Source organism: Hevea brasiliensis, chromosome 3, assembly GCF_030052815.1.
Source record: "Hevea brasiliensis isolate MT/VB/25A 57/8 chromosome 3, ASM3005281v1, whole genome shotgun sequence".
NCBI classification, from domain to species: domain Eukaryota; kingdom Viridiplantae; phylum Streptophyta; class Magnoliopsida; order Malpighiales; family Euphorbiaceae; genus Hevea; species Hevea brasiliensis.
The window spans coordinates 10,329,017-10,401,105 of record NC_079495.1 but is presented as its reverse complement, the minus strand read 5'-3'; the positions used below and the strand labels follow the sequence as shown (position 1 = coordinate 10,401,105).

Here is a 72,089-nt window from a genome sequence, read left to right as displayed (position 1 = left end):
TTTACCTTAGCTAGCTACTAAGGCATTACTTATATGTTTATAACTTCAAATATGGTTTCTAATTCACTTCAAGCTTATCAAAAACATTCCTACATATTCTTTTACTAGGGAAGCCGAAATTCAAGTGTTCATACCCATAGGTTTTTTGTTCATTTAAACTACAAATCTTACTAAGTTCAAGTCCAAAATCATGGAAATAAAGAGTTTAATGGATATAAGTGCACTAACCTCAAGTGGCAGAATTTTCCAAGCCCCTAAACCTCACTTTACTTCTTCTTCTTGGCTGCCAAGAGCTTCTCCAAGTGATATAGTCAAGGTTTAATGAAAGGGGTTAGGGTTTAGTGGTGTAAGAAAGGGAGAGATTGAGCTTGATTGAAGAAAAATCCATGGAGGTGTCTAGGGCATGTTTCGGCTGGCTTTTGGGGAGGGAAGTAGCTGCTGCAATTCTTATTATTTTGGTCTTCTTTTAGTCCATTTTAATAGTTAGTCAAATGAGGGCTTAATGGTGATTGGTGGAAAATCTTGAATGACATCATAATATGTCATTATTTGCATTATTTTTCATTTTCTTTTCTTTTCTTTCACTACTCATTTCCAATTTCATTTTTAGTAATGTTTATTCATATTTTATGTCATATTAATTATTTACTCAACTGGACAAGTCGGCCAAAAATCACCTCTGAAGGCGAAATGACCAAAATGCCCTCCGTTTGGCTTAACGGGTCAAAATTGTCTGCATTGAAAATTTTTCTAAGTATTTTCTTGGCATTCTAATGCCATGGGAACCTCAATAACCCTTCTCTGGAGTCCCAAAAATTATTTTATAATTTTTCCCCCGGGTATAGGGCTCATCGTTGCGAGAACCGCAACTTACCTCTGGTTACCCATCGCTAGGGCACCGGCTCATTTAACTCGGTTATATTTTATTTCTAAAATTTTTACTAAATTTTTCTTATTAATATTTGAGTTAATTATGGTTCCTGACTTTAGTTTAAATATTTTTCCGGACATTCTAGCTGTCCGAACCGACATCGGATGTACGGAGTGGTTATCGGGAGGGTGTTACAACTCTTCCCCTCTAATTTAAATTTCGTCCTCGAAATTTACCTGATGCAAACAGTTGAGGGAACTGTTGCCTCATCGTTTCTTCACTTTCCCAAGTTGCCTCCTCGGTGTTGTGGTGCCTCCAAAGCACTTTCACCAATGGAATCTGTTTGTTCCTCAACTCTTTCACTTCCCGAGCTAGGATCCGTAGAGGTTCTTCTTCATATGTCAAATCATGCTGTATTTCAATTTCTTCTCTGGAGATGACATGCGAAGGATCTGAGCGATATCTTCTAAGCATGGATACGTGGAACACATTATGGATTTTGTCTAGCTCTGGTGGTAAAGCTAGCCTATAGGCCACTGGACCCACACGTTCAATGACTTCATATGGGCCAATGAACCTAGGGCTTAACTTACCTTTCCTTCCAAACCTCAATACTCTCTTCCATGGTGACACCTTGAGGAACACTTTGTCGCCAACCCCATATTCTATTTCTTTCCTCTTGGTCGGCATAAGATTTGCCTATCCGAGGCAACCTTTAAGTTGGCTTTGATTGATTTCACCTTCTCCTCACTGTTTCACTGTGTCCGCCCTACCGCTTGTCTTCGCCCAATTCACCGGAAAGACACGAGTTCTACATTTTCTCCCATACCTTCATACGGGGCCATTTGGATACTAGCTTGGTAGCTATTGTTGTATGCAAACTCGCCGCTGGGAGGTATCTATCCCAACTTCCTCAAACTCAATGACACAACTCCTCAAAGATATCCTCAAGGACTCGACATATATTTCATGTTATTGTTATCATTTCAATTCAATATTTGTATCAATTTCATCGGTTTCAATTATTTACCGGATTACTCTTTCGATTGCCCATCCGTCGAGGATGGAAAGGCTGTCAAGTGGAGTTGTGTACCCAAGGATTCATGCAACTTCTTCCAAAATCTCGATGTAAACCTTGGGTCTCGATCGGATATGATGGAAAGTGGAATTCCATGCGCCTAACTATCTCAGCGATATACAATTCGCTAACTTCCAAAGAGTAGTCACCCTAATCGCGAAAGTGTCTTGACTTGGTCAATCTATCCACTATTACCCATGCCGCATCATGTTTCTTCCGGTGAGAGGTAGACCACTTACAAAATCCATGGTGACCGATCCCATTTCCATTCGGTATGCGTATAGCAAACCCGATGGAACTTGATGTTCGCCTTGACTTGCGACATGTCAAGCATTTAGTCACATAGTCACTATATCCTCTTCATACGCCACCAATATCAAGCTTCAGATCATGATACATCTTTGTACTTCCAGGTGCATAGCATATACACCGGTGTGTGCCTCTTTTAGAATCGGTCTTCAATTCCCCATCATCCGTACACAGTCTTTCTTTGTAGTACAGACACCCATCTGCTTTCACCTCATAGTCAGTTGCTTTTCCCTCTGAGATCTTGCTCATAATAGCCATTAACTTCTCATCTGCCTTTTTCCCATCTAGTATCTGCTGTAGCATGTTTGGCCTCACTTGCAACTCAGCCAAAATAACTCCATCTCGAACCAAAGATAGACGGGCATTCAATGATCTCAAAGTCACATGGATTTTTCGCTCAAAGCATCAAGAACTACATTTGCCTTCCCAGATGGTAGTCAATTACAGTCATAATCCTTCAGAACTCAATCCATCGCCTCTAAGGTTGAGCTCCTTCGTTGGCAAATATTTCGTGCTCTTGTGGTCCGTAAATGTAACACTTTTCACCATACAAGTAATGCCTCCATATCTTCAGATAATTGCTACAAGCTCTAGATCATGGGTAGGGTAGTTCTGCTCATGTGGCCTTAATCGCTGGAAGCATAGGCGACCACCTTCCCCTCTTGCATCAATACACACCCTAACCCATTATGAGAGGCATCAAGACCACGAAGTCCTTTCCCGACACCGGTTGTGTTAATACGGTGCCTCTCACAACATAGCCTTCAACTTCTCAAAAGACACTTGTCATTCCAACAAATCGACATTCTTGTGTAACAACTTGGTCATTGGAGTGCTATTAGGGAAAATCCTTCACAAATCTTCAATACCCAGCCCCAAGAAGCTTCGACCTCGCTTGTATTTCGGGAGGCTTCCATTCCATCATCGCTTCTATTTTCTTGGGATCCACCTAATCCCATCAGTGACACTATGTGTCCAAGGAATCCAATCTCAATCAGCAAAAAGACACACTTGGACAACTTAGCGTACAGCTTCTAATCACGCAAGGTTAGCATAACAATCCTCAAATGTTCATCATGTTCTTCACATGTCTAGGAGTACACAAGAATATCATCAATAAAAACCACTACGAACCGATCCGGTATGGATGGAAGATACGGTTCATAAGGTCCATGAATTGCATTTGTTAGGCCAAAGGGCATCACCAGAACTCATAATGTCCATACCGGGTCTGAATGCGCCTTGGGCACATCTACATCCTTCACCCTCAATCGATGATAGATCCGAGATCAATCTTAGAAAATACTCCTGCTCCCTTCAACCGATCAAACAAATCATCAATTCTAGGCAACGGATATCCGTTCTTCACGGTCACTTTATTCAACTATGATGCATAGCCTCAAAGTCCCATCCTTCTTTTTCACAAACAAAGACCGAGCTCCCCATGGTGACACATCGCGTATGAACCCCTTATCAAGCAACTCTTGCAAGCAGTTTTCAACTCTCTCAATTCAATGGTGCCATCCTATAAGGAGCAATGGAAATGGGTGTCTCAATAGCAAATTCAACTTTCCTTTCTGGTGGCAAATCAGGCAACTCTTCAGGAAATACCTCTGGGAAGTCTCTCACTGTGGGTATGTCACTCAGGTTTGAATTAGCCTGCCTAGTATCCACCACATGTGCTAGGTAGGCTTCATAGCCTTTTCTCATCATTCTTCTTGCAATGATAACATTGGACAAAAATCATCCTTTCCCCCACAACAGTGATCTCATTACCCTCAGGAGTTTTCAAAGAAATTCTCTTCAATTTGCAATCAACTATTGCCTGATAACGTGATAACCAGTCCATTCCCAAAATCACGTCAAACTCATGGAAGGGCAACTCAATCAAGTAAGAATTCATACCCCAATCCTTAACGGCAACCCTTGTACACTTTGTTCACTACCACACTGTGGCCCAATGGATTAGTGACCAGAATGTCTTGGTCACTCTCCCCTACTAGGATCCCCCTTTCTACGGGTAAGTTGATGCAAATGTAGGAATGAGTGGATCCTGGATCCACCAATACATGCATAGGAGTATTGTAGAGGGAGAACGTACCCCTGATGACGTCCGGGGCATCTTGCTCCTCCTGAGCTCTCAGGGCATAATTTCTTGCTGGTGGTCGGGCCTCTCCCTCGGAGCCTCTGTGATGGTCCAATGACCTCAGATTTTCTACCTCTCTGCAGTGCAGAGCAGTGCTTGTGTTGGAGCAATGTAGTGGTTCTGCGTGGACAATTTCTCAACCGATGCTCGACCCACATCTCAGCGGGCACCGTACTCTCCAACACTCCCCTTGTGCCATTTAAGGCGGTGTGGACATAGATGTTGGTGGTCCTCAACCCCATCCCCGAGAGCCGCCCACGATGGTGTGGACCGACTCTCCTAGGGGTGAATCGTGGCCCAGGCCCCGAGAGACACTCCCGCCCCGTGGTGACCCAACTCTCACATGAGGACCCTTAAACTTCTTCCCAAATCCGGGAGCGTAACTAGACTGACTGGTCCCCTCTTCTGCCTATCCCTTCCAGTGCTCACTAATTCTTACTTTTTCCACCTTTATTCTTCCACTAACTTGGTAAATTTTGTGATTCCCAAGGCGGTGAGCTGGATCTTGATGTTGTCATTTAGTCCTCTTCAAATCTCTTGCAACTTTCATTCATTTGGGACTATCTCCCTTCCATAGCGGCTTAATCGGACGAATTCTTTCTCATACTCAGCCACTTACAATTGTCTCTGACACAGGATAATAAATTATCTTCTTCACAATTCAAGGTATACAGTACTCACATATTTCTTCTTGAAATTAGATAGAAAGAACTCCCAAGATACAGCACTTCATCGACACATGTCCCACCATTCGTAGGCATCGTCTTGTAACAAGGATACAACAACTTCTAAGTTGTGCGTGGAGTTGTTTTAAGACTCGCCTGCTGTTCAACCAATTTTAGTCATCTTCCTCTTAGAAATCCACCGCCCCAAACTTTCTTAGCCTTTCCAGTGTGATTTACTGTGGAGCCGTGGTGGTGGTGGTGGTGCCGGCATTACTCGCCATTTGTCTAAAGAAGTCGGCCATTTGTTGGAACATGGCTGTGGAGGCTCTACTCGAGCCGAGTAGGTTCTCCCCTACCCCAGCCTCAGAGCATGACTCTCCACTTCCTCCTCAACTGGCCTCTGAGATGAAGGGTCCATATCCTATTCAAAATAAGAAAAACAAACAGATCTGCATTAGTGTCACCTCGACTCTTACAAATGCAATGCATGGTATGGACTCAATCTAGGACCATAAACGCCTAAACCGTGCTCTGATACCACTAAATGTGACACCCTGTACACTCTAATATAAATTAATTAATTTATATCATGCTTTAGAATATAATTTATGACATAAACTTTAATTAAGCCATTTAGCAAAATTTTTATTTATTTGAGGTTCCGAAAATTTTATAGAAAATCAAAATGGAAAAAACAGTTCTTCGGAACCTGTTAAAAACACTTCCAATAAACAAATTCATTCATTCCCAACTCCAATATCATCACAAAACTCAATATCAAGATCTCAACAATTTTTCAATTTCAAGTCTCAACAACCTTTTTATTTCTCAAACATCCCTTTCTCAGGGTTCTCATATATAAACAACAATTAAATACTCAAATTACTTCCATACATAACCATAAATCTTTATTATTTACATGAACCTCAAAATACATTACATAAATCCCAAATACATATGAGAAAATAAAAATTTAATTACAAAATGACAAAATGACATCTAGTGTCCTACCAATGCACTGTAGGTGACGAGGTGATACGATGGACTCACCGGTCTACTGGGCTCACGATCGGGATCTCCAATACCTACGCGTGGCAAAAGCAACGCGCTAAGCAATAATGCTTAGTGGTGCAATAATATAATAGAGAAAAATAGCAAGAAAATAAATGTGTATAGAATGTGTATGCTTTCTTTGTTTGGAGTTGGGAATGAATGAATTTGTTTATTGGAAGTGTTTTTAACAGGTTCCGAAGAACTGTTTTCTCCATTTTTAGCCAGTACTCCGCCGGATTTTCTATAAAATTTTCGGAACCTCAAATAAATAAAAATTTTGCTAAATGGCTTAAATAAAGTATATTTCATAAATTATATGCAAAAGCATGATATAAATTAATTAAGGTATATTAGAGTGTGCCGTGTGGCATTACTTACTGTCACAATTATAATTAACATTATAATTATAATTCTGTTTGACTTTGTAAATTACTATATTATAAAAAAAATTTATATTATTTTTAAAATAAAAATCATTTTAAAATAATATTCTTCAAAAAAAATTTATAAAAAAATTCTCATATTTATCATCTTATTTATATATTTTAAATTTTATTTCAAAAATGTAACATTGTTAATTTAAAGTTTTTTGGAAACTATTATTTCTTTATATATTTAAATAAGATTGACTAAATTTCCAGTATTTTTTTTATGTATATCAAATGTGCTAAATTTAAGTTTATTAAAAAAATTTTATGAAATCACCTTAGTCAAATAATAATAATATAAAAATAATAAAATGAAAATGTAATTTTAAGATAAATGTGAGGAATTTTTTGTGATTACTTTTAACTTATTAGGAAGCTAAGGGTTTGTTTATTTAATTAAAAATTATGATTTTTTTTTAAATTTTTTTAAAAAATAAAAAATAGATTTTATAAAAATTTCTTAATGCAAGCAAAATAGCATATATAATTTATTTATTCAATACTTAGGGGTGAGTACTATTTAGTTTGAACCGAATAAATCAAATCAAACTATCTTAATTCTGTGATTTGGTTTGGTTCGGTTTTGTATTTTAAAATTTTTAATTATTTTGGTTCGATTTGATTTTAGAGAGAAAAAATCGATTGAATAGAATTGAATTGAATTACTTTATTAGTTTTAAATTAATTTATTTTTATAAAAAATTTACGAATTATATATAATTTTATATATAAAAATTATTTAATTTTATATATAAAAATTATTTAATTTTATTAATTAATAGTTATTAAGTTCAAACTAAGGTAAAAATCAAACTAAATAAGTTAAAAATTAAGTCTAAATTAAAAAATTCATTAAAACACAAAAATTCATCGATTCAAACAAAATCGAACTGAATTAGAATAGTTTAGTTTGGTTCAATTTTTTATTCATTTGGGTTAAGTTTCATTTCTAAAATATGATAATTTAGTTAAGTCGATTTTAGTAATTTAGTTCGATTTGAACCGAAAATTCAGCTCAATCAATAATCATATATGCATTGTATTAACATATAATGTATGAAACTCATATTTTATTATTATATATATATATTTTTTTCATTTTGGTTATCATTTAGTGATGATATTTCTTTACTAAGATATATATTTCAATCTATTGTTGAGTGTTTGGAGTTGCAATAAAAAGTTCTTATAAATTTAAGATAGTGATGAGTCATTAATGGCAATTTTGGGATTTATATTTTCATTCATATTTTTTAATTTATTATTTTTCCTTTATCTTTTTTTTAAAAAAAATTAGATCAATATGTCAATTAATATAGAAAAAAATATCAAATTAATTACCTCATTTATAGATTCAGTTCAAGAAGATAAAAGAAAAAAAAATTAAATATTAAAATCTTGCATAAAACTTTATACCGATAATAATGGACAAAAAATTATCAATAAATAAGATAAAAAATAAATATTATAATTTGAAATAAGACATTTGAATTTGATTTTAAATATAAATTATTGATAAATTGTAAAGTTCAAATAACATCCTTTTATTTATTAAAAAAATCATTTTTTACATACAATTAAATTATTGTTTGATATTAAATATATACTTAAAAAAAATAAATTAATAATCACATAATATATAATTGTCAAGAAGATGAAATTATCGTATTTCATTTAATTTTTTCTTATAGTTTTACAAGATTTGAAGATTTGAAAAAAATTTACAAATAAAAATTAAAAAAAAATTTATGAAAAAATTTTAAATATCTATATATTATATTATACTAATTAATTCTAATATTAATTATTATAAAAATTTTAGCACTTCAATTTAAGTAATTAAATTTAATATTTAATTGTTGCATGTGTTTATATAAAATAATTACATATTATATAAATTGGTTAATTCATTAAAGACTAATTATTATAAAGTAAATGAATAACAAATATTACAAATTTTAGAAATAAAAAAATAAATTTTAAATGTGTTTTATAATAATTATAATTTTAATTATAAAAATATAAATATTTTTTTAATTTTTAAATTATAAAATGATTTTATTATTAATAATAAGTGAACTCATTTTATATTTTTTAATTTTCATGAAAAATGAAATTTATCCTCAGTTAAGATCATTGTCTGCACCTTATTCAAAGTTCTTTTGGCTTTTTGCCCAAAATATGAAGCTGTCAAGTGTCAAGGCCTCTCTTTGCATCAGAACCCTCTTCGAACGTTAGATACTGTTGTCTTAGGAAATCATTTTTAGGAGACTTGCCTTGCATGGACATATCATTCTAGTTGTCTATCCACCCCACATGTTAGTCTCCCTGATACATATATCTTGTTCTTGGCCCAACCTTCACTCTTATATCCACTAGGCAGTTGTGTAAATTAGCACTCTGGTTAGGAGGCACGGGATCATAGAATTTCAGTAATTTTAATTTCGGTTTTGATTTAATTCGATATGAATCAATTCAATTATTAATTTATTTTAAAGAAATCAATTCAAACTAAAATCACTCATTCACGGTCTCTTTATTTGAAACGTAAAATTTTATAAGAATTTAATTTAATTAATTTTTTTATTAATTCTTATATTTAAAATGAAAAAAATTCAATCCTTTTATTTGAAAAAAAATAAAATTTATGTATAATTATATAAAAATTCTTTTGAATTTTTTTATAATAATTTATTTCAAATGAATCCAGTGAAAAACTATTTTGATTTTAAATTCGAATTTGATAGGGTCAATTCCTATCCAATTCCATGTTCAATCTGAACTGTGACCGTGTGTATGCAGGCTATGCCTTGGGGCTTGAGCCTCCTTACAAGTTCTACTCCTTACTTAACAGGACAAAAGCCGAAAGCTGAATTTTCTTGCCTTCTTGACCTCTTCTTTCTTGTTTCAATGTTCTGTACAATAGTTAAAATTTTGCATGGAAGTAAGGTTGATAGAGAAGGAAAGCTTACATCTTTTGAGAAAAATAAGTATTTAAAAATGAATCCTTACATCTTTAAAAATAAGTACTTAAATTTTTTACATCTTTAGATTACTACCAGGCTAAGCTTGTTCATATGGACAGAATCATCCTTGATCTTGAGGATGGATACCAAAATGCATCCATTGGGTGGGCCTTGGGTGAGTTGCTTCCAGTGGCCAGGCTCAATGCAGATAACTGTTGTCATAGTAACATAACACAGAGAAAGAGAGGGCAGGAAAACCTTTTCTGATTGTACTTTAGCACTCACAAATAGGATTTAAGCAATTTGGATTTGAGCTTCAACTGCTCAAATAAGATCATCCAGTGGTCCCATTTGCTATGATACCTTGAGTTTTTGCTCTAAAAGCATTCCACACTGTAAGCTTCAAGAGAGGATTGATGTACAGAGTCTTATCTCTGCTTTGTAAAGATGTTGTTTCCATGATTCGAACCTGTACCTTCATCGTTTCTCACCATGAAAATTCAATATTTCGTACACTTCAACTCAAGAAGTGAATGATTGGATTAAAAATTTAAAAATATGGCTTGAATTTGCTGTGCTTGCACATTGGCATGTATATTAAAAATGTTTCCCACCTTGGAATTGCCTGAAATTATTGAACTGAAACACACTGTTTGGACAGACACTAATGAGCTGAAACACATTCAAGCCACTCGAGGGAGGATTAAATGCGCTAGTTCACTATCATAGACCTATAAATGCTTCTATACAGAAACATGAAATGTAAAAAAACCTATCTATTTTTTATCAACTTTTCTGTATTTACCACATGGTGCGTATGCAGTAAGGTCAGGACTTTACTCCTTGACAGGTCACTGTGAAAGGCCCTCCAGGTTAAGTGACTCATCTAGGTGATTTACACCCATCAACAAACAGTTACAAGTTGACAAAATAGCCAACTGGGTACAGAGAGAGTGAAACCTAAAATTCTCACATTTCTAAGAGACAAGATAATGGCAAATAACTAAGGACAAAGTGGGAAAGTTTCAAAAATGGTAAAAGGATAAAAAAAGAAAAAAATTACAGTGGTTTGTTCTTGGGGATAGCATTATGAACATCAGCATGTGATGTAGGTAAGGACAAATTGGGAAGAGAAATCAAAGATTTCCACTAGAGAAATCCAAAGATTACAGTACTGACATGTTAGAAGCTGTAATATTGAAATAAAAAAGATTATAAGTACTCTGCTGGCCTTTTTGAACTTTTATTCATGTTTTACACCTCAAAAATCACACACCAACTTAAAATAGAAAACCAAGTAATCAAAAGATAGAAGGAAATTATCACAAGGAAGATCCCAATTGCCAAAAGTAGTGGAAATGAAATATTTTCAACCCTGACAATTGCATCATCCTGTTTCAGTTTTACCCAGCTTTAAAATAATGCCATTTTCTCCTCTCTCTCTCTCTCTCTCTCTCCCCAAAGATTGTTTACATCCTAGTATCATTTTAATGTTTTCAAGTCCGCATAATATACAGCACCTTCAGTTTCACCTTCAGTTTCTCTATCTTCTCATTTTGCCAATCCCATGCCTTCGGTTTCCAACCTCATTTCCTCATGCTATACAGGAAGCTAGTCTGCTGCTTACTCTCACCTTCTCTTGTTCTTGATACTATAGTTTATAGGCCTACTATTTTATCCTACACACCAGCTGTTTTAGTTCTCACCAATTTTAGTCTGATTTTCTCCCTTTGCCTTGCTCTTTTCACTATCCAGTTCCTACTTTTTGTTCTGGTATCTAGCACACAGTTCTGTTTTGCCTAAATAACATCTCTTCTTGGTTTTCCCTCACCATATCAAAACAAGACAACCTTTTCCAGGCAAATACGCATCATATTCTTGATGGGTTTCTTAGAGTCAAGTCTACATGACCAGGTGTTGCCACAAGTAGTCGAGGCACCACCAGCAGTGGCGGATCCAAGTCGCTATTCACATCGATCCATAGAAACGCTGGTGGTTGTACTAGCTGTGATCACTATAGTAGGTGTTATTGCGGGGATTATTGCTCGGCTGTGCGGGGGAAGGCATTTTGGCAGTAATGGGGAGCATGACATAGAAGGATGGGTAGAAAGAAGGTGCAGAAATTGCATTGATGGTGGAGTGCCTACTGCACCACCACCGTCAGAAGAGCCAAAGCCAGCAACAGAAGAGGCAAAGAAGTGAATATGGCCATAGATCAAATATTATCAAAGGCATCATGAAACGTTTTCAAGTATATCATATGGTGCTGCAACAGGTCTGGGAATATTATCACCCATTTCATACTCCTATGTAGCTTGAGTGTTGTAATAGTCATCTTCATATCATATATTTTTAGGGCTAGAAGCAGTGCGTTATAGTGTCAAAAAGTAGTGATTTTTATTAAGTCTCACCTTTGTTTTTCAACTGGACTGGCTTTATGTTCTATCTCTTACTGCTCATCTGCAACTACACTACATGGTAATGCAGTCATTAAGCTAGCAGGCCATTGGTGAAATGCCTGTCTGATGATTATAGAACCATTTATAAACCATTAAGCTATGGGTTACAGTATCAAGCTAATCACTTGATAAGATTGACAGACAAATTTATAAATGGTTTCAATCTTTTTCATCTTTAACTCTTGGAATTATTGAAATGCATGTCAAGTTCCATAGGGGTCACCTGAAAGCTAGTGGCTACTCTTTAGGCATAATTTCAGGAATCAAAAAAATTCATATACTGGATCTCCCACTTGCTCCACAGTAACTAAAAGCATACCAACATTATCATAACAAAAAGGGTTTTAGAACCATTTGCTGTAAAAGCAAATTGAAACTTTTACACAAGCTGATTGTTGCTTTTTAAAAAGCTAAACCTTTTTCAAGCTAACGTTCAACTTACAAGGATTTTGAATTATTACCGTTGCCAATTCTTATTTTAGAAAGCTAAGGGAAATAAAGAAATTAATCATCATGGATTCTTGCACGCCATCTCATTTTCTGGAGAAGCATTCTTCATTAATAACAGTTACAACAAGTTATACCAAGTAAAGCTTGGCAAGACAAGAATATATTTGGATCACAGCTGAACCTGATATCAGATAGCATGTGCAAAGCTTGGAAGTTATATTTCTACCAAGCTTGAGCATTCTATCTGAAACTCGCATTCCCTTCTAAGCATCAGCTTGGCTCTCTTGTTGAAACATTCAAGGATGAACTTAGTATTGATTTTTAAAAATCTATAATCACAGTTAAACTAACAAATCCTTTATTCTATGCCTCCAAAACTAGTTCCATTCGATTAACATAAACTCCAGTTAGTGAGGGTGGCTTTAGTGGGATGCTTTGTGCACTGGGTCACCGTTTTATGAACTCTAGTTACTCGATAACAACCTGTTTATAGTTATTATCCAATATTCAAGGTGTTTTTGACCTACAACTACGAGCAGACATAAATTTAGTGATTACTGATTAAATCAAAACAAACCAGTTTCCTCTGAAGGCAGGAATTTCACCATAATAGGCAATAGTAACATGCACTTATTTTTGTTATTTCTCAAAAAGATTAAAAAAAAAAGGTGCACTTCTTTTGCTGCATAACCCAAACTGCCACTTCTAATAGCAGTTTTGAGCCCACTTACTACACATTTTAACTATCAGCTGATTGGAAAGAGGAAAAAAAAGGTATTCTCAAAAAAGTTTGAGATGATTTAGAATGCACTGATCGGAAAATCCTGCTTACTTCCAATATATTAGGCATTGCAGATGTCAACAAACAAAGTGCAAAATGCCTGAATATGAACCTCAATGTTATGTTCTAGCCACCCATGAACAGAAGCAGTTAAGCAGTAATTTTGTACTGCATACAAATATAAATAGAAAATTGAAGAGTATCATCAAAAGCCAATCTTTTTGATATCATTGAATTAAAAATTGAAACAAACTATTCAATTTATTTCAGAAAAACGAAATATTAAATTATGAAAAAAAAAGAATAATCAGCTTAAGAAGGAAATAAACCTATAATTCTTTACTTATGAAACAATTAATTGCCAGACTCGCACTACACAAAGCTAAAAGCTTATACCTTCAAATTCTTCCAAATAAGGATATCAGAATAAATATCCAAAACTTTTATTCCTGCAGGTCATGACATTTTTCCGCTTTGCAAAAGGATTATCCACTAGCAGTTGATTCCACACTGCTCGACATCTGGGCCAGTCACCTGGGTTGTAAAAGGATCAATGCGAACCCAGAGTAAGGAGAAGATAGAGGCAAGGAGAATTGACCATACAACAACAATTGTAGGTGTCCGGTTCTGCCGTCCCATTAAACCCTTAAGGAAGGGATATAGATGGATAATCACCCAGAAAGCAAAGAATAGCTTGCCAAAGAGAGGACCCCAAGATTGATAGCCACTGTTAATGGCATAGGAAATTCCAGCAACTACTCCAACCAGATTAATTATAAGGAGAGTGGTTGGTGGAATGAGTAGGGTGGTCCATTTGAACATATAAAGCTCAGCAAAATCTCCATCTTCATCAGATGCTTTAGAAGTGACAGTGAAATTGGTATCTATTCCAGCAAGGACTTTCAACAGGCCTTGGAAAACAGCAAAAAGGTGAGCTGATACGCCTCCAATAACCCAGAATTGTTCATTTCTCCACCACTCATCAATTCCAACACCACTCCATCTCATTTCCAAAATACCAGTAGCAAAGATAGAAAGAAAGAGGGATATGAACCAGATACTGGCAATGTTACTGATCTGCATTACACAAAATATAAATCAGCCATTCAGCTTCAGCTGACATGTAGATGTTATAACCACATTTTCTAAAAGAAATCTAAGAAAAAAGTTGCCATAAAATTGCTCACAACTGATTGGAACTGGAAAAAGAAAATGCAAAGATTACTTTTAGTTGGAATTTATTATTCTCTCGAGAAGTTCTCCCAGAAAATTCTTTTCAACAGAAACCAGACATCATGCAACAGAGAATATGCAATTCCTCACTTTCAGCTCAAAAGTTTCCTACCAACGCCTAAATGATGTTTATGAGAATGAAAATTGATGATTCTCCCCAAGGAAGCAATGTGCTATACCTGTGGAATAATGAACTTTCCAGTAAGAAGACAGACGGCTGGCAATGTACAATACGCGAGAAGAGGAATGGATGTGACAGGATAAATTGAGGTATTGACATAAGCAAATCTCTCAAGCCATTTTAGTCTTCCACCATAGCCATACCATATGGGGCAGTGGCGGCTAAAAAGAATCTCAACTGAACCTAAAGCCCAGCGAAGCACTTGATTTAGACGATCAGAGAGGTTAATAGGTGCAGAACCTTTAAAGGCAGCAAGATGTGGCATGCAATAGATTGATCTCCAACCACGAGCATGCATCTTGAATCCTGTAAGGATATCTTCCGTAACAGAACCATATATCCATCCTATCTGCACAACAAAACATCAATTCATTTGTTAGGAACTATGGACTCGATAATCCCTACATAAGCTACAAGTTGGCGATTCTACAGGGCTTGTAATTGACCAAAAAAAGCTCCATCAGTGAAATATTAAATTAGAGAACAGAGATTTGGTAGTGCAAAAGGAAGCACTGAGTATTGTTCTAATAATAATACACTCCCTTAATTCTTTAGTTTTGAAAGAATTTGGCTTTTAGCATTAAAATTCACATTTAACTCCTTATTTCCAATGCCAATTTGTTGCCCATATTTACACAATAGAAAAAGAAACCAGCAAAGTAAAACCGTTGACATAAGAAAGGAATCAGGAAATTGACATACTTCACTTCCCCAGTCTGTCTTGTCCTCATATCCACAGCTAATGACATGAATGGCTTCTTTGAGAAGAGATTCTGGGGTAGCAGACTCAGGAACACCACCATTCTCCATAAGTGTTGAAGCTACAAATACAGCTGATTGACCAAACCTTTTTTCAAGTGTCATTTGTGACATGAGCAGTGACTTCTCATCGTCAAATCCAGCGCCTGTTAAAAAAATTTAGAGGAAAGTTGGTATCATGACTAAGAGGGAAACTGCATCAATAATCCATATAGCAGCATTTAAGAAAAATAAGGACATTCCTCATTAAAGAAGAAAAAAAAATGAATAAGTTCAAGACTAAATAGCTTATGAATAAATCTACTGGGTACATGAATTTTGAATCATTTTAAGATGGGCTGAACTAAAGCATTAGTAAAAATATCCACGTCAGAATATGATAGATAGTGTATAACAAAGAAAACCAAAATACGAATGCTTACCTTCAATCCCCTCTTCTATATCTTCCAAATTGAACACTGGCACGGTAGGGTCAATGTGCTTGCTTGATTTTTTCTTACTATTTTTATTTTTGCCTGATCTAGAACTCTTCTTTCGGGATCCCCCAAAGCATGAAGAGAGCACTCCTGGTTTCTTATGCTTAGGCTTGATAGGAGGTTCATAGCCATACAATGCTGTTCTATTGAATACGCAACCCGTACCCACGTATACAGGACCTTGGATGCCATCCAATCCTCTTAAATTTATCTAATATCACATGACATTTAAACAAATAACTAAAAAGACAGACAGAATACAATTAAACATGACGTAAACAGATTTGATGATACCCATTATATTAAATTGAAAAACAGAAAATAAATTCAAACTAAACATTGCCATTTGAACTCACATCAAAGAAAACAGTATTACGGTTGGCATATCGATCATTCTTATCAATCCCATCAAATCTCTGGGGAAACTGGACATAACAAACTGATCTTCCAAGATTAGGATCCATTAGAAAACACATTGCTTCTCTCAATGCCCTGCTGTTGTTTATGTAATGATCACAATCAAGATTTAACAAGAAGGGCCCATTGGTAAGAACTGCTGATACACGCACCTGTATGAGAGACACAGATAGTTAATGCCAATAACATTCAAGACAGAAACCCAGGATTATCTCCTAACTACTTACAAGTGCATTCATGGCACCAGCCTTTTTGTGATGCTGAAAACCAGGACGCTTCTCACGAGATACATATACTAGTCGTGGAAGTTCATTACCCTCACTGTCAAATCCTCCACTGTGGCCCAAGAAAACCTGCGTATCATATTGCAATAAAGAAAGCATAATCCAAAAGAAGAAGTATTAATTTGATTACTTTATTCAGTTAATTTGATTACTTAATCCAGTTCTACTGCAAGACCAAAATACTACCAGCCGGTAAGACAAACACTGTCAATTAACAAATAGAGAACTGCTAGTGATAGAAACTAAGATACTAAAAGAGGCATCATACATCAATTATGTGATTTTACAAATAGCCAGTACACAAAGCATCCTGTCATCTTAACCCTTATGTGAGCTCGTGAAAAAAAATTCTCCATTGCACATAAAAGGCACGACTACTCTACACACGGAATAATTATCACAAGTTACTTCTTGCTGAGGAGCACACTATAATTGAATTTGAAATGGACAAACCTGGATCATTCCTGGATGATCTCTGATGTTATTTCCGGGCCAAGGTGTACCATCTTGCATCACCCATCCTTCCTCAGGAACCTTCTGTGCCTTTGCGACAAGCCCATTGATTCGAACTTTAAATTCTTCATACTCTCTCTACAACACAACTATTTGCAGTAAGAAACATAATATACAAAATAAATCTTGATAATCAAAAATTTTAATTGAAACCTAAATGTTCTACCTTCATAGATCTGCGGTCTTTAACAAATGTTGGTTGGACCTTATCTTTTAAGTAGTCAATCTTCTGTGCAAAGTACCATTCTGGAGCTCGTGGTTCAATGTTGTACTTCTTGCAGAAAGGAACCCATTTTCTAGCAAATTCAGATGTTTCAGACAGGGCTTCAAATGTCAGCATAGCAGCTCCATCATCAGAAACATAGCAAGAAACTTTGTCAACAGGGTAGTCAACTGCAAGAATAGAGAGGACTGTGTTGGCTGTGACGAGTGGAGGTTCCTTTAAAGGGTCCACTGTACTGACAAAAATGTCAACAGCAGCCAACTGAGATGGCTCTCCTTCTTTCTCATATCTGTGAAGCACCAAAAGATCTGTAATTAAGTCTTTTAAGGATTTTGAAAAAACGGGAAAACATTTGATGCAGTTCATAGGAAAAGGATAAAAATACCTGAGAGCTAGCCTATCAAGATATGTTTCACGATTCACAGGAAGCCATTTAGGGAACTGATCCAATATCCACGATATTGCAAACCATATCTCACAGATAACAGATATTAACCACAAAGCATAGGCATCTCGCACTGGATTTGTTATACGGTAATGCAAAAAAATGCAAAGAATAATAAGCCGCAAAACAATAACCATCCTGTAGGGGTTAATCCTAGAGGAAGGAACAGAAACCTTCCTCGAGAGAGGCTGGCGGGTTTCATCATTCCTGTGTTACAATGACAGAAACAGAAGTTAACAAGATAAGTCTCCAACAGTCCAACTGATCTAAACTGTATGGATTTTGAACACAAGCAAGAAGGCATCTAAAAGCAGAGTTCTTCTGGCATACACGCTCAAAGATCTATGTCAAATAAATTATATATACTGCTGCCGTTGATAAATAAACTGACATGAATTTCAGACAGTTCTGAATTTCTGATATAAGAGAGCCTGTTCTAGAGCATTAAATGAATCTAATAACTTTGCATGAGAAACGCAATTAATCCAGGAGCATCTAGAAAAGAAGTCCTATATTAGACCAACTTAAATGAAGCAGAATATTGTGAATCCCAACAACGACATTCAGGTACACATTCTTGCCTTCTTGGGCAGATGCACAAGCAAGAATATATAAAATTTGGGTGGAGAACCCCTGGTCATTGATATATAAATTTCATGGATACCTTATTTTCCTAATGTTTCTAGTTAATTGAGAAATCATAAGATTTCACGGAAATTAAGTTTGAATGCAATTAGGAAGACAATTAAAAACAGTCTGCATAAGAGGAACAGTCATGCACTGCACTTCATTCAGGAACTTACAATAAAGAATCATCCATGAGCACATCAGTGCTTGCATCAAAATCTCCACCACCCCTGCCTTCAGATGGTGCATTACTGACGCTCATTGGAGCAGGATTCTTCTCTGGCTTCATCTTCCAACCTTCAATCCTCTCTTTCCAGGCAACATTACCAAACCCTGACAAGCCAGACTCCCTTGCTGGATCTCCAACTCTGATATTAACTGCAAACAACTCCAGTTATGATATCCAAATTTGTAACAATATAAAGAAAGAATCAACAAGAGAACATGATAAATGAGTGACACAATATAGGCCCTTACCTCTGCTGCCACTTTCAGGAGAAGCCATTGAGAAACGCTCAGGAGATGCAGCTGACAAGTCCCCAGAAATCTGAAATATACGTAGTATCAATATTTACTGTCAATATGAAATCATGAGAAAAATTTTAAGGCAAAGATAAATAATCCTGTCACGTACCGAGCGTCTGCCAACCAGATAAGGAATATGATTAAGAGAAACCTCTTTATCATAGTTCGTAGGTGGAACATAATCTTTTCGACCAGAACCTGCATCCCAACCCAGCATGTGCTCTATCCTATGCTTCTCTTCTTGAATCCCTGAAGCATGATGATTTGACTTATTTTGCACATCACTAAAATCGGCATCTTCCACTTCCTCCCCACGAATTGGAGGGCTACCTGACGATGATTAACGAAAGAAATGTACCTATCACTCAATAACTATCTGTGCATAAATTGCAGAAGGAGCAACTATGGTTGCTTTACTAACCTTTATGCCTCTTGTATTTGGTTTTGCATTGGGGACAAGACTGATTACCATCTTTCCTCTCATACTCATAACATGGACGGCAAACAGGAAATGCACAAACATGACAAGCAACAAAGGGTTCACCATCCATGGTCCTGCCAATATCATCACTGCAGATCTGGCAGACCTGGGTTGCAGTTTGTTTTACATTTTTGGTCTGAATAACAATCAGAACAACTCCAAAGTCAAAAGCGAATTCAAAATGCAACTCTATTCGAATTAAACAATTGCACTGACCTAATGCTTAAAGGGATTCAAAAAATAGATTCTTCATGGAAAACTACACTTCCAATCCAAATTACATCATAAAAACACACAATTCAATGAAAGCAGCCCTTTGCATCCACCAATGTGATAGCTTATAAGCAAGTCAAACAGCATCTAAAGCTAAACAACTAAAACAAATTTAGATCTAGAAAACTGTGGGCAAACATGGGCATTCCAAAAAGAAAAGGCAATCGAAATTCCATTTTCCCATTTTCCTCGTCGTTTCAGGAATTCAAAAAGGAGCAAAAAAGATAAAATCTTTAATACTAATGTGTTTGAAAATTCAGATGAATACACAATAACGACAAAACGTAACATCAAATCTAAATAGGAAAGTTTTTGAATGAACTAACCCCTGCTGCATCTCCATCCATATCCATTGCCTTCTCAACCAATGAAAACAGATTCTGGTCCAATCTTCAGCTCAAATCACACTTCAAGAAAGCTACAAATCTGAAGACCTCATTAATACACCAAAACTGCAGCACAAAACCCACTAAAAATCACAATCTTAATTGAAGTATAGGAGAAATGTAGCCATCATCAAAGATTTTCAAGCCAACCAACACCAAAACCAAACAAATCCCAACAACAGTGAAAAGCTTAGCAGTCACACTCACCGACACCAATGAAAGAAAGAGAGACAGAGATGGACCGGACCTAGATCCACACTCTTTGTCCCATTTCACCAAATTAAATTTTATTTAATTTTTTTTATAATTTTAATATTTTTAGAAAAAAAAAAAGCTGCATAAAGTGTAAATGGATGGAAATTGAAGTGCAAGTTATTGATATATTTTAGATCTTCCCACGTAAGATAAAGGACTTTTGACTTTTTCTGCTGTGGCAAGTTATGATTGGGTAATTGTTTCCTCTTTCTTTCCTCCGGTTCTTAAACAGTGCTTTTCAGTTTTTGCCTGTAGCCGACAGAAACCAAACAAGTGAGTCCGCGATTAGCGGTACTCTCGGAAAGTAAATGAAGTTCAGTACTCGCTCTTTTAGGAGGCGGGTATTTACCCATATGCCACTTTGGATCTTGGGTTGGGATTGACGGCGGATTTTGACGGTGAGTAAGTGCATCGCGTTTGTATGTACGCACGGCGGCATTGGGAGTGGAAAGTTTAGCAGTTGACTTGGAGATAATGAGCTGGCAGCTGATCTACCGTTTGTAAGTTTTAAACTCTACTTTTAACAGAATTTTATGTTTTAACTTTCCCACGTGTATGATTTTTCTAAATATTTAATTTATAATTTCAAAAACTATAATGTCATTTTGGGATTTTTTTTTTTTCATCAATTCAATAATTTAGGTTTTATTTGTCAATTGATCTTCTATTTAACGTTATTAAAAATAATTTTAAAAAATTACATTTAAAAAATTATACTTTTTAAATTCATGTTTTGATAACTTTAAATAAATAAATTTAAAAAATTACAACCATTCAGAATTTTTAAATTTTAATTTTAATGTGTTTTCTGAATGTCTTATAATTATACTGCAAAGAGAAAATTAGAATAACACAGGCTTGTTGTGGTTGGATTTACATGAAGTGTTTTGAGTTGTGTTACTAAGGGGCTATTGTTAGAGACGTCGGTGATACTTGTGGCCTATTGAGATGGCGATAGTAGTTCTTGTGTTCGGCTGTCTCTTCCAGCTTAGTTCAGGGTTTTCTTGTTCCTAGGCTTGGGCTTTCTTGTATTAGGGCTTAACCTTGATCTTCTAGTAGCTGAGTGTTTCGTTGTGTTGGATTAAGATCCATTGTTTCTTCTAGCCTGTGGTTGGTTTTTCACTCTCTAATTGTAATGAGCTCATTGCCCTGTATTTGATTCTCAGTGACATATTTGATCTTTGATTTAAAAAAAAAAAAAAAAAAAAAACTTAAGTCCAATGAAATGCAAAGAATTTTTTCAATAACTGAATAAATATTTTAACTTGTAATATAGGAAATGAGAAATTTAAATCCTACTTATCTTTCTTCATTAAATTCATTACATTGTCTTTAGTTAAAAAGTTATTTTAAAAGTTTAGTATGACTTGATTTAATAGCTAAAAATATATCATTTACCTGACAGATATCAGGTTTGAGTCTCCAATCTCCTTATAAAAAAAGAAAATATTTTAGAAAATAGACAGAAGAAGTTATAAATCTTTAATTAATAATAATAATAATAATAATCAAGGGCATTCTGTATCAATATTACAATATCAATGACAATATACATGTTGCATTTTTTTTTTTTTTTTTTTTGATGGAACATGTTGCATAAATTATAGTCAGGGACAGTGTGGAGAAACAACTCCCAGTTCAGCTAAATTAACATTGTTGCACAAAGCTTTTGCTGTTTGATTCCCAGCTTCCCTTTCCAGGATAACATCTTCCAACAAAATCCCTTGACATGGATAGGTCTTGCTACAATCAAATTTGATAGCCACCTCAGAAGCACTAGTCCCCTTGATGTTCTTGTACACCACATTTTTCACTTGAACTGCAGATCTCTGCTATTATACATATAATCATATGAAAAGGATGGTGTTAATTAAGATTCAAATATCACCCATTAAAAAAAATAATAATAATTTCTTTACCTTTTCTTTGCATGATTTGTGGTCACAATAGTACTGATCTATTATAATGGGATTGCTCACATTGTGCATTTCAATATTTTGAAAAATGATGTTGCTGGCATATCCTGACCCTCCCTGCATAATATGGTACCAAGGGCTTAAACTTTTTATAATCATTTTCATTTTACTATCTGTTTGTTTTGCATAAAATATTTTCCTAGGAAATATTTTTTTATATTTTTTAATATATCAAGCATTAAAAAAATGAATTAAATGAAAAATATTTTCTCGATCGCAGAAAAAATTAAGTCATTTTTTTTTAAAGAAGAAAATAACTTCCTCTTTTTAAAAGAGAAATTCATTTTCTTTATTTTAACAATCACGTTAAATTGTGAAAATATTTATGTATACATGACATAAATATATATTATTAATTTAATATCACAGTCAAATAATAAAAAATATTTTTTATATATAAGTTATTTTATGCGAAATGAACAGAGCTTTCGTGTTGAAATTGAGGATATATGTAGTGCTATGATAACTAACCTGCCATGTTTTAATCCTAACACCATTGGTAGTACCAGTAAGTTTAGCACCATCAATAGTTACTCCTGAAACATGAGCTTCTGAATTGCCAGAGCCTAAGCTTCCAATACTGCTTGTGTTCACCATGAGAAAGCAGAAATTAATATTAGTAGTCAGCTAGCTAGCTAATTAAAAAATTATTGCTATGAAAATTTAGGTAGAATTGATGAGACCTTATTCCATGACCTGGTCCACAGGATATGTCCATGGCTTGAACATTTTGGGATCCACTTACAATAGAGATACAATCATCACCTTCCATAAATTTTAATCACATATGGGTCAAGAATGATTAAAGAAGTTCTAGTGATAAAGGGTGAAAAAGAATAGTGGATTATCAATGAGTTTTTATTTTATGATATATCTGTCAGAACTGTAAAGTATCGAGTTTGAGTAAGCGTATACCTGTTCCTATGAATGAATTTATAATCTGAATGTTTTGAGAATGTGTGACATGAATTCCATCAGTGTTGGGACTATCCTCTGGTGAAGTTACCATAAGATTGGAGACTAGAACATCACTGCTACTTTGAAAAGAAACATGCATTTGCTGTGCATTTTGGATTTTCAGGTTATCCACAACCAAATTCTGGCATTTGTAGAAAGTGAGAGCCTGCCCAATTTCCAGTTTCCAAAATTATGAAATTTGTATTTTTGATAGTTCTAAATTTGTATTCAAAAACTTAAAACAGTTAAGTTTTGGTTAAAGAATTTTAAAAAATAACATTTAAAACATTATAAAATAATCTAAAAGTCATTTTAGCCCTAGTGAATAAATAAATTTAATTTTAAAACTTTAATAATTATATTTATAAATAAATCATATTAATTTATATTATTAATAAAATAATTTTATAAATTTATAAATTAAATAAAATATTATTAAAAATGTATAAATATTTAAATTTTTATTAAAAAATATATAAAAAAATCTTTTACTTCAATCAAATACGGAAAAGAATTTATATTTACTTTTTTTTTCTCATCATCCAAACATTAAACTTTAACTTCAAAATCTCTATAAGATTTTTTTTTAAAATATGATTAAAAAATATATAAACATTAGTCTATATGTAAGATAAACAACATAAGCCATAAAAATATATTGAAAATTTAAATTATAAGAAAGTTTGAATCTCACATCTATATAAGAAAAATTAAATTTAAATTTTCAATATATTTCTATGATTTTTGTTATTTATCTTATATATAAAATAGTATTAACATATTTATTAATGATACTTTAAAAAATATTTTAATGAGATTTTGAGGTTAAAGTTTAGTGTTTCGTTAATGAGAAAATTAAGAAAGAAAAATTTAAATTCTTTTCAATATTTGGTTGAAGTAAAAGATTTTTTTTATACTTTTTAATAAATTTAAATTTAAAGATTTATTAATTTTTTTAATAATATTTTATTTATTTTATAGATTTTATAAAATTATTTTATTTATTAATAATGTCAATTAACATAATTTATTTATAAATTTAATTATTAAATTTATTTTAAAGTTAATTGATAAAAATGTAATGCAGAAATAAATTAATAAAATATATAAAAATTAAATAATAAAATATAAATTTAAATAAAACATATAAAAATTATTTTATAATAAAAATGTAATTTATTATAAAATAATATATTTACATTTATCGAGTCACAATATCTAATATCTAACAATAAACTTTAAAAGTTCATCATATTTTTCATAATCAATGATTATAATAAAATTATTATAATAATTGTATTTTACAATTTTTCTAGTAAATTGGAAGGCTTTATATCAATATTTAGTGTCATCAAGATCTTTTTAATAATTACATCAATAAGCTGATAAAAATACATAAATTTTACTTGCCTAAATATGATTTATTATAAATTTAAGATATAAAATATATAATGAAAATTACATGTTAAATATATAAATCTCACATATTTATATATTAAATTTATAATGGACAATAATTTTCTGATACACAGCAACAAAGAAAAGATAACGGTATACAAAACATACCGTAGGGGCTTCCTTGCAAGGCTGCAAATCATGAAGAAACAAGAAGAGTCAGTTTTTTATTTTTTAACTTTTTTTTCATGTATTGGAAGAGGAAGAAGAAGAATTGTTACAAGTTCTTTATGGACTTTGCATGAATTTTGCCACCATATATTGCCATTTCCATCAATAGTTCCATCACCTTCAACTAACAAATTCTGAACTCGATCAAACACAAGCCAGTGTCTTTCATCTTCATCATAGTCTGATCGATCATCTGATGCTTCAATGGTTCCAAATATCTGCCATTTCTCAAATTCAAGTACTCCATTACTACTCATCTAATTTACGTTTCTTGAAGCTCTCACTATGGAAATTAAGAACCTCTAGCATGCATATGTGTGGGTGTGTGTGTGTGTGAACACATTTAACCTTACCTGCACTACTGTAAGATTGGATTTGCAAGGTCCTGAGAATCTCAATGGCTTCAATCGATACCTGCTTTCAGGCACAACAAGGGCACCTGCTTCAGATGAACAAGCTTCCTCCCATGCCTTTTGAAATGCCTAAAAACAGCCCACACAAACAAAAAATATTAGCTTTTTATTTCTTTTGGACAATTGATTTGGACTATAATTTGAATTTGAAACTTCACAATTCTGAAAAATTATAATTTTACATGATTATATACATACTTCAGTGTCATCAGTGCCATTGGCTTCAGCTTTGAAATCATCAACTATAAATTTTTTGACTGAAGTTGATATGCTACCTACTTGATCATCAAATACCTTCAAATTAAGAATATTAGTTGATCTTAACTTGATGAAGTCCTTGAACTGGCCATCCTCAATAATGGAGTTAAAATAAGAAGGATAAGCTCGAAAATCATACCCAAATTCTTCATCACCTTCTTCTTGAAGGTATTCATTAAGGGTGTCTCCTTGCAAGCAATGATAATAAGGAATAATAGCAAAAGAAATGATGATGAAGAATGAATAAAGGTGAAGTCCTGGTAAAGCCATAATTATAATAAATTTCTTGTTTTGCAAGGGAGAGATAAGAGAATGCAAAAGTTATTGAAGAATTTGCAAGGAAGTGAAGGAAATGTCATGATAGCGCTTGTGCATTTATAGACACCAAGAGATACAAGAGATGCAAATTCTTACACTGAATTATTATAGCTAAATTGAATTCCCATATTCTTATAGCAAAATTGATCAATTCTTATATTTAAATTATGTTCAAATATCATCCACTAGTTCTTCTCCAAGATTTGTGTGGCATGGCTTTTTACAGGAGCTGCTTAGGTTACCCTTTATTTGGATATTAATTTTGCAGAGAAATTAAACAAGGGAAATAGAGAGAGAGAGAAAATAAAAAGATATGTTGTTTAGATAAATTATTAAGAGCACAACAATTTCTCTTTAAATGAAATATAGTTACAAGAATTGGAGAAATATAATTTCTCTTCCTTTCTTCTCTTTTCTCTTAATTTCTCTCATTAATTTTGCTGTCCAAACATGAGAATTCGGAGAAATAATTTTTTTTTCCTCTCTTCACTTTTCTCCATCCAAATGAAGGGTTAATACTACAAAATGACAGGGTAACGGCAATGGATTAACAGATCCGTCACTAAATCCATCGTTGGTCTATTGCAAAAATATAGATTAACAACGAATCAATGATGGATCTGTCATTGATCCATCATTAATCTATTACTGAAGGCCATTAGCAACAAGATTTTCAATAATAACTATAATATATTGTTAATCCTTAACTAATTCAAAAATAGAACATTGATATGTGAGTTGAACTTAAAGCTGATTTTGAGCTAAACACTTATTTATTTATTTAGCTGATTTAATTCAATAAAAATGAAATAAATATAATTTTAATATAACAGATTAATATCTTTAAGGTAAATTTTTAAAAAAAATTATAAATTAAATTAAATTAGATAAGATTAATTGATCATTAATTAATTTAATTTTTAGTTTAATAATTATCCACCAATCTATAATATATTGAATTTTTTTTCCTTTTTTATTCTAAATATATAAAAACAAAAATAATGAATTATTTTGAAAAGTTTTAAACATGATCATTAACTCTTTTTTTTTTTATCGTAAAGATAAAACGCATACACACAATGCTCAAGGATTGTTTAGAAACAAAACGTGTGGCCAACTATTATTATTATTATTATTATTATTATTATTATTATTATTATTATTATTATTATTATTATTATGAATTTTAAATCATAATATTAAAAATTTTAATTTTAATTTTTTTATTTTGTTATTTCATTCTTTTACATTTTAAAAATTAAAAAAAAAAGGAGATATCAGAATTTCGGTCTCTTACATATTTACATTGTAAGGTACATAATTAAGTACTCCACTTCATTATACTAACTAATTTACTAACAATATCTTGACAGACCCGAGACTTCAGAATTTAAACTCCTGACTTCACAAATAAAATTTATATAAAAGTTAATTTTACGCTACTAATTCATCCACTTATTGATTTATGTTTTTATTTTTATTTTTTTACCCTCTAACATACTTATTTAGGTGTACATGAATATAATTATGTGTGGGATTTGAGTTGCGGCCTAGCTAATAATGTGGATGTGGAAATAGCTGCCTTTGGAGTAGACAACATTCATTTGGTGACTTAAGTTTCTAAGCTTTGTATCCATGCCATTATGAAATGCAAAGACCTTAATAATTAATATGCACTGTTACTAATCATATATCCTTTTCTCTCTTTCTTTATCAATACCTTAATTACCTTAACATATATGGTTAAATTTTCATTTAAGTTAATATAATACAAGCATCAATGGATCCAATAGCCACGTACAATAGCTTACCACTATAAATAACCTAATTTCTTGAAAGATTATTCAGTATTTTCAAAATATATGTTTCTTCTATTATGTTACATGAAATTTATTTTTCCTTAATTTGAGGTATAACTAAAATTTATGCCCATGAAAAGTACTTTTTTTAAGAGGGTATTTGATTTAATTTATAAAAATTAATTTATAAATATTTAAAATTTTAAGTAATTACGTGCTTTTTTAAAGTGATTATAAGTGATTGATAAACAGTAAATATATTTAGTAAAAATTAATTTATAAATATATTTATTATTAAAATAATTAAAAATAATATTAAATGAGATTACAATGAAATTTTAAAAAATAAATGAGAATAATATAATAAAATATTTGTTCAAATTAATTTATAAGCTCTAAACATAAATCGACATATTTATTTATAATAATTTTTATATTTATAAACTAAACTTATAAGTTAAAAAAAAAAATTACGATACTCACTTTTCATCATGATATTTATAAATAATTCAATAATATACTTTAAAATAGTAGAATATTCATACTATGCATAATGATAATATATAATTTTTTTAATTTAATATTTTAAATATAATCTCAATTTGATTTCTTAATAAACTTGACCTTCAAAATAGAAATTATTGTTATTATTAAATTAATTTTCATTTAAATTTTTTCTTAATAAATTTATTTTAAATAAATTTTCACCTCCATCATCCCCAATTTCTAAATTCTTTGTGCTCCCTTTAAACATTTTTACTGTTTTGGGGTTCAGTTCACCTAACACATATATGACAACATCAATCGCCACTGACACTGCCGTTACTTCAACGGTATTCTATAAATATTTCATAGATATTGCCCGTAATAATTAAGGAACAAATTATTAATAAATACCATCCAATTTTTATGAGCTTGGCACGTGTTAAACTCTATTTATTTTATAAAAAATAATTTATATATAATTTTTTTATATTTATAAAAATATTTTTTATTATTTAATTATAATATTAAATTAATAATATATATATATATATCTTTATATTTTAATAAAATTATTAAAATTTAAAAAAATAAAAAACAAAAACAGAAAGTTATTTTTTTTAAAAATAACTTAATTTTTTTAATTATATTTTTTATTAATTTATTTTTTAAAATATTTTAAATATAAATATATTTTTTAAGATTTTTTTTAAATAAACAGAGTGATAGGTAGGGAATTGAATCAATTTAATTTAATTTAATTTAATTTAATTTTTTTTAATTGATTGGTTCTGTTTAATTATTATATTTTAAAATTTTAATTTTTTAATTTAATTAATATAATAAAAAATCAAACTAATCGAACTAAATTTTTCATGATATACGGTGTCGTTTTATGATTTCATGTCACGCCTTTTCACTTCTTCATTCTTCTTTGTCTACTGCTTGTGTCGCATGTTGCATTGTCTTTGTATTTGATTCAAATTTATGATAATTTGTTTGCGAAATTCCTTAATTTTGTTTATATTTATTTTGCAAATGTCTGTGTTATTGATTCCATTTGATTTCGTTACCATTTTGCTTGATTTGAGTTTTGGCTTATGCAAACTGTAGATGTGATTATGGCCATATGGGTTTTGAATTGTGGAAATGAATTAAATGAGTCGAAATAAATCTAAAATTTTTTATTTACTTCAGTTTGATTTTTTTTTTCTTTTTATTTGGTATTCATAATTTTATATTTTTAGATTTTGATTAGTTGATTAAATTGTCTTATAATAGTGTCAAAAAAAATTAAAAAAATATATTAAAATTTTCTCATTCAACATGAAATGTACGTGTATATAGATTATATAAAATTAAAAGAATAAAGCTACCGAATATCATATAGATGCTTATAATAAGAAAGCAATAAAAAGCAGTAGTGTTATAATTATATAGATTTATCGGATCAATTTAACTGATAATGGAATTAATAATCCATTGAATTCAAGCTTAAAATCACTTTATTCAGTAAATTAAAATTGATCTGTTTGAACTAGAAAATCACTTTATACAGTAAATTAAAATTGACCAGTTTGAATTAGCCGAGTTTAAACGTATAAATCACTTTACATTAAAAAATAATAAAAAAATTTGCATAGATAAGGCTCAAAACTAATCTGTTTGAGTTACATATATAATGCAAATGAGAGAGAGAGGCTGGGAAAGATTAAAAAACAAATAATAAAAAAACTTTTATTTTGAGTAAATTACATAAATAATACTTTAACTTGGGATATGTAATAATAAGATATATAAACATTAATTTGTAATATAAAACTCCTTAATTTTTAATTTAAATAACATAAAATCTATTTGTTATATTCAATAACCAATTTCTAAGCGATATAGTTCTCCACAAATATATATATATATATATTTGACCTAGCTATTCGAATTTTCGAATAGTCAATAAGTCTAATCATATTTAACAGTTTAATAATAAGATTCATTTAATCGGTTCTATTATTGTAAAATCCATTCAATAAAAAGAAAGAATCTTAATTAAAGATAAATAATCTTGATATCATTGCAAAATATAACAATGTCTATAATTATGCACTATAAATGAAAATATAATTCTATAATTATTCTAGCTAATAATATCTATATTAATTACGTAGTTGACTTATCAAAACTAATTATTGTCAATATCCTATATAAAGAGGTATATCATTTCTCTTTGATCAATTTAATATACTAGTTACTCATACTAACTCTAACTTAAACGTCGAAGGGTCTTCATTGGGTCTATACCTAGTAGACTCCTAACCCATTTATTTTCTATTTTACAAATCTATATCCGCAAGGAATTTTCATGGACCGTAACACTAAGTTATTTTTATTAAAATGGCATTTGTTATGTTAAAATTTATATTTACTATTTATTAATTTAACACTTATAAAAAAAGTTATTATATTCTATATTTACTAATAGTTTTAACTATTCAAATTATAAATTGACACTTTAATAATTTAAAATCTGATTATCTGAAACCATCCATTAATAAAAATATAATTTTTTATGCTGATCTAAAAATAAATTACGGAAATTAACTAGGGTTTTATATATATATATATATATATATAATTAATGTAAATGAGAGAAAAGGCAGGAAAGAAAAATAAAAAGACTTTTGTTTTAAGTAAATTATATAGATGGTATTTCAATTCAGTTATATATAACAGTAAAGTATCTTTAATTTATAATATAAAATCTCTTAATTTTTAATTTAAGTAGTATAAAACCCCTTATCATATTCAGTAATTAATTTATAAGTTATTTTTATTGAAGTGACTCTTATTATTTTAAAATTTATATTTTCTTTTTATTAACTTGACACTTACTAGGAAAAAAAATTATATTCTCTATTTACCAATAATTCTAATGATTTAAATTGCACAAATTGAAATTTTAATAATCTTGTTAGCATAATTACAAAGAATCAAATGATTTATAGAGATTTTAACATAATTATTTTACAATCATCAATTTGATTAGGAGATTTGTGTAGCATAATTTATTTTATTTTTTTTATTTGTCCAAATTAGTTCATATATTCATAAATATATATAATATAATATAAATGAAATGAATACGATATATACAATCATTTTTTCTTTTCTTTTTTCTTTCTTCTAACAAATCTAAAATTTGTTTATCCAAAAGAAATATAATATTTTTTAATTTAATAAATATTATATCAGTATAAACATCTTAGAGATTAAATATTGAAAGTTATTAGGAATTTATATTACAAAAATTAAAAATTAAAATATTTTATATTATAAATTAAAATTTAAATATGTTACTATTTTATATTTTTAAATTAAAATACTGCCTATATAATTTATTCTTTTTTGTTTTATATAATATGGAACGATAATTTAATTACTGATAAAGAAAATTTTGGTTGAATTCAATTAAAGGGAAAGTTTTATTATTCTTTATTTGTTTAGAAATTAAAATATAACAAAATAATAAAAATAAAACATAAAGTAAATCACTATATAGTAACTTATGTATTAAAATGATAATAGAATTATAAATAATAATTTATTATCAATTACGTGCAAAGCATAAATATTATTTTTAAAATATCTAAAAAGTTAAGAAAATGCATTAAATACATATCTTTTAAACATCATTTTTCTAATTTAATAAATTATTTTTATTTTTTAAAAAATAATTTTTGTTCAAAAGTTTTACCCATTTTGTTGCTTTTGAGAGGTTTTTGGTCCCTTAGAAAAATTAGAAGTTATCCGTCTATATAATATATTAGACAACAATTTTTTTTAATTATATATTTTAATTAAATTAATTAATTATTTTTTTATTTTTACTTTTTATTTGGATCCTTAAGTTGACAAAGAAAAATAAATAAATAAAAGAGAAGAAATTTAATTTATTTTTAAGTTATTTGGATAAATTTTTAAAATATGAGAAAAATATATTTTCCCTCCTAAAAAAATAAAGGAGAAATAACCATTATACTCTCATTTCATTTCTTATGGTTATATATTGTAAAAGAATATTTAAACAATCATTTCTCACTATTTCTCTCCCTTTCTCGTTAATTTAGAGAGAAATATTTTGAATTAAAATTTTTTTCTCTTTTCTCTTTCTTTTTCTTCAATTAGGCTTTTTCCCGTGGGTTTAATGACTTTTAGTATATTATTTAATTGAATAAAAAATGGATATATAGCTTTTATATATATATATATATATATATATATATATATATATATATATATGAAGAATAAATATAAATTAAAAATAAATATAAATAATAAATAATAAGATATCAATAAAATGTAAGTATTGTCATGATTTTTCCTTACAAAAAATTATGTACATAATTTATAATAATAGTGGACAATAAAGGTAGCTTTATTTTATATAATTTATTATTATTATTATTATTATTATTATTATTATTATTATTATTATTATTATTATTATTATTATTACTTTGAGTCTTAGATTTGCTTTTATTGATTAAATTATAACTATTATCATAAATTTTTTTAATTATTAAATGCCCTACAAGTCCATCATCAATTGATATTGTAAAATTGTTAGGAAAATAAGGATAAATGGATAAATATATGAAAAAAAAATTAATGGAGTATCACTTATCACTTTTCAATGAATTTTATTTTGAGACTAATTTTATTATATCTATATAGATATAGATTTTCTCCTCTGTTTGATATCCAAACAAGGAAATTAAGAGAAATCAATTTTTTCCTTTTTTATTTTTAGATTTCCCTCCATATCTCCATGTTTTTAGTTTATGAATAGTGTCATGGGCTTGCTGATCTCACATCAAAACTATGTGGTCCGTAATCAATTGGATGGACTAAGTCAGTCTCAACTATGTTTGCCCAATAAATAGACTAACAAGAAGTCGCTTAAGGAAGCCAAGCACACAAAAGGAAAAAAAGAATAGAATTTGGCAAAGAGGAAAATTTTATTTCTCTTGAAGTAATACTTTACAAGGTTTTTGTGTGCAAGTTAGTTGTAATACACTTGAAAATATATGGAATATGTGCCTAATTCCCTATTTATAGGCATCTCCATCTCCTCAACATGTGGTGGAGATTGCACCTCCAAAATGGGCAAGGATCCGATCTCTTCCACCTCCATAGTTTGGATGGCTCGGATGAAGTTTGGATAAATTTCAAGAATTGTCCCTAAATTTTGGGGGTTGTAATAGAATTATCTCTAAACTTAAAAATGTAACATAAAATCCCTTAAACTTTGAAATTTTGTACTGTAGAATCATTCTAATCTTTAATAGCCAGTTTATGCAATCCAGAATAATAGTGATGTGAATAATTCTCTATCCTCTATGTCATAGTAACAAAACTAATTATGATTTTCTTCACAGATTAACTATAAAAGAATTTAAGCTATATGAAATAATGAAGCACTAGATGTATAACAGCTGATTAGAGGGACTCTGCCTTAAAATAATAATAGCAATCATTCACGTTATTGCTACTTTGGATTGTTCACATTAGCGTGTTACTTATAGACTGATTATTAGAAGTAAAAAAGATTTTACTATATAAAATTTCAAAGTTTAAAGAGTTTTATATTACATATTTAAGTTTAGGGACGACTTTATTACAATCCCTAAAGTTCAAGAATGACTATTGAAATTTATCCGATGAAGTTTCCTTAGAAAGTGTACACCTCTTTTGCTAGATATTTTCATGACAACTTGCATGGAGAATTCTAAAGTTTCTAAGATGCTACTCAAAGTCACCTTTATGGAAGTTTCAATTTCTCAAGGGCTACTCAAAGGTATCTTCCTAGAAGTTTTATGTCACAACTCGATTTCTAGATTGGACCGGCACTAGAACTTGAGTTAGCATTAGGTCTCCGAAACTGGTAGTGAGTCTAATTATTTATAATCCAAATATAAAGCCCATAAAAGTAGTCCAATTTTAAAAAAACAAACAGTCAAAGCTCGACTATAAATTGGATTATCCAATGGAGTGCATTAACTCACCTGACCTGTAAACAAATAAAAACAATAATATAGGGAGCTTAGCTTACCCTCACAATCCTCAATACAAATAAATCAACAATTGGGAGCTCAGCTCCCTCCATCAACAGTAGTAAATTACATACATTCTCGCAATCTCACATAATTAGTTTTACAACAATAGAAATTTAAGTCATTACAAACCCAAATAAATAATTACAACTATTGGTTCATGCAGAGGCCTAAATTTAATGAAAAGACAATGAAAGTAAATTAGAATAATTTCTGCTTAAAACTGAGAAGGAAAGAAAGCAGGTTAATCACAAAAATAAGCCATCTGTCACGTAAAAAAAAATAGTTGAACAAGGGTGAGCACTTAGCTCAAAGAATAAAATATTGATTTTAAATATAATTTCTATAACTATCTAAAATCTAGTACATCCCTATGTATGAAATGCAACAAGTCCACATAATTTAAACAATTCAACCGATATTCGCATAAAAGATAATTTGGGGCATGCACACACTCGTGTGCAACATCAATACATATATGGAAGTTGATCCCTTATACAACTCTCTTAATCCAATGTCTGCCAGTGAGGTCAACTCAAGCTGGACTTTCTCTTAATAATCCAAGTGTGGGGGTTAGCGAGATCAACTTAAAGCCGTACTTATTCCGACTTATCTATATATATAAGGATCGGGTCCCAATGAGTCAAGCTTTAGTAGTGACTACTCATCCTGCTATATCCATATCCACACCATACTCACATCAACACACACGCAGAGCTTCAAATTATCTTAAGGTGACGTCCACAAGCAAGTTCATTAACATAAGCAACACAGGAACATGCCTAGCATTTAACTATTTATATACTTATTTATAAGTAAATGCATTAGCAAACCTGTAATATAAATTAATAATATTGAAATTACAAATAAAATAAATATCAACTCACAGACTATCCAAAAGTTACTAGGGCGGCTGAAAAGAAGAGGAAGACTGACTCGGATCACTTAAATAATTATATTCATGAATTATCAATAATAAAATAAAATAAGAACTCAAAGAATTAAAGACATCCTAAATTTTATGCCGAAAATTCAGCAGAATTTTCCTCATATCTAGGACCTACCCAATTTGCAAAACAGCTTAAATAACACTTCCTAATCCAAAGGCCTTAAGCCCACAACACATTAATAACATAATGCCCCTCTTGGGCCTGCCAAAACAATCAAATCTCACATATTCACACTATTTAGTTATTAAGTTTAAAATTAATATTTTGGAAAAACTATTTAAACTAACCCCAAAAATTTTATAATTATACCCCGCAGCCCTTAACAATGCTATTATACTAATACAATTAGAATCATAATTTTCTAGTTACCCACAAATATTTTATAAATTTTATTCTAAACTTAACCTAAGATAAAATGGAGTATTTGGAGTTCGAATTTACCTATACCAATTTTTGGCACCTGGATAGTGTTCGGAGCATCTGAAAATGGTAGGAAGTATTGTAATATTGACCCACTTTCAAAGTGGGTCCGACAGCCCCTGTGTTTCCTTCGAAATTGTAGTCCCGATCTCCAGTAAAATTTCTTTAAAATGAAATACTTACGTGAAGCCCATAATAACAAGAGTTAGAATATAATTTTTATTTAATTAAAAAGACCCATTAAGGACTCAAAAAATGACTGATGAATTTGTGGGACTCACCGAATTTTCGATATCGAAAAAATTCTAAATTAGTGTCGTTAAGAAGCTCTAAATGAGTAAAAACGCGCTGGTAGTCTCATAATTTTAGTGGGGTTCACGGTTTGAGAGAAATCTAGCCTAAAAATAAAAAAGGGTTAAAACTTTTCGAGTTCGATGCGCACAAAACGCTTAATGAAAATTAATAAAATTTGTGTATATAAAAAGCTCTTGACAATTAGAACACAATGGGAACAAGACTGATCTGATTGGTGGCTGAAATCACCAAAAACGGTGAGAAAAGTTGAAAATGCACGCATGAGGAAAGAAGGACTTTGGGCCGCGTTTATGGCCGAACGGAGAAGCGGCAGTGGCGGGGAGGGCTTTCTGGTGGTGCGCCGGCGAGGGAAGAAGGAGGGGAAAGTGGTGGCTAGCGATGGGAGTGAGGGAGGAGAGAAAAAAAGAAGAGAGAAGGAGGGGAGGTGCATGCGTGTGGGAGAGGAAGGAACAAGAAGAAAGGAACCAGTCCGATTTGACCGGTCTGATCTGATCCAGTTTGATTCGGCCGATCCAATTCAGGACACCCAAAAATTAATTTTTGCTCTACTATGGAACCCAAAATGAGACTCAAAAATTTTAAAAAAATTACAAAAAACTCAGAAAAATTTATAGAGTTTAAAAATATTTTTAAATTTACCACGTAGTTTTTAAATTAAATTTTAAAAATCATTAAAATTAATTATCTTAAAAAATAAAAACTCAATTTTAAAAAATTTAAAAATATTCAAATTAAATATCATAATATTTAATATATTAAAATATCAAAATTTATGCATAAAATAATAATTTAAAAATTCAAAATGTTATATTTTAGTTCTTTACTGGCAACTTAAAGTCATCATAAGCTCCCTTGGAGGTGTAGAGAGAGGGCTAGACATATTCCAGGCCATTTTAGAGAGTTCAATTCATTCTGTCGTGCCTGGACACTCAGTTGGCCCGTAAATGCTTTTATGCCACCAATCATGCTAGCCACTTGTGCTGCTTGCCTTACGCAGCACCTGTCTTTACCCAAACTTATGCCCAACCTTATTAGCTTGTAGTCCCACGAAGAAAATTTTATATTTTTGGGAGCTTGGGTTGACCTGTTACAATAGACAGGGACCCACGACCATGACATCGCTAACACCAGAACCACAACCCGATCCAGGGTCGAGCCACTCAAGCCCCAGCCAAAACCAACAACAGTGAAAACTCAAAAACTCGAAGGAGCCGAAGACAAACGCTCTAGTAGCCAAGAATTCATCTCTACCGCCTGAGGGGATGAGGAGCCTGAAATCAGAAACCGAGCAAAGGTTGAGCCCTCTCAGAAGTCTCCAAACGACGAAGAAACAGAGTCGATATCCTCTAAGACTATCACCAAACATCATTTTTAACCTTCAGTCGGGTGTTACCTTTAAAACAGCCTAAGACTTTCCGTAAGGCCACCTCATCACACACTATTAAACGCTCGCCAGAAAGCACAAGGGACCAAATTGGGGGGCTGAACTCCACTTTTACGCAAAACCCCTATTGATCCCTGAAGAAGCAGAAGAAGAAGAAGAAGAAGAACGAGAAGAAGAGCTGGAAGAAGAAGAAAAGCGAATCGTTTTTCTCATCCGAAAATGCCCCAGCATGTTCATTCTCAGCCAAATCCATGCGCGTATCCTTACACATCTCCTTCCTTTCTCCACTGTTTCCTTCTTGCTCTCCAAAGTCCTCTCCTTCTCCGCTCTATCTTCCTTTGGGAACTTCGCCTACGCACGCAAAGTTTTCTCTCAAATTCCAAACCCAGGCATTTTTGCTTACAATACCATTATAAGGGGTTGTTTCTATGCTAAAACCCCATCAAAAGAACCCTTTTATTTGTACAAAAGGATGGTTACAAGAGGCTACCCAAGTCCGAACACTTTCACTATGGCTTTTGTACTCAAAGCGTGCTCAGCTATAATGGCGCTTGAAGAGGGTCAGCAAGTCCATGCTCGTATTTTACGATCTGGGTTTACGTTAAACCCTTATGTGCAATCTTCATTGGTCAATTTTTATGCCAAGTGTGAGGAAATAAAGCTTGCGAGAAAGATGTTTGATGAAATTACTGAGAGGAATTTGGTTTCCTGGAGTGCAATGATAACTGGGTATGCAAGGGTGGGAATGGTCAATGAGGCTTTGAGTATGTTTAGGCAAATGCAGGGGGTCGGTATTGAACCTGATGAAGTTTCATTGGTTGGTGTGATTTCTGCTTGTGCCATGGCTGGAGCACTGGATATAGGGAAGTGGATTCATGCGTATATCAATAAAAGGAAGATTGATATTGATCTTGAGCTTAATACAGCACTAGTTAATATGTATGCAAAGTGTGGGTGTATAGAGAAGGCAAAAGAAATTTTTGATGAGATGCCAGTAAAGGATAGTAAAGCTTGGAGCTCAATGATTGTTGGCTTGGCCATTCATGGACTTGCAGAGGATGCATTAGAGGTATTTTCAAGGATGGAAGAAGCAAAGGTAATGAGTTAGCAAGAGTAAGTCTAACAGTGTTTATGAACAAAGCCAAGAGAGCTTAGCAATTTAGAGATATAACCGCACAAGTTTAATCAAATGTCAAGCTAGTCTTGTGCAAAATAGAATCATTAATTTAAGTTCTGTTAGTTTTTAACTAAGATCCATAAAACAGGTCGAGCAAACATAAATGAGTATTGTCATGCATATAAACATGACAGATTGAGCTGGCCTTGTGATGGGTTAAATTATTGTTATAAATTTTTGTAGGTGTCAGGAAATAATCTTGGTTATATCTTTTCAGGCCAAGCCGAACCATGTAACCTTCATTGGTATTTTATCTGCATGCGCCCGTGGTGGACTAGTTTCAGAAGGAAAGAGACATTGGTCAAGAATGCTTGAATTGGGAATAGAACCTTCAATGGAGCATTATGGTTGTATGGTTGATTTACTATGCCGTGGAGGCCTTGTTGACGAGGCCTACAATTTTGCGCTATCCACACCCTCACCAAATCCAGTAATATGGCGAACGTTACTAGTGGGCTACAAGAAAAGTAGGATGTTACAACAAGCTGAAATTGTTGCCGAGCAACTACTTGAACTAGAACCACTAAATGCAGAAAATTATATCATTCTTTCAAATTTGTATGCCACTGTTTCACAGTGGGAGAAGATGAGCCATGTGAGAAAGAAGATGAAGGAAAAAGGCATCAAGGCAGTGCCCGGATGCACCTCTATTGAGATTGATGGCTTTTTGCATGAGTTTGTAATGGGTGATTGGTCACACCCTGAGGCAGAGGAAATAAAAAGAACTCTGAAGGATGTATATGTGAGGATTCATAGTACTGGGTATGAGCCATGTGTGTCTTCTGTGCTGCACAATGTGGATGATGAAGAGAAAGAGAATTCTGTGTCTGAGCACAGTGAGAGGCTGGCCATCGCTTATGGCCTGCTGAAGACTAAAGCACCAGCAGCAATTAGGATAGTTAAGAATCTGACAGTTTGTTGGGACTGCCATGAAGTGACGAAAATTATCAGTAAAGTTTATAACCGGGAAATTATTGTAAGGGATCGGGTTCGTTTCCATAAATTTGTCAATGGAACATGTTCCTGCAGAGATTACTGGTAAAATGTTTTCAATATAGATCGGGTAGCGATCTCCATCTCATTTTTCAATGCTTTTTTATTTACCAAGGTGTAGTTTTCTGGATAAACAAGACTATGATGAAACATGCTTTACTGATATGGCTTCCCTTTGCTCACATTTCTCAACAATAAACTGAGAGATAATGGGAAATTCATTATTGCAACTGAAATATAAAATGGAAATCAGAGAATTGTCATGAAAAACACTTATTGCCAATAGATGAAATACAACATCACCACCGTCATCATAGACCTGGGATCCCCAATCTACGGTATCTCTTTCGCCCCATCTTTTGGGTACATGAGCATCACTTCGAGTACGCGCATGCACAAAGCTTATTATTTAAAGCTTTCCCTACCCCCCACTAAAAATGGTGATATTCTATTTCATATTTGATACCATCTCTTCAAATTACTCCAGGCGTTACCTAAACTTGGATCTCCAAAGTCCACCTATACATCTCCTCCTCTGGTACAGGGAGAGTCAGGGTCACTAGTCCAGTATCAGAGTCATAGTTGAAGTCAGTTTCAGCATTACCCACTAAGCATTTCAGTGGGCGCTGCGAAGAGTATGCCCCGAAACGTCCGCATCCTCTAACTTTTAGTGCAATGGTTGCAGTTGGAGACCGATTTTCACTGAGTGAAGTAGTAATCTCTGAGCAGACCTCACCATCAAAGTGCTCTGGTTTCTCGTCAGAAGCCACCTTAATTTCCAACTGATCCACAGCACCACCTGTGTTGAACATGTCAAGCAACCCAAATGGTGCAAATGAAATGTTGGAAGTGATCTCCTGCACAATTAATAAGATATGTGAGTAATCAGACTTGCTGTGTAAATAATGGGGCAGCCTATAAAATAAAAATTTTAAAAAAAAAAAAAAACTGAAGGTTACCATGATTGGACAGAAATGGAAGAGTTCATAGTCAAGAACTTTCAGTGTCACTGGCATTGAAGCACCTTTAGGTAACCGAACCACCTCCCCTGAAATTCAAAAAAGAAGAAAATTGTTTCTGGTTACCATCTTTTGAATCAACAATCCTACGGGAGAACTATGAACATTATTTCGAAGTAAACGCGGTTGTTTATTCTCTTTCGTGGCATTATCTAATTTTCCTTACAAGAAGCTTCATATAATAAATCCAAGACTTGCAAAAAATAAAAAAAAAGGAAGAAGAAAAGAAAAAAGCAACTTTCAGTGTATGTAGAAGTGTTTAAAAACCACTTATATCAGAAAGGCCAGCAACTCTAGTAAATTTACCTGATTTATGGGTATATACTATTGTCTCCCCATTCCAATCTGCACCAGCAACTTGAGCAATACAGTCCACATCAGTGGCACGAACAGAGCCAGTGAGGGTACCAGGAGAAGCATCATGAATGCGGGTCTTCTTTTCAATCTTGCACCAACCAGCACCTTGGCAGTTAAAAACACCAACCACACCAGTGCATTTGTTCACATTCCATATCTTCAGCAAGCTGCAAAATTTAACATATCAAATGGGTATCTAAACAAAGCAGCATGTTCAGAACTGAGCTCCCAGACACGCAGGAGAAAGAAAGTCAACATACCTGGTACCGTCTCTTGCTGGATCGACAAAGAGAGAATCACGAGTAGGCCTGCCAGGAAGTTGGGCACGCAGAATTGATCCATCAGGAAGGACCAGCTTCTTCAGTAGCTCAAAGTTGTGGTTGCCAGGCTTATCACTACATAGAAAAATGAGAAACATATTTGCAAGTTAACTCTTGTTAACTTCTCACATTTCAATGTTAATATGGATGCATAATTTGGATCAGTTTAAGAATGAAGCAACATACATAATTTGTATCAGTTTAAAGGATGAGATAACATACCTGACATAGATTGGACACCCACCAATAGCACGAGCTGCGCCATGATAATCTGCAGCAGGATGTAAACTCTGAAAACACATATTTTGTTAATATATAGTAATTGATGTCCTGGTAAACTGAAGTTAAAGCCTCAAGAATGTAGAGCACGGAAGCTTTCAGCTTTTACTCACATGGAACATATCCCAGTCAGGTTGCATAAATTCTCCAAGGAAAATTGTGTTGTAAGCCACGGAGGAAATATGAATGGTGTGGGAAGCAGGGTCCCTAGGATAGAAGTCATCAGAAGCTCTCACAACAGCAGTCTGCTTGGCACTGTAGATCCCATCGGTGTTATGGCACATGCATGCGATACATCCATTGTCAGGGAAGTTTCGTGCAACCGAAGCCTCAAGAGCTTGGTGATAGCTGCGGGTGAGGGAAACTCTTCCACCATGACCAGCACCAAGGGTCTCAATGATGTTCTGAACATCAACTTTTACTCCATCCACACCACATGAGGCCAAGTAGGCATGAAGCTCATTATAGAAATCGAAAACCTTCTTGGGATGCACCAAACCAAGGCCATGGACAGAGAGACTATCCATGACAATGTCCGGTTGGTTGCCTAATATACCAGGAGACTGAACTGGATATGCCAATGCAGTGTCATAATGCTCCATACCAGCAGCTGCTGGTTTTACTCCACCCCAGTAACCAGCTAAAGCATGCCATACATATACAAACCTGTGCCAAACAATAAAACAGAATGAAACTTCCAAATGCACTTTTATAAGCTACTACCTTTTTTTTTTAAATTTTTTTCACCTTTTAATCAATTTATTGTTATTAATTTTTTGACCAATAAAAAGAGCTACATAAAACAACTTTCATGCATGCTATGAATTTCCCGTGAATAAACACCATTAGCAGCAGCAGAAAACTAAAAGACTTCCAGGTAAACAAAACAATGCAGACCACTCACTTCACATTGTGACATTTCTTGGCATCTTCCACAACATGCTTTAGTCCTCTGGCCTCCTCAGTATTTTCACCATTCTTCTGAAATTTTGCATTCTCCTTTATTCCAGTGAGCCTTCTTGCAAATCTGCAAGGAAAAAAGAAAGTCAACTTGAAATTTGATTTAATCAACAAAATGCTAAATAAGAAATTTGCTCTTGAAGATCATGTCAAGGACACACATTGAAGCTCAAATATTAAGTTTAGAATGACAATAGAAATGAAGACTTTAGTCCTTATATCCGTGCAAAAGACATACAAATATTTGTTAATAGTTTGGTAATCTGGCCCCTAAAGCTTAAATCTAAGAACAAGCATAGAAAGCAATACACAGATACATCATTACAAGTATCAAAGACTTGTTATCATTGATCCTGGTTATGTATTGTTAGCAAAACAGGACTTGCCACAAATTCCACAATTGTAATTACCAAAAGATGGGATATTCATGATCAACTTTAATAAATGAGGGGAGGGGGGGTTGGAGGGAGAGAAAGGGAGAAAAGAGGGTTGGGGGGGGGGGGGGGGGAGAGGACGGGTAATGGGAGGAGAGAGAGAGAGAATGGGAGGAGAGAGAGAGAGAGAGATTCATACTGTGCTCCTTCTTGCACAACAGCATTAGTATCTTCCTTGGGCTTGTTTTCAATCTGTTGCCAACCATCATCTATGATCAAAAATCGTGGAGGAGTCCCTCCCTCTGATAGGCTGCAAAAATAATAAGACCACAAATCAACCATTAAATCTTCTGACTTATAATTGCTCATTACTTCTGGCTGCCATATATAAATTAAGAGTCAATTCACTCTCTAAAAATTACTTCTGAACTACCTTTTAAGGCCTTCCTCAACACCCTCAGCTGTGACATCAGTGTAAAATGCATCCCAAGTGCACCAGCCAAACCAGTCAAGGAAAGACGGCAACTACACAAGACCAAAAGCATAAAAGACATGAGATTCAGAAACTTTGAGCTTCAACATAGCTGTGATTGAAATTATTGATTTTAAAAACAACACATAAAGTATAAATTAGAACAAAATATTCTTACCTTTTTCTTCTCTCGATGAAGAAAAGTTTGCATGTGTTTTTCCAAAGCCCTGTTTTCATGTGAAATCACTTGTTAAATTGTAAGCATTGCAAGCAAACTGCTGAATATCAGATAAACAGCTCTCTATTCTCGGAAGGAAACAAACATAGATAATTCATCTTTTTACACAAATCTTTCAAAAAAGAATATAATTGAAGTTTATTTCAAGCTAAAATGGGGGACTCACTTTACAGCTTGGTTGATAACTTCAAATGGGTTGGTCCCTGCATGCATGTAGACTAGGTAAAGGCCCTGCTTAGTTTCAACAGCATCATCCCCTGCAAAACCAAATCACACACCAAAAAAAACACATCGTTTTGGTTCTTTCGAACTGGAACCTCCTAATCTATTTCTTCCTGAATTGATATAAACTCCATAAATTGATTCATTTGGATGGGACAGTCAATGACTGGTTCTCAAGCATGCTTGTGTTGGCATCAATGACAACTCCACCCCATATTCAGCATGTTTGTCTCCATCACCAACAGCCGACAAGATGAAACTGAATTAATGAAGATTTGATTCATGGGCAGGGTGCACCAGCCACTTTATGATGGCTATGATCAACTCACCGCTCTCAAGGCAGATCTCCATCTCATTCTTTTCATTGCCTTGCAGAACAGCACGGAACTGGCCTTCAAGTAGAGGAAGGAAGACGGTGTAAATAGTCTGGGCATCATCCTGAACTCCTTCACCACCATCCCTACTTTCCACTAGCATGAACTGGGTCTCCAAAGGAATGTCTTTCCCACAAATGCCCATCCTCTGGGTCATCCACCATAACTTGAAACGGAAACAACACATAAAACGGAGACCTCTGCCACAAATTTCTTATCTTGTAAATATAGTTCCCAAAACCATGCTGTATGCTAAAAGAAGATAATAATCCGACACATACAAATAAGTAGAGTAACAACTATGGTCCTAATAGAATTTTTTACATATATTATTACTACTAATTAAAATTGTGAGATATGCTATGAAATCTGCAATATTTAATCACTACATCAAAATTAAAAAAAAAAAAAAAAAAAAAAAAGGTAGTTGACAGGAAATAGAAGACTAGAGAAAAGATAGTGAGAAAAGAATCTCAAAGCTATCTGTGTATTAAATTATGAACTTCAGCTCTTCTTATGCTAGTAACATATAAGTTGGATCAGAAGTGCAACAAACAGTTGGCTCTTCTTATGCTAAGCAATCACGACTCATTTACGATTAAATCTGAATTCACAAATAAATGTAATGAATCAATATTTTTTTAAAGAGTAACAAAATGATTCATCAAGATTGCATAAATAATAATAATAATAATAATAATAGAAGCTGAAACTTACTCTAAAACGCCAACAGGAAAGACATGGAGACTTTTGCTATGAGAAGCAGTGGCACCAATAAATGCACCAGCAACGAGTCCCACACCCGATCCAGGAGTCAAGATGATGTTGTCTGGCACTCCAGTTAAAATGGTCTTCCCATGAACCACAAGGTTCCCATCGTTGATTGAAATCTTGGGTGTGACAGTCATTGTTGATGAGCACCGAGTTACTGCCGCCACAACACAAGGCAAAAAGAACATATACATATTAATAAAAGAAATGAAACCCAATAAGCACAACTGAGAAACAAATCAGGCCCATTAAAAAACAAAGATTCCAACCAGTCAACCACCACCAAACGTTTCAACTCGTTAGAAAGAAGAATCTAAATAAATAATCAACCTAAGGGCCTATGATTTCTTCTGCGGAAGCTAATGCGAGGAACATTAGAGTAATTTCTGCAGGAGCAAATTTGAGAATTTGGGGATTTTGTTCGAGCAATGCGGAGGTAACCGCCATAACACTTCCACCAACAAGGACGAACCCACTTCAATTGTTGCCGTGCTCCTACAATCCCTGGCATTTTCTCGCTCATCTAACCGAAACCCAAAAGGGAAAAAAAAAAAAAACAGATAAAAAACTAGAAACATATCTATTTTTGCCGCGCTCTTCGAAAACGTATTTCCACAATTAATTTATTTAAAAAAATTTAAAAAAATGGGTCAGAAAATTTATACTGGAAAATTTCCAAATTTGATTTGGAAGGTTTAGCTTAGTCGCCTGCATGAGCCGTATGAGTTTCGCGCTATCTTCGTATGAATACAAAACATCACAGTTGAATATGGACTTGTTTGTCAATTTTGGAAACTTTATGGGGGTTTTATGAAAATCACGTAAGGGCTTGTGGGGTGGGGCCGTTGGGGGTGGATTTGAAGAAAAAGCAGAAAATTATAGAGCCACTTTGGCTGTTGGACCTCGAACGCGAGCACGATCCGCTTTCAACTTTCTGGCAGCTGTGGAAAAAAGCATTTTGTCCAGAAATTCAAAAAATAGAAAATTTTGTCGATGGTGACTGACCAGAAATACAGTGAACTTAAAGAAAAATCTAAAGAAAAGGTCACGAGAGAGAAAGGAAAAGGAGAAAGAGAAAGATGGAAACAGCTAGAAAAGCTTCAAACTGGCGATACTCATGGAAAAATAGCTTTGATTTTCGTGGAAATTGAGTCTATATTACTAGAGGAAAAGCTTCAAAAGCTTAAATTTTCACGATAAATTAGGTAAAGATAAAACTTGGGGAGAATCCTTCTGATCTGTGCACAAATAATTCTAATTTGAAGTTCATTTTTCGTATTATGCAGATCTACACAGAAATTCCAAAAATCTCCACAGCGAAAGTTTCCTGTCTCATCAACCGCAATGGGAAGAGCTTCAATTTCTCCAGCAGACGCTTAAAATTAGGCTATGAACTATGAGATCTCATCATCATCAAGAAACTCGACATGAAATTGCAACGTATATATAACTAAAAAAAAAAAAAAAAAACCATCTTAGATTTCTCAAGCAGAAAACTGAATACTCCGGTTTCTCCACACGGGCAGGGCTCAAAGAAAGAAGAAAAGGGTAGTACGTAACAGTTAAGAATTCACCAAAAATCTCCACCAAGAGACTCACCAGCAAAGAAAGAGTCACAACTAGCTAGGAGATGAGCAGCTCTTGCTCTTGCAAAGCTTAAGGAAGCTTTATAAATAAAATTCAGAATGTGTAAAGCTCAATAGAAGCGCAATCACGAGGGAGTGCTTCTTCTACGAGAGATTGATACGCTCACAGCAACGCTCAGTTGCATAAATGGGTAAGCAGTAGCACACAATAAACCACGGCGCGAGGGAAGAATGAGAAGGCGGGTGGGGTTTTATATCTCTTGAGGTTAAACGTCGAACATGTTTGCAGCGAGTAGATCCTTCGAGATCATGACACGTTGCAATTGTTGTCTGGAGTGGAATTTTATTTGTAAGAGATTTAATATACATCCATTAAAAAAAAGATGTTTTTCATGGATAATTTACGGAGAAAAACAAGGAATTTTCGAGTAAATTCCAGGAAGAAATCTCTCAAAGTGCTCAAAAGGCCAATCTTCCCTGGGCATTTTTTTTATTGTGAAAAAAAAAACAACAAATCAAATTTTTGTAAATATTTAATTCAACTAAATTTTAATAAAATAAATTTAAATAATATATAATTTACAAACAGATTTACATTTAAAAAATAATAATTATAATAGATTTGAATCAAATATTTATTCAAATGATTTATATAAATATTTAATTAAATATAAAAAAATATAATATTTATAAATTTTATTTTTTATTTTAAATAAAATAAAATATAAATATTTTATAAAATTTTTAAAATATAAATTATTAATAAAAAATAATTTTATATAAATTATTAATTAAAATATATAAAATTAGATGAATTTAAATATTTTTTAAATAATAATAAATATTAATTTTATATATAATAAAATTTAATTGAATATGTGATTTTCAAGATTATCTAACATCCTAACTGTGAAAGCACGGCCACGTTGTCCGTGTTAGGAGGTAAAAACGACCGCCGTTCTGCAAACGTTAGGAGAACCGTTATGACGTGGTAAAAGCAGGATTAGCTTTTAGAAAAGGCCCAAACTTTGATGAAGTTGCAGCTGAGCACAGTAGTCGTCGAGAAGTGGTCCCATGACTCTACTCTCCCACTTTGGGTCAAGCTGAAGCTGCAGTTGCAGGTAGCCAAACAAGACCAATCTTCTTGGTGCAAGAGATTTTGAGTTCCATCCTACAGCAATCATCAACTTTCCTCATTTTCTTGCTCATCCATGTGCCAGATATCAGGAGTGATAGCACAAGCAGTGGCGGCTCCTGAATTTAATTTTAAGACATCAAAGTAACACTCTGTTTCATCTGTGGGTTATCTGAATTATTTATTATTTTATTTTAATAATATAATTTAATATATATATTTTTTATATTTTTATAATCATATTATAAAATTTTATTAATGATAAATTTTTTTATTTATTATAATTTTATTTTATGCATTAATAGATAAATTATTTGATTAATAAGTTTTTTATTATTATTACTTACAATTAATTATTTAACATATTTTAATAAAAAAAAGGCAAAATAATAAAAAAAAATGTCATGTGGTGATTTTAAAGTATTATTATTAAAATTATTATATTTTAAAAATAAGATATGTTTTTAAAAATAGATATTTAAATTTTATAAATAAATTTTAGTGAATAATTATTTAAATATATTTAATAAACTTTTTAAAAAATAATTCATTTTTTTACTGATTTAACAAAATATTTAATTAAAAAAATATTTTGAGTAGAGTTTTATAATGTATATAATTGTAAACTTAAAAATTTTAAAATTTTCAAAAGTATAATAAAAAGAATTTTAGATAACTATTATTATTTTATATGAGATAAGATTTTAATATTTAAAATTTAAAAATATTTAGATTAAAATTAATATTTAAAATGAATGAACTGAGACTTTTTACTTCTTTTAAAAACTTGAACTCTAAAAATTAATATTAAAAATTATTTTTAAATGAATTATTTTAAAAATATTATGGATTGTGGGCTTGTTTAATTTAACTGTTAAATACAGCTGATAACCGTTAACTGATAGTTGTTACTATTAGCTGATAGCTGATTTATGTTAAGTGTTTGATAAAATTATATTTAGCTATTGCTGTTGATATGTGAAATAATTGATAAGGGTATATATTATATAATTTATTTTATTATTAAAATAAATATAAAATTATAAATTTAGTATATTATATTATTTATTTTATTGTTAAATTAAATATACAATTATCAAATTAATATATTATATCATTTATTATATTATTAAAATAAAAATATAATTATTAATCTATTATATTATATTATTTATTTTATTATTGAAATAAGAAAATAATTAATTTTTTTAAATAATTAAATTATTTTAAAAATATAGATAACATAATAAGTAATTATTATTATTGATAAAGAAAAAACTTATAATTAATTTTAGATATAAAGAAATATTTTATATTTTATGTTATTAATAAAAAAATATTTTAACAAAGTTGAAATGTGTTAATTAAAATATTAAAATTATAAATAAAAAATATAAAAATATTAATAATATTAATTTTTGAGTTAAATAAAAAGGATAATATGATCAAAATAAAAAATAATATCAAATCAGCTATCAACTGATTAGAAACAGTTCTAAAAATAAAGCTAATATAAATTGTAACTGATAGATATAATTTCAGCTACCCATTATCTATCAGCTTTATTTTTTTAAACTTACAAAATACTATAATTTATCTATTTGAGTATCTATTAGCTATCAATTACATCCAACAGGTGAACCAAACACCACTTATATATAATTCAAATAGAACTTTTTATTTTGCCTACTCAAATTCTAACTTATAGTTAAAATAAAACTAATATTTTGAATCAAGATACTACAAATTTAAATAGATAAATAGCTCAATAAAATAGAAAAATTTTGAATCTAGGCGCTAATTTAATTTTAAATATATAGAACTATATTAATTTTATTTTATAAAGTTAAGTATTAATTTAATTTCAAACATATAAAATTATATTAATTTTTTTTAATCTAATAAGGTTCAAATATGAACTGAATAATTAACAATTAATAGGCTACAAAATGTGAAATAATTATTTCTTTTTTTAGAAAAAAAAAGTAAATTATTTTAAAATAAATATATAAAAAATTAATATTTATTTATATTTTTATATGAGTGCGTAGCGATTAAATTTTTTCAATATTTTTACTGTAGTTCTGTAAATTATAATTAAACATAAATAATTCAATAAAAAAATACCCCTACCAAAATGTCTCTCCTCTTCTTTGTCATTTTATCCATTGATGACGATTTCTTGTGTCGGTGGTCATCCTTTTTTTATTTTTTATTATTTTTTTTATTGGGTTTGCCATGCTTGCACTTAACTCGATGTTTATTTGTTTTGTAAAAAATAAAATACATATAAAAAATATGTTTTTGCAAAAATTATTTTTTAAATTTTTTTATAAATATATTTTTTATTATATATTTTAATAAAGTTGCCAATATTTAAAAAAAGATTTAATTTTTCAAAAGAAAAAATTATTTAAAAAAAAGACTTAATTTTTTCTTTGTTTAAGAAAATATTTTTCATTATTCATTTTTTTAATACTTTAAATATTAAAAAATATGATCAATATTTTATAAAAAAAATATATTTTACAAAACAAATGGTGCCAAAATTTCCTCTATCTTTTAAACCTTTAACAATAAGAGCATTGTTTCCTAATAACAATTATATTTTTCTTTTTCAATAATTAATTTAATTGTGATTATTAAGAAAGTAATATAATGCTTTTTCTGATTTGGTTTAGTAGTTAAAAGCGTATCATCCATATGATGGGTGTTGAATTTGATCACTTCTCACTCTCTCAATCTTTCTATATATATATAATTTTTATTTAAATTTGAGTTACATAAATTTTGAGATACAACCCAACATTTATTTAAAAAAATTAATTATATATGAATCAATAATCCTAATTAAATTATTTTGGTAATTAATCTACATCAAATGAAATTTCCCACATAATATTTAGAACATGTGATGATGTTCATCAAAATCTTATCAAGGGGAATCCTAATTATAAAATTTATGCTCAAATGATCATGTTGTTGACATTATAAGATTAATTAGAACCAAACATGAATAAATTAAAGTAGTTGATTCCTCCTTAATTGGAATGAAAATTAAAAATTGAGATATATACATGTCAAGAGATGCTCATGTTCCCTTTGCATTATAAGTACAACCAACCATTTGTCTTAATCTCATTTTATCTTAAAAAAATGCCTTTTTTAACAAAAAGGAAAAAGAAAAATCAAAGTCATCATTTGAACATTGAGCTAAGATCACAAATGATAGGATTAGATGCCCAATCCACTTAAAGGAACCTTTTATTGAGAAAATGGCTTAAGATTTGAGGGGTTAGTGATTCTACAAATGGGTAACTCTTTTCATGCATTGATACTCATGTTCTCATATAAGGACCACTCAAATTAAAAATGAAAAATAATAAAATTTGAAAGTGATTATACATTTGTCAGAATTTGGAATTTTATAAGAATTAAATTTAATTAATTTTTTTTGTTAATTTTTATATTTAAAATAAAATAATTTAAATTTTTAATTTAAAAATTTATTTTTTAAAAAATTAAAAATTAAATATGATTATATAAGAATTCAATTTAATTTTTTTAAATAATTTATTCTAAATAAAACCAATATTTTTTAATTTTATTTTCTTTACTTTGGAAACAATCTAATTATAGCTTCATTTCTACGCTTTACGATTGTCCATGATTGAATTTAATGCCTCATTTTATTTATTCTTTTTATAGAAATATAGCTTTTTATGTTAAATCCTTTATCGATTTATACTATTATAGAATAATTTTGAATATTTTATAAAATTATTTCTGAGATTAAGCGAAACATATAAATTCATTGATATTGCGTTTGAATTTGTGTATTTAAATTTGAAATTTAGATTTTAAATATTAAATTTAAAATTTAGAATTTATATATATAAATTTCAGTGTCATTGAAAACCAACAAAATGAAAGAATAAAAAACAATTTCATTCTCCTCTCTATTTTTGTTGCTCCTCTCTCATTGCAATTCAACCAAAAAATATTCAAGTAAATCCATAATAATAATAATAATAAAGCAACAAATCATAATGAAAATAAAAATAGATAAAAAATATTTTTTAGAAAATATTTTTTATATTTTCTATTGTTTGAAGCACTCTAAAAAATTGATTAATAAAAAATATTTTTCTGATCAAAAAATAAATTAAATCATTTTTTAGAAAAATGACCTTTATTTTTTAAAATAAAAAGTTATTTTAAATTTTTTAAATTTTGATAATTTTATTAAAATGTGAATATATATATATATATATATATATATATATATATATATATATATATAATTTAACATTACAACCAAATAATAGATTCATATATAAATTATTTTTCGTGAAACAAATGGAATATAAATAAATAAAAAAATGACCGCGATGAAGTGATTGAACAAATCAACCAACTTTATAAACAAATCAACAAAACCAAATCATCCAACATTAAAAGTCAAATCCAAAATTTCTCTAATTCTTTATTCATGGCTAAAATGAATAAATTTAAGAAATTTTGCATTATTACCTATGGACATCATTCTCGGAATCGCAGCATCATTGAATCAGACCTGCCAAAGCATAAGATGGATCTTCATTCAAGTTCATCGATGCCCAATCACATCCTTGCCTAAATTAATCTCACGCCCAACCACACCTCCACTGAAGTTCATCACGATCCAATTCTATGAGTTGAATCGGTACTAACATTTGGACTAGTATAAAAATTCAAAGTTTGTAATAAGTTTCACTGTTCTAAAACTCATAATCAAGTCTAATGGTACAATAGCTTGCAAAGGAAAATGCAAGCTGAATTCTAAATAAAAACTACTCTTCTTGCAACCTGAAGAAAAATATTAAACAGAAATGAGAATTTAACTCAAAAAGTTTAGATGTGATCATAGTTACGATCTATTTTTAATGTAGTCTTATAAATAAAAATGCACCTAACAAATAAATTAGTCAATCCTCCAATAATAGGATAAATTGAAGCTATACACACATAAATAGTATATATTAGGAGCCGACCTCATAACTTGACTCTCTGAAATCTAACTGGTTCTTTTACTCCATTATGTGGGAGTTAGTGTTGGAAATGTGGATTGGTCACTCGTGTGAGTTAACCTGGAGCTATGTGTGTCAATTGACTAAAAGGTAGCCATATTAAATATATAAATAGCTAACTTTCTTAAGAAAAAAAGTTGTTAATTAGAATGGTAACAAAAGTGTTACTATTTAGCATTAATTCTTGGACTTCTTTTAAAGGCATTTACAACCTCAATAATTTGGAGCATTTTATTTTTTCTGCAATAATAAGGTATACACTTAAACTACGAACTAATCTACTTAGTTCATGTTATTCATATAATAATCTAGTAAACTAGTGAAACAAATATAGTGGAGATCTTAGAGTTGCATGAACATGGGTTAAGATCCATGTATTTGAATCCATATGTTGGGTCTTTATGTTTTTCTTCAATTCGCAACAACATAATGCATGTATTATCCTCGCCCATCCATATTCATATCCATGGGAGTCAACGAATTTCTCATGCCGTACCTAACGTGTGATTTCCTTATTTATTGATTTATATATATATCCCCAAGTGACACAATATAGAAAATTATAATACAATAGATAGAAGATGGTCCTAATATAAAAACTAACTACATGTACATAAGTGAATGCATGAGTGTACCAAAAAATATAAAATATAAATAATATTAAATTTATAAAAGTAAACAATATATAACTCACTAAGCTAACAACCTGACTACAGCTAATTTGACTAGAAGAAAGAAGACAGCTGGCTCTGATCATCTATAAAGACACATTGAGCTCTGTTTATAAATTGAATAAAATAATTATTTAAATTACAAGCAAAAAATTAAATCATATGGTTTTGCTAAAATTTTTGCAGAATTTTCTTTGTAACTAGATTTAACTCCCTACAAGAAAATTTAACAATATCAAAACAACATTAACACACATGGCCTAAACTCCACAACATATATTCACATGTTCAAGTCCTTAACTCCTCTACAGTCCAGTTAATTATTTTTAATATTTTAAAAATTATAAAAATATTCTTGGAGATCCTCTATATTGTATTTTCCCTGGATTCTTTAATTAAGTCTAAGGCTCCCTCAAATAGGTCCAATTCTACTTTAATTCATGTAAAACAAGTTTTAAATAAAACAATAATAATAATAACGATACACATTAAAAATAAGTTTAAATTTGTATAGATAACAAAATCAAGACAAAAACAAAATACAATCATATAACCACAACTAAATTTTTTAAAATGCTATATTTAAATAAATCTTAGAAATGTTTATAAATAAATCGATAATATTAATTTAAATTCCCATTTAATAGTAATTTTATTAAAATAATAATCCATTTAAAATATTTTATTTAAAAAAAAATTCTTGTTGTTACAAGTTCATCGATGTATTAACAAAATCAATGGAAAAAATCTTAAAAGTGTCCAAGCTATATTTTTCTGCTATTTATGTATTTTTTTTTTTATCTATGTTGAAATATTTTATGTAGTTCATTTAATTTATCATTAAAAGCTCTAAATGCTAACTCTTTTTTGCACAACAAAATTATCATCAACTCAATAACAAATTAATCCTGTGAAGGAATTATTTTGTTAATGGTAATTCCATTTACAAGAACATAGAGATACACAATGTCCCATTCCTTCCAATAGAAATTATAATTTTTTTCACATTCTTGAAATAATTTCATAATTGTACAATTCAAATTATTTAATTATAGGATTTTTTGAATGGTGAATTTAAAACACTTTGTCAATAATTTTGAAAAGTCATTTTTTCCCCAAAAGAAGAGGATAGGTGTTCATGAACGGATACTAACCTTGTTAGTTCTTCTTGATTTGATTGATTGAAAAATTTGAAAGTTTGGGAAAGTTGAAAATACTTAAATTGGTTAATATGTTTTTGTGTTGTGTTGTGTTGATATCCACCTTAAATAAATGCTTATTTTGCAAGTATCACCTTAATGTCTTGTATGTCACCTTTCTTGAATTTGAATAATTGAGAACAATGATGAACTCATTTGAATAATTGCGAACAATGATGAACTTTAGCAAAACTCACATTGAAAATATTAGAATTTAGCGCATTTCCTTCTTACTCTATTTTGTGATTATCTTTCTTTCTGTCCAAGTCAATATATTGCCTCTCTCAACTTCAAAACTAGCTATAATTGAGTGAATGGTAATTGACCTTGCAATATTTGGTAATTGTGTCAATTCTCATTGATTGAAATTTTGGATCAAAGGATTATTAAGTTTTTTCGATCTTCACTTTCCATTGTCGCTCTTTTATATATATATATATCTACAGAGAGAGAGAGAGAGAGAGAGAGAGAGAGAGAGAGAGAGAGAGAGAGAGAGAGAGAGAGATGATAATATTTTAAAGAATGGGAGAAGATAATTGAGAGTCGCTATTAAAAAAAATTGGAGAAATAGATTTTTTTTTTTTTTTTTGTAGTTAGAGGATATTTGGTTCAGTTGTTGGACTGACAGCTAACATGCATTCAAACAACTAAACCAAGGTATTTAGTAAAGTTTCAAAAAATTATGTGATACTTAATAGATAATTGATGGGATAACTATTAGCAATAGTTTCTATCAGCTCTAAAATATGAGTAGTTTGAAAATTGTTATATATTTATTTAATTTCTTGATAAAAATATCCTTACTCTAATATCCTCTTCTTCAGTTGTATCTTCATTGTTTTATCTTCTTACTTCTATTTCAATGAAAATACTAATTTCTTCTACCTATATCTTTGTTATTTTGTTTTCTTACTCCTATTTCAATTAGAATTCTTATTTCTTCTCAATCTATATATTATCATTGTGTCTTCTTCTTGAGCTTGTCAATAAGAATTCTTATTTCTATATGTTCTCACTTTGGGAGCTTAAAATAGGTAAGTTCGAGAAAGGTTTCATTATTCAGAAGAAACTATCAAGAAGAACTTTCATGAAGTATTAAAAACAATATTGTGCTTGTCAATTGATATGATAAAACTAACAAATCGTATGTTCAGTAATATTCTTCCTGATATGCTTAATGATGATAGATGTATGCCTCATTTCAAGGTATATTTCTAAATTTTTTTCTTATATTTATGTATAGTATTATATTACAAATAAAGTTAAAAATCATTAAATATTTTAATTAGAAAATTTATATCTTTGAAAAATAGGATTACATTGGAGAAATTGATAGAACTCATATGTTTACTTAAATACGATAGTTACTTGTAGCTTTGATATGCAATTTACATTCGTAATGGCAGGATGAGAAGGTACAGCTGATGTTGAACACCTTTTTTAATACGATATCAACAAAAGAAAAAAAAAACTTCCCAAAATCACCACGAGGTAAATTAGCATTTTATTTTCACTTTCTCATTTCTCTTTTCAATTGGTTGTAAAAAGGCTAGTACACATATGCACATAAATATAGAGACAAACATTTTCTATTATACATTTACATTTTTTTATAAAATATATTTTATATGTTGAAAAATATTATGTAGTAGACACTGGATATCAACAAATGGAAAGATATCTTGCAGTTTATAAAGGGACCAGAAATCATTTACTTGATTTTCAATATCATGGAAGACTAAGGAGACTCAAAGAAATTTTTAATGTTAGCATTTATCTCTAAGATGTTGTATTGAACAAACTTTTAGAGTTTAAAAAATAAGATAGAAGATATTATGAACAAAACCTCTTTATTTGTTTCATGTACAAAGAAAAATAGTAATTGTATCCATGGTATTACACAATCACATTTAAAGAAAAGTATTGGTTGGTCCAACATTTGAGTGGTTGGATAAAAGTCCAAATTTTATTTGGCCATACATATTTGGTTATATGGATAACATATTCAGGTAGAAGAAAGTGGTGAAAAAAAAGGGAATGCTTCAAATGAATACACTACGTAATTAAATGCATGTAGTTTAATGTTAACAAATAATAATTATTAGTTTATCAAAAATAAATATTATTTACTCTAGTTTTAAATATGAATTATATATATTGTAAGTGTATTACTCTAAATTATTTAATTTTTATTTAAATATTTCAACAACAAAATAAATGATATGAGATAATACATCAATAATTATGTAATTATTTCGATACTAAAATAAATTATGTAATATATATCATTATTAATTATTTTATATATCAATAATAATAATTAAATATAATTTTATTAAATATTTTACATAAATTAATTACTATCAACTATAAACTAATAACAATAATTATTAATTATCCATTATCAATTTTCAAATACATCCAATAACTAAATTAGACAGATCTAAACTATTGGAATAAAATCACACCTACAATTTAACTAATATATTTAAAATGCTAATGAGTCAGTCAAATTAATCATTACAATCTTTAAAATTTTATATTTTTTTTTTACCTTAGTAAACATATCATCCAACTATCATTTTTCATTTTAATGTGGTTACTACATTGATATTTTTGTTAAATTTTGCTAAAAATTAATTTATTTTATTAATTTTTAAATTAAAATTCAAAAAATATTCAATCAAACAAGAAATAAATTATAATTCCATGAAATTAAAAAAAAAATACAAGTAATAGTCACATCAATTAAGTTGCACTTAGATTGAATTATTATTAGAAATATGAAAAAGCCGAAGCATAACAACGCATTGCATTACGTCTATTGATTGGCTTTATAGTGTTGTCTTTTCCCTTATAAAGCAAAAATTAAAAATTAAAAATGCACTTTGATTGGGAGCCATGCGAACCGACAAGAGATGGTGTCAGGTGGCCCACTCACAGCTCACAACGTGTGATTCCGACGTCAGATATAGCGAGAACATCGCTTCGTGGTCATCTTTGCCACAATCTGGTAAGGGCCCTACCATAAGTGAAGATATTTTCTTAATTAATTACATGTCAGAATAAATGAAGACAATGTGTGGGGTCCAAAAGGCGTCATCTCTGACTCTAAAGTAAAAGAATAGAATTCTCAATCACAGACTAGGCTTTAGCTGCCGAGTACTGACGTGGGAGTTTATTAATGGAAAAATTATTATTTAATTTATATATTTTAATAAAATTAATTATTTAATTTTTATATTTCAAAAAAATATTATTAAAATTATTTAATCGTTAGTCAGTTTTTTTATTATTAATATTAATTAAATTATTATTTAATTTTTTATTTTAATAAAATTAATTAATTATTTCATATATTTTAAAAAATATATTAATTAATTTTTATAATTTAATTCTCTTAATTATTTAATTTTATAATTATTTTTTATACCTAATTACTATAATTCTCTTCTCTTAATTTTCTAAATAATTAAATAAATTATTTTATAATAAAAAAAATATAAAAATAATGTCTAAAAAATTAACAAATATTTGAAAATTTTTAAAATTTAAATTTAATTTTTATATAATAAAATTTTTATTTTTATCTAAATATTTTGTATAAAATATTATATTTTTTAAAATATAAAAATTAATTAATTAATTTTATTAAAATATAAAAATTAAATAATAATATTTTTTTAAAATATAATAATCAACTAATGAATTTTTTTAAAATAAAATAATAATTTAAATAATATTAATTATTAAAAAATTTAATAAAATAAATAAATAATTTAATAAAATAAAATATAAAAATTAAATATTATATTTTTAAAAATAAAAAATTAAATAATTAATTTCGTTAAAATATAATATTAAATAATAATTTTCTTTTTATTAAAAAAATGTTGTAATGAAGCAGCTCACGTAGCCTTCTTTAAAAATAAACACTGATGACTCTTTCTTTCCATCACAGTTATCAAGCGATCTATTTTAAGAAGATTTTTAAGTATATCCGCTGCTTTCCCTAATAAGTTTTATTTTTAATTTATTTAAAATTTTAAAATATTTTTTCTATTTAATTTAAATTTTTAAATAATTTTTCTATTTAGATTAGTATTTTTTAAATTATTTTATATTAAAATTAAAATTTAAAACTTTATAAATACCTCTTATATTTTATTATATATTTTATTACGATAAAAGTGGTGGTTTAATTATGAGTTAATAAGACAGTCTCTTAATATATTTTATATTTATATCACTCTATTAATAATTAAATAATTTATATTATTTAATTATTTTTAAAATTAATACATATTAAATAAAAAAATTAATAAATGAATAAATAAATTATTATTTTAAAAAAATGTGACCTATAATTTAAAATAAATGCATATATCTTTATAAGACAGAAAGAGTTTTTTTTTTCTTGTAATTTTTATGTGAATGATATATTTAATGAAATCAGAAAAATAAATTCTTAATTATTATAAAATATTTTTATCATAAAATAAACATATTTTAATTATTCTTAATTATTACTTAAAATATTATATCAGTTTAATAATTATGTGCTATGCAGCGGATATAAAATAGTACGTTTTAATTTCTTTTGACTGTAATATTTATAAATTAATTATTAATTATGATAAAATATATATTAAATTTGTTTTAATTAAATAATTTATTAAATATATTTTAAATATTAAAAATCATAAAATAAAAAATTAGCGGTGTACAATGAATATAGTTAGATTTTTAAAGTCATAATTAATTATAGGGAATTTATAATTTGGTATCTATTTTTATCCTATATTATACTTTAATTTCTAAATTTTTAGAAATTAATTATTTAGTTTATGGTTTTTGCACTATATTATACTTTAATTATACAATAGATTTTGTATCAAAATTTAATGATCAAATTAATAAATTGACCAAAATTGCAAGTGTCTATTTATCTTTTAAAAAAATATATATTACAAATTATTCTTATATTTTATAAAAATATTAATTTTTTTTATAACTATAAATGTTTAAATATAAAATACTTAAAAAAATACTTAATTAGATAACAATATGCTTTTTCAAATACTAAAAATGCTTCATAACAAATAATATATTTTACTAAAATTTTATAATTTTTATAATATGGTTTACAATTTTGTAAAAATATGTATTATATTTATAGTAATATTTTTCAATAATAAATAATTATAATAATTTTTTAACATAATTTTTTAATTTTAGAAAAAAAATTATACAAAAAATTTTAATTTTATATGATATAACATAATTTTTATTGATAATACACTTAATTATTTATAAATTTTTAAAATTATAAGTTATTTACAAATATAAATACTCTAAAAAATTATATTTTAAATCAAAATTTCATTTAAATTAATTATTTAAAAATCAAAATATTTTTATCTTAAAATTCATTAAAATAAAAAATAAAATTTTCTGTATAATTAATTAAAAATTTGGATCTATAAGCTTCATATTTAAATAATTATAAGTTTTATTTTATATTTAAATAATTATAATTATTAATCATTTAAATATTTAAGTAATTAATATGGATTTAGCCGATTCGATTAGGTATTTTTTTGATAAATTACCTTAAAAGAATTGAACACTAAAATTTTTTAAATAATAATCAAAATCAAATCAGTAAACAGAAAAAATTAAATAAAAAAAATTAAATTAAATTAAATTGGTGGAAACTTTGATAATATGGAGAAAATATTACCCTAGTCTATGTTCTCTACATATATCATGAAGCATCTATACATTAGTAGAAAGTTAAAAAAAAAAAAAAATCTTGAGTTAATATGGGATTGGATCATTATGGTCAAATTAATCTTAATTAAGGCCTCATAATATCACCAATAATATAATTGTGCTTTGAATGTAAATTCCCTTGAAAAGACCATCACCTTAGACGTTTGAAAATACATCCAAATAGAAATTTCATATAAACAAAAGTCTAGATGCTTCAATAATTAAATACAACATCAATGATAATTAATTAATGTTGACAATTAGAAGGTTTAATTAGTACAAGCAACAAATAAAACAATTGACTTCTTTAATCTAAACAAATTAAAGCAGCCCCACTTTCTAAAGACCACGACTAGCTAAGAAAGAGTGTGTGGAGATGGAACAATGATGTAGAGATTAACAATATAATACTAATCAATCATTAGTTTAATTTAATACCCACAGTGTCTTTAATTATTTATTAATTATAATTTAATGTTTAATGATTTTTATTGTAATTCTAGGAAGAGGACTGGTCTTAGGTGGTTTCTTCAAAGCATGTCTACGAATCTACTTTAATATTTATTAGACACATCTCTAGATTTGGTTAGATTTTTTTATTCCTTTTTTTATTAAATTATTTTCTTATATTATTTATTTAATATTATCACAATTAATTACTTTAGCTATTATAATGCCTGCAATGTTGTTCAAGAACAATGGGACTTGCAGGTTTTGAGCTAAAACAAAATGCCAATGCCAATAAGGTTTACCAACGAATTTTTTCATAATTATTAGTAAATTTAAATTCACTATATCATAGATTTTTATAATATCTATAATTAAAAAATTAAGAAAAATGCAGAAGGAATTTTTGAATAAAATAAATTTTTTATTTTAATTTTGATTAAGTGAAATTTGATTCACAAAACATATATAATTTTAGAAAAATACTATATTTATTGATTAGCCCATTTTGCATGCATGCTTAGACATGAACCTGAAATTTTATATATATATATTGACATTGTAGAGTTGAGCAAGGCACGTACTAAATATAAAATTCTAGCCTGTGGCAACCTGATGAGCAATATTTTAGTTATGATATGATAGTGATAAATTAAAAAGGTAAAAATAAACTAATTTCTAAGTATGTAGATCAAATAAGATGGTTGATTTTCTTTCACAATTTGCCAGTAGCTATCAATAAACAATATAATTTCATTTATTTTCTTATTTATAATTTTATTATATAAAAATTTAAAATTCATACCTAATTTGACTTGATCCAATGACTATAAATATATCACTCACCTCATAAATATCATTTGAGTCTCACACTTTCAATTCTTTTATTAAAAAGATTAGTAATATTTTGAAATAATATCTATAAATTTAATTAAATAATAAAAAGATTTAAATTATTACATATCAAATCAATATTAGTGTTGTGCAAAAGCAGAGTCAATAATAAGTAATGTTATGAATGAAGGAAAACATTAATGGAGCATATAGTTACTTGTTAACTGGGGCATTAATTAGAAGAATAAATTGAATTTGATTGGTAGGTGTTCATAGCTCTTTATGTCTTCATAATTGTTGTCTACACAAACTTTCTGCATTAATAGCACTTATATATTTTTCATAAATTTCTGAAAATTAAATCTGGAGAAGTTTTTTTTTTTGGTATGTTTGAAAATTAAAAATTTATAAAAAAATTAATTTAATTAATTTTTTATTAATTTTCATGTTTATAAAGATAATAAGTAAAAGAATTTAATATTTTAATTTTAAAAAAGTTACGTGGAAATTCAATTTAATTTTGTTCTTGCATATGATTTATTGGAAAAAAAAACCTTAATGACTTGATAATTTTAAAAAATTCAGTCTTTCTAACTGGCAAATACATGCAAAACATGAAAGCCATTAAGAGAATGCCGGAATGTTTCCGACGTACCCATTCCGATGAGCTAGTCAATGGGCATTTGAGAGAAGAAGGAAAAAAAAAATGTTACCATATAAATATTTATAGAAGCAGAACACACCTATTAATATTACTCTTTTGTTTTCTTCTATCTTATCTATTATTTATATAGAATATATTTATTTATTGAGAATATACAAATATGAAATTTTCATATTGAAAAATATATAATAAATGAGAGACATATAAATGAAAAAAGCTCATAAATCCATCCAAATCTTTAATAAGTGGGGTTAGAGCTAATAATTTAATAAGGACGAATATAAAAATAGTGGTCTGTAATTCTTGTGAGTATAAACTATATACGTAAAAAAAAATTAATTTTCTTTCATAATTTGTAAGTAACTATCAATTAATATTTACCGATTACTTTCCATATAAGTAAAGAAAATTTTAAAATAATGTGGTAATTTTTTACTTGAACAATCATAAAAATTGAATTATGAAATTGATCGAACCAATCAATTCAATTAGTTCAATGCGTGATTTTTCATTTTTTAAAATTTTTAGTTAACCAAATCGTTACATGTGTGTTCTATAATATTTTAAATTTTATTTATAATTTTTATAATTTCAATGTAAAATATAATTAATGTTATAAAAATTATAATATAAGAAAATATATTTATTTATATTTACTTTGTGATAATTATATTAACTATAAGAAATAATTTATAGCGAATGGAGGTATAAAACCTCAATTTGGCTACTTTCTTTTTCAAAAATTTTGTGCTCAATTTAATCTAACTTTTCAAATAAATAAATTTGATTATATCTTTTATAATTATAATAATAAATTAAATTTAAAATTCACCCTTGCTCCCTCATTAAAGTAATAATTAAATTCAAATGAATTTGATTTGGAATTGTAAAAATATGAGTTAATTACAAATGGATATAGGATAATATTTTATTATTTAACTCAAAATTTTCAGGTTTGTCTGTTAATTTTTATATGATTAAATTTTTTTTAAGTCTTGAAGTTCTTAAAAATTTTACTAATTAGTTAAAATGTAATTCTTTTTATTTTTTAAAGGGAAATTTAAAATAAAAAAAAAAACTTTGGCTAGGGAAAATGCTCAGGGAAATAGAAAAGCTTATGATGTAACGTGTAGAGATCGTCACATGAACAAATTTCATAATATAATTATTGAACATTATAATTTCATTTATTTTTTTTATAATTTTATTATATAAATATTTAAAATTTATACCTAACTTTACTTATTTAATGGCTAAAAATATATCACTCCCTTAGTAGATAGCAGATTTAATCTCTGCTCTTTTCTATATTTGTTAAAAAAAATTCATTATATATAATTTTTTAAAATAATATCTGTAAATTTAATTAAATAATAAAAAATTAAATTCTTACATATCAAATCAATATTAGTGTTGTGCAAAAACACAGTCAATTATTAATTAGTAATGTTATGAATGAAGGAAAACATTATTGGAGCATATAGCTACTTGTCAGTTGGCCTTTCACTCCTCTAATTGGGGCCATTATTGGAGCATATAGCTACTTGTCAGTTGGCCTTTCACTCCTCTAATTGGGGCCAAAATTATAAGTAGGTGTTTGATGCATCACCTGACAGAGCCGACTTTTCAATGAGTGAAAAGATTTTGCAAGTTTTTTCATTTATTATTTTATATGACTGTTTTGTCTATGGAGTTTTATGCATGGTTCTCTAACGCCATGTTTGGGAAGGGGTGAAAGTAAAAGGAGAAAGAAAATATAAAAGGAAAATAATTTTATTTTTTATTATTTTTATTTAAATTGAGTAAAAAATAAAAGGGAAAGGAAAATTTATAAAGAAAATAAAATTATTTTATCATTTTCTACTTTTTTAAGGAAAAATAAGTAAAAAATATTTAAAATTATAAATATAATATATTTTCTTATTAGTTATTTTATATATCAATAGCAACATTAAATATAGTTTTATCAAATATTTAATATAAATTAATTATCATTAGCTATCAGTTAACAGTAACAACTATTAGTTATATTTAACAGTTAAGCCAAACAAGCTATAAAAGGTTACGAGAAAAACTTAGTATAAATAACTCGGCTAAAGTTCTTGGGCATATGTGCAGAACTAGAAGTTTATCTTTGAGGTGTCAAAAGAAATATGAAAAACTTAATAAAATTTTAGAGATTAAAATAAAATATAAATATAAAGACTAAAATTAAATAATATAAAAAATATGAATGAAATTTACATAAAAGTGTAGATGTTAAAAAAAAATATTAGAGGAGCAAATAATAACTTAAAAAAAATACTAAAATTTGTAGGTAAAATTTTAATTTAAAAAATTTTAGTGGATGAACAATAATGTTAAATAAATATGTTAACATGTAGGGATAAAATTTTAATTTTAGGAACTTTTGGGGGCCTCCACTAATTCTGTTTCTGCCTAGGCAATAAGCCTCTAAAAAATAAACTTAAAACAATTTATGCTAAATGAAAAAAACCTTACTATTAAAATTTATAGGTAACATTTTAATTTTCAAAATTTGAGGGGATGAAAATGGCAATTTCTTAAATAAATATATTAAAATGTGGATAAAATTTTAATTTTAGAAATTTTTGGGAGCCTCACCTAATTTTGCCGCTTCTTGATGATAAATTTCTAAAAAAATCAACTTAAAGTAATTTTTGTTAAATGAAAAAATCTGACTTAATTACAAAATATATGATTTCTATCCTTATTTCTTAATTGTTATCTCTTATAATTGGTGTTATAAAAAAAATTATATGCCACAAAAGCAACTCTTTTCACATATACACTCACTGTTACATAGACACCATTTAGAATTAAAGTTGAAATATTTAAAGCAATTTAAAAGAAAATACCATTTTAAATACTATAAAAAATAATTTTATAAAAATTGTACAGTTTGTTTTGGAATTTTTATAGCTAAAATGTGCCAAATTTAAATTTAAATAAAATTTTAATACTTTCTAATTAATAATGTACATAAAAAATATTTTTCTTAACAGTATATTCAACAAAAATACCAAACAGATCCTTACTAATCCCTTTTCCTTTTTCAAAGTTGGCACTTTCCTTACTCAAATGATGAAATCATTCCTTTTGGGTAAGAAAATTTAAGCAATTTTAATAATATTAATAATTAATGCATTATTAAATTGTAATGCGTCTTATTATAAAATATGATCATCCCATTATAAATAAAATTTTTTATTTTTAATTGAACAAGTATAAAATTAATTTTCATATCATAATATTATTTTATTTTTATATGAAAGAGATTTAATATTAAAGTTTTATCATTTTATCTAACCTAACTTAATTCAGTGATCAATGACTTAATTTAGTGATCAATGTCACATTATTCATCTAGTAGGTGTCAGGTTTGAATCCTACTTTTCCAATCTCTTGTAATAAAAAAAACTTTACCATTTTTATTTTACTTTTATATATTAAGAAATATATATATATATATTTTTTAATGTGCAATTTCATACTTAGCTCCTACTTTGGATTGTTTTCTGAATCAATCCAATTGGGCAAGTCAGTGTGGTGTCTGTCTAGAAATCTCTACTACAATCAACATAAATCATTATCATGTTTAAAACTCTTGCTGGGTTTAAGGTAAATTCACTTAGCTAATTCACTTATACCATTGTGAATTATTGATTTGAAAACAACAACCTAATCAATCCTAAGCATCAAAGGATCATTTCCAATACGTGAAATGCCCTTATACTCTTTGTGACTAGAGACACCATTCATCATCTACATTGGTCAGATCAGTTTGTCCTTATTACAAGGTCTACCTTAGGGTACCCATCAAGTAGAATCAAGACAAATTTGTAATAGGTAAGGTGGAATAGACCCACCAAAATGTGGACATTGTAAAATCCATGTGTATGGCTATGCCCATTGATTGGATCAATTTCCAAGCAACTTGCAAGGATCACACATGTTCTTACAATCATGAAGGTGGTGATGATGATGTTAGGGTGTACACTACAAAATACTATTTATCCAAATGGAATGTGCAAAGCCACATTCTTATTAATATTATACAAGACAAATGGAATTAACAGGAAGAATGGGATACAATTCTTCCAATGCTTTAAATATGCCTTAGTAATGGGATACAATGGAGAGGCAGAGGTTCCTATTAAATTGTACGTCTTTCAGAATCATGCACCTAACTCTGTCCAATATTCATATATTTTTTTAGTTTTACACAACTTAATAATTGTCATAATTCACTTACTATCTTAAGCTCATTATTAGAAATACAAATTACATTTCTTAATTCATTTTTCATATTATACATTAGCAAATCTTGGATATTACAGATGTTATCTCACTGGGAAAATTATATTTAGTACTAATATTTTAATGAAATTAGTTATTTTAATATTTATATTTTGAAAAATATACTATTTAATCCTTATATTTTACTTTTATTAAATTATTTAGTATTTCTATAGATTTTTCATTAATTAATGTTAATTAAACTACTATTTAGTCTAATTATTTTAGTAAAACTAATTAGTTAATCTCCATATTTTGAAAAACACATTAATTAGTCCCTATAATGTTGTTTCGTTAACTATTTATTCTCATAATTATTTTATTTTCTCATCTTATTTCTTTCTTACTCTCTCTTATTTCTCTTCCATGTTTCTTCTCCTCTGCACCCACACCCTTCGCCCCCCTCATGCTCTTTCTATTTTTATCTTTTGATAAAAATTGTATAAATTGTTTGCACAAAAAAGTTAAACACAAAAATAATATCCAAAAATTAGATGAAAAATACTTGAACAAATTAAAAATATATATATAAATTCAAATTTAATCTCCACTAGCTAAATTTTTATTTTTATCTAAGAATATATTTTTTTAAAATATTATGGTTTTTAAAATATAGGGACTAATTAATTAATTTTATTAAAATAGAGAACTAAATTATAATATTTTTTAAAATATAGGAATCAACTTGATTTTATTAAAATAGAGAGATTAAATAGTAGTTTAACTAGTATTGACCAATGAAAAAATTAAAGCAAAGACTAAATAGTTTAAAAAAAAAAATAAATTTAAAAACTAAATAATATATTTTTTAAAATATAAAAATTAAATAATTAATTTCATTTAAATATAAACACTAAATAATAATTTTCGCTATCTTATTCATTCTATCAATTTACATCTCATCAACTGTTTGAATAATAATAATAATAATAATAATAATAATAATAATAATAATAATAAATTGTAAAGGTGGGTGTGCTGCTTTATATGATTGATCTTTTGATCATATAAATATAAACTTTTGATGGCCCAATTACATATGGCCCAAGTTTTTTATATTATAAATTAAGATACTGAAACAATTCAAAGGAACTCTGCTTCCTCCTCCGTCAACATGAAGAAAGCCCATCTAAGCCTAAGAACTCCTTGTAGTTCGTTCCCCTCCTTCATTTTTATGTCCATCCAAAAGCTTTTATAAGTTCAAGCACGTTTATTTATTTATTTATTTTTTAAATTAACCTATTAGATAAAATAAAGTTAAAATTTTAGCTTTTTCATTATTATAGTAAAATTTTTTTTTTATGTTTTATAGTCGAAACTTAATTAGTTGGCATAATGATAGCCAACGGATTAAATAGAATTTAAGAAAATAATAGTAAATTATAATATAGTCTTTAAAATTTTATTTGATTAATAAAATATTTTATTAATTTATATTTTCTATTTTAATATTTTTTATTTATTATATAAAATATATTAATAATATAAATTTATTTTATATTTATTTTTAATTAAAATTTTATACTAAAAATTAATTTTATTGATTAAAATATATTTTAATATAATAAACAATTCAAAAATTATATAATAATAAAGTAATCACCAAATAATAACATTGTTAAATTTTTTTCCCAATTATTAGTTATGCAAATTAGTCACATTATAATAAAATAACCATTACTTTTAAACATTTACAATCAATCATGAAAATATTTGTAATTTTTTAAATAAAATAGCAGTAAAGATTAATTTTCTGACAATAAATTGATGATCGGAAAAAAATTGTGTAATTGACAATTGAAAAAAAATTTTACGGTTTAAATCAATTAATTTTATTATTATATAAAAAATTATTTTATTACAATATAATTACTTTGCGCAAATAACAACTTAAAAAAAATTACAATGTGATTATTTTGTAATTGCTTTATTATTATGTAATTTTTAAATTATTTATTATATAAAAATATGTTTTAATCAATAGAATTTTTAGTATAAAAATTTAATTAAAAGTAAATATAAAATATATTTTATATTATAAATGAAAAAATATTTAAATATAACATTTAAATTAATAAACTATTTTGTTAATTAAATAAAACTTTAAGGATCAAATTGTAATTTATTATTACTTTCTCAAATTCAATTTAATCCTTTTTATTATAATTGTGACAATTAATTAAATTTCAGCTATAAGACAAAAATTTTTTTGCCTACGATCATGAAAAACCTAAAAATTAGATTTTTTTTTATCCAATAACCCCTTTTAATTCTCTAAGTATTAATATATTTTCAGAAATTAGACTATAGCAAATAGTTATTATGCTCTGATTGTAATCCAAGAATATTTATTTCATAATATATCAAATTAAGAGACTAATTTATATCTCTTGATTGATTTTTTTTTTTTTTTTAAAATATATAACGGGAAAATTTCTTATTCAAATTTCATCAATTTATTTTAAAATTAATCACATTTATAATAAAAATAAATAATTATTAATTTATTAAACCTCAATTAAAAAAAATTAACTAAAAAGAATATTTCAGTAAAATCTAAAACTAATTAAAAAAGAAAGCAATGTTAATCCCAGAAAATCAAAAGAATGTATAAACAATATTAAAATTGTTTTTAATAAAAATCATAAATTGGGGTGATTCTTATAGTTCACTTCACATTGCAACAAGGGCAGAGCAGTTTTCGGTTTAAATTGAAAAATCGAATCGAACCGATTTAATTTGGTTCAATTTATTTAGTTTTAAAATTCAATCGGTTCGGTTTGATTTATAATTTTGATAATTTTGATTAATCGGTTCGGTTAGGTTATTTTCATAAAAAATAAAAAAAACCGAACCGAACTGAAATTATTAATATATAGGAAATCAAAGAAAATAAAATCAAATTGAATCGAACCAAATCAAAATCAAAGAAAACCGAATTGAACCTTAAGATTTTTGAGTTTTAATTTCTAATTTTTTTTTATTTTTATGTTTTATTATTTAGATTTAATGTTAAAAATATGAAATTTATAAATTTTGGTTTGATCGGTTTAAAATCGAACCAAACCGATATTTATCGATTTGATTCAATTCGATTTTTTCTTATTAATCGATTTGGTTCGATTTTTAAAATTTTTGATTTTATCAGTTCGATTCGGTTCGAAACCGAACCGACCGTTTGCACACCGCTAATTGCAACTACCGCACCCAACACATAAACTCACCGTCTTTTGGAGTTGAGTTGGCAATTTTGATCATTGCTACTTCATCTTCTTTTTCAAACCACAATAAATCTCCAACTAATTTGATAATGTCATTGCAATTTCTACAATGCTAATATTATTTTTTTTTTACGAGAAGGACAAATAAATTATAATTGACCTCGTATGATCTCTCTTCTCCTCTCAAATTAAAACTCGATATAATGCCAGAAAATTCACTTAATATCATTTATAAAAACTCTATTCGACAATAGCTTTTAAGATAACGTTTAGTGATTTAATTACTTCTCCCAATTAAATTATCCGTTGACATAGCTTTTTACTTTAGCTTTTCGAGATTGAGAAATAGTTCATAAAAAGTTACTCCTCCTAATTTTTAAAGGTTGATTAAGCATTTTGATTAGGATTAACAAAATAATATCAATATTTTTACATTTATTAGCTAATCTAACAATTAATATATAACTATTAACAGCTATTAAAATAACTAATATTGCTGAACAGAGTCCAAGTCCAGCCATAAGTAAACATATTAATTGGAGGATGGCTTTGGAATAACATTACAATTACAATCACTTCATTTGTTATCTAAAATCATGTCATGAAAACAATCTCTGTGACAGAAATAAAACTACGTGCATCAACTCATTCCAAAACCTACAAGTTTAGAATGCTTTGGGCATTGAGTCCCATTTTCTACGTAAACATGTTGATTAATTTGCTTTAGGTGCTTGTAAACACAGATTGATTAGTTCGAAAAGAAAAGAGGAACTTAAGTTTGTTCACCATTTAATCTCAATTAACGTCCAAATAAAATTCAAAATTTTCATGTAAACAAAAGCCAGGTAATTAATTTGATGGAATTTAATAACTATATTTACAACCACAAATAATAGCTCCTTCAACTTCTTCTCTAGTTTTGTCCACCCCACTCTCATAACAAACAAAAGGAACATAAAAAATTCTAGGAAAAAAAAAAAAACACCAGGCCCCAAATCCTAGTTACCAAAAAAGATTTTGCAAAAGGATTAAAAATATTTTTTTTAAAAAAAAAGGAATAAGAAAAAATCTGGAAAAAAGAAAGAAAAATGAAAGACAAAAAGTGTACTTTTAGCCCTTTTGTAAGTCATGATCCTCTCTTGTTGAGTCATCTACCCCCCGTTGTTCATCTGTAATGAGCCATCCTTCATCAATTTGAGGCTCAGATTATTGAACCGCTCTCGCGAATACTGTCTTGATGCTTTTCTCCAATCTGTACCAGCCTTCATCATTGTCGCAAACTCATCGTAACTTATTCTTCCATCCTACAAGTTTATAGAAAACATTCAGGGATGATTCAAGCATGAAAATGAAGCAACAATTTTATGAGGTACACAAGAAAAATGAGATTGCCAAGGATCCACAACACACTAATTCAGACCACATAAAAGGTGGTAAACTATTGTCAAACAACCATGAAATTTCTCTGAGATCTCTGAGGTAAGCACAAGTACTAGGGTATGTGCACGCGCAAAGAAGAAAGCATATTTTAAGGTTAATGGTACGATTTGAACTTTCAAATAAATCTAATTTTAAAGAAAAGAGATTAGTTCAGAATAACCTATTCCATACTCTGTTAGCACATGCATGCATGAACATATATGCAAACACAAGTACTTGAAATCAAATTTTGTGCTATCACACAATTTTGGAAACGCATATGCTACTCTTAAAATCGAAAGCAGACCAATTTACAAGAAAGTAGGACCAACCTTATCTGTGTCCACATCATGAATGATAGCATTAATGATCTCTTCGCTGTTTTCATCCACTTCATCAGCCAACGCATCTCTTAGCTCCTCAATTTCTATGTACCCACTTTGGTTTTTATCAAAGAATTCAAAGGCCTTGAGAAGGTGTTCATCGTTGCCCATCTTTCTTAGGTGAACAGAAATGGTCACAAACTCCCCATAGTCCAGATGCCCATCACGATCTACATCACCCTGTAAAAATTTAGAAAAAGCTTGTTAAGATCATAGCATAAGATGGCACTTTATTGTGCACTGACATAATATTTATCTATTGTTTTCAATAGTCAACCAGCAAGCGTAGGAAGTTTCTATTAGATCAGCACAAAATGACTATAAAGGAAATGAATATAAAGGCAAAACGATTGTAAGTTCCTCAATCTTAAGATCAGCACAGCATCTAAACACGGATAAAAGCACTTTTAACAATCAAGATGTTACTAAGCACTTACAGCTTCCATTAGAATTTGAAGATCAGTGTCAGTGATCTGATGACCTAGTTTCTACAAACCAATTCTTAGCTCAAATTCCC

At 29.1% G+C, this 72,089-nt stretch overlaps 5 protein-coding genes across 8 annotated transcripts; 1 reads left to right on the top strand and 4 right to left on the bottom strand.

Annotated features, from left to right (window-relative positions):
• Window positions 1-13,406: 13,406 nt before the first annotated feature.
• On the bottom strand, window positions 13,407-20,298 carry LOC110651418 (cellulose synthase A catalytic subunit 3 [UDP-forming]). 2 transcript variants are annotated; one of them, XM_058143840.1, is made up of 15 exons: window positions 20,237-20,298; window positions 19,970-20,095; window positions 19,311-19,506; window positions 18,999-19,219; window positions 18,842-18,911; window positions 18,541-18,742; window positions 17,678-17,944; window positions 17,236-17,581; window positions 17,010-17,147; window positions 16,500-16,625; window positions 16,212-16,424; window positions 15,802-16,066; window positions 15,323-15,525; window positions 14,619-14,969; window positions 13,407-14,283 (listed from the first exon to the last, which is right to left on the bottom strand). In XM_058143840.1, exons 2-15 carry the CDS (start codon window positions 19,994-19,996, stop codon window positions 13,699-13,701), a joined length of 3,210 nt encoding a protein of 1,069 aa, XP_057999823.1. In that variant the 5' UTR covers window positions 19,997-20,095; window positions 20,237-20,298; the 3' UTR covers window positions 13,407-13,698. The 2 variants fall into 2 exon arrangements, with proteins under 2 accessions (XP_057999823.1, XP_021662456.2); XM_021806764.2 differs by lacking the exon at window positions 20,237-20,298 and having other exon boundaries at window positions 19,970-20,227.
• A 1,477-nt stretch (window positions 20,299-21,775) lies between these two features.
• LOC110653278 (polygalacturonase) lies at window positions 21,776-25,874 on the bottom strand. Of its 2 annotated transcripts, none has more exons than XM_058143838.1 (9): window positions 25,455-25,874; window positions 25,197-25,325; window positions 24,894-25,061; window positions 24,784-24,804; window positions 23,176-23,383; window positions 22,944-23,025; window positions 22,732-22,840; window positions 22,204-22,317; window positions 21,776-22,116 (listed from the first exon to the last, which is right to left on the bottom strand). In XM_058143838.1, the coding sequence occupies exons 1-9, from the start codon at window positions 25,782-25,784 to the stop codon at window positions 21,892-21,894; spliced, it is 1,386 nt and encodes a 461-aa protein (XP_057999821.1). In that variant the 5' UTR covers window positions 25,785-25,874; the 3' UTR covers window positions 21,776-21,891. The 2 variants fall into 2 exon arrangements, with proteins under 2 accessions (XP_057999821.1, XP_057999822.1); XM_058143839.1 differs by having other exon boundaries at window positions 21,777-22,113; window positions 25,455-25,872.
• Window positions 25,875-36,853: 10,979 nt separating this feature from the next.
• LOC110652214 (pentatricopeptide repeat-containing protein At4g21065) lies at window positions 36,854-39,577 on the top strand. The gene is made up of 2 exons (XM_058143837.1): window positions 36,854-38,389; window positions 38,688-39,577. Exons 1-2 carry the CDS (start codon window positions 37,523-37,525, stop codon window positions 39,510-39,512), a joined length of 1,692 nt encoding a protein of 563 aa, XP_057999820.1. The 5' UTR covers window positions 36,854-37,522; the 3' UTR covers window positions 39,513-39,577.
• An 86-nt stretch (window positions 39,578-39,663) lies between these two features.
• LOC110652213 (probable galactinol--sucrose galactosyltransferase 2) lies at window positions 39,664-46,673 on the bottom strand. Of its 2 annotated transcripts, none has more exons than XM_021807772.2 (14): window positions 46,449-46,673; window positions 44,796-45,006; window positions 44,034-44,278; window positions 43,649-43,739; window positions 43,423-43,471; window positions 43,206-43,297; window positions 42,972-43,082; window positions 42,343-42,465; window positions 41,552-42,104; window positions 41,382-41,449; window positions 41,100-41,234; window positions 40,789-41,006; window positions 40,423-40,511; window positions 39,664-40,320 (listed from the first exon to the last, which is right to left on the bottom strand). In XM_021807772.2, exons 2-14 carry the CDS (start codon window positions 44,984-44,986, stop codon window positions 39,958-39,960), a joined length of 2,328 nt encoding a protein of 775 aa, XP_021663464.2. In that variant the 5' UTR covers window positions 44,987-45,006; window positions 46,449-46,673; the 3' UTR covers window positions 39,664-39,957. The 2 variants fall into 2 exon arrangements, with proteins under 2 accessions (XP_021663464.2, XP_021663463.2); XM_021807771.2 differs by lacking the exon at window positions 46,449-46,673 and adding an exon at window positions 45,180-45,804.
• Window positions 46,674-70,547: 23,874 nt separating this feature from the next.
• On the bottom strand, window positions 70,548-72,084 carry LOC131178624 (calcium-dependent protein kinase 14-like). The gene is made up of 3 exons (XM_058143835.1): window positions 72,010-72,084; window positions 71,522-71,752; window positions 70,548-71,074 (listed from the first exon to the last, which is right to left on the bottom strand). The coding sequence occupies exons 1-3, from the start codon at window positions 72,016-72,018 to the stop codon at window positions 70,922-70,924; spliced, it is 393 nt and encodes a 130-aa protein (XP_057999818.1). The 5' UTR covers window positions 72,019-72,084; the 3' UTR covers window positions 70,548-70,921.
• Between the last annotated feature and the right edge of the window lie 5 nt (window positions 72,085-72,089).

What these genes read in the sequence shown, in the direction of transcription:
- LOC110651418 (XM_058143840.1), bottom strand. Translation starts at nt 19,996, where the DNA reads ATGGATATGGATGGAGATGCAGCAGGG. An exon ending in AAGACCGCAGATCTATGAAG is followed by an intron (nt 17,148 to 17,235) that starts GTAGAACATTTA and finishes GTTGTGTTGTAG; the next exon opens with AGAGAGTATGAAGAATTTAA. An exon ending in GTAATACTGTTTTCTTTGAT is followed by an intron (nt 16,067 to 16,211) that starts GTGAGTTCAAAT and finishes ATGTGATATTAG; the next exon opens with ATAAATTTAAGAGGATTGGA.
- LOC110653278 (XM_058143838.1), bottom strand. Translation starts at nt 25,784, where the DNA reads ATGGCTTTACCAGGACTTCACCTTTATTCATTCTTCATCATCATTTCT. An exon ending in GCAAAGTCCATAAAGAACTT is followed by an intron (nt 24,805 to 24,893) that starts GTAACAATTCTT and finishes CATGATTTGCAG; the next exon opens with CCTTGCAAGGAAGCCCCTAC. An exon ending in ACAAATCATGCAAAGAAAAG is followed by an intron (nt 22,117 to 22,203) that starts GTAAAGAAATTA and finishes TATGTATAATAG; the next exon opens with CAGAGATCTGCAGTTCAAGT.
- LOC110652214 (XM_058143837.1), top strand. Translation starts at nt 37,523, where the DNA reads ATGTTCATTCTCAGCCAAATCCATGCGCGTATCCTTACACATCTCCTT. An exon ending in CAAGGATGGAAGAAGCAAAG is followed by an intron (nt 38,390 to 38,687) that starts GTAATGAGTTAG and finishes ATATCTTTTCAG; the next exon opens with GCCAAGCCGAACCATGTAAC.
- LOC110652213 (XM_021807771.2), bottom strand. Translation starts at nt 45,372, where the DNA reads ATGAGCGAGAAAATGCCAGGGATTGTAGGAGCACGGCAACAATTGAAG. An exon ending in TTCATCGAGAGAAGAAAAAG is followed by an intron (nt 43,298 to 43,422) that starts GTAAGAATATTT and finishes GGTCTTGTGTAG; the next exon opens with TTGCCGTCTTTCCTTGACTG. An exon ending in GTTGTGCAAGAAGGAGCACA is followed by an intron (nt 42,466 to 42,971) that starts GTATGAATCTCT and finishes TTTTCCTTGCAG; the next exon opens with ATTTGCAAGAAGGCTCACTG.
- LOC131178624 (XM_058143835.1), bottom strand. An exon ending in ATGATGTGGACACAGATAAG is followed by an intron (nt 71,075 to 71,521) that starts GTTGGTCCTACT and finishes ATAAACTTGTAG; the next exon opens with GATGGAAGAATAAGTTACGA.